At 40.1% G+C, this 56,685-nt stretch overlaps 6 protein-coding genes across 7 annotated transcripts; 3 read left to right on the forward strand and 3 right to left on the reverse strand.

Moving 5' to 3' along the window:
• Positions 1 to 21,687: 21,687 nt before the first annotated feature.
• On the reverse strand, positions 21,688 to 26,175 carry LOC135495304 (ankyrin repeat domain-containing protein SOWAHA-like). The gene is made up of 8 exons (XM_064783768.1): positions 25,987 to 26,175; positions 25,297 to 25,355; positions 24,886 to 25,039; positions 24,464 to 24,561; positions 23,909 to 24,058; positions 22,433 to 22,474; positions 21,963 to 22,064; positions 21,688 to 21,741 (listed from the first exon to the last, which is right to left on the reverse strand). The coding sequence occupies exons 1-8, from the start codon at positions 26,105 to 26,107 to the stop codon at positions 21,688 to 21,690; spliced, it is 780 nt and encodes a 259-aa protein (XP_064639838.1). The 5' UTR covers positions 26,108 to 26,175.
• A 2,168-nt stretch (positions 26,176 to 28,343) lies between these two features.
• Positions 28,344 to 31,866, forward strand: LOC135495351 (FMRFamide receptor-like). The gene has a single exon (XM_064783860.1). The coding sequence runs from the start codon at positions 28,794 to 28,796 to the stop codon at positions 29,898 to 29,900; it is 1,107 nt and encodes a 368-aa protein (XP_064639930.1). The 5' UTR covers positions 28,344 to 28,793; the 3' UTR covers positions 29,901 to 31,866.
• Positions 31,867 to 32,439: 573 nt separating this feature from the next.
• Positions 32,440 to 39,404, forward strand: LOC135495349 (prolyl 4-hydroxylase subunit alpha-2-like). Its single transcript, XM_064783858.1, has 11 exons — positions 32,440 to 33,817; positions 33,980 to 34,146; positions 34,816 to 35,147; positions 35,412 to 35,463; positions 35,816 to 35,994; positions 36,322 to 36,486; positions 36,872 to 36,945; positions 37,211 to 37,376; positions 37,888 to 37,974; positions 38,143 to 38,308; positions 38,665 to 39,404. Exons 1-11 carry the CDS (start codon positions 33,633 to 33,635, stop codon positions 38,748 to 38,750), a joined length of 1,659 nt encoding a protein of 552 aa, XP_064639928.1. The 5' UTR covers positions 32,440 to 33,632; the 3' UTR covers positions 38,751 to 39,404.
• LOC135495350 (Y+L amino acid transporter 2-like) lies at positions 38,746 to 48,111 on the reverse strand. The gene is made up of 11 exons (XM_064783859.1): positions 47,994 to 48,111; positions 45,882 to 46,290; positions 44,845 to 44,970; positions 44,383 to 44,482; positions 43,549 to 43,593; positions 43,106 to 43,229; positions 42,673 to 42,776; positions 42,250 to 42,346; positions 41,834 to 41,983; positions 41,145 to 41,322; positions 38,746 to 40,858 (listed from the first exon to the last, which is right to left on the reverse strand). The coding sequence occupies exons 1-11, from the start codon at positions 48,039 to 48,041 to the stop codon at positions 40,770 to 40,772; spliced, it is 1,470 nt and encodes a 489-aa protein (XP_064639929.1). The 5' UTR covers positions 48,042 to 48,111; the 3' UTR covers positions 38,746 to 40,769.
• Positions 48,112 to 48,665: 554 nt separating this feature from the next.
• On the forward strand, positions 48,666 to 52,692 carry LOC135495501 (ras suppressor protein 1-like). 2 transcript variants are annotated; one of them, XM_064784218.1, is made up of 8 exons: positions 48,666 to 48,835; positions 49,248 to 49,298; positions 49,583 to 49,650; positions 49,876 to 50,047; positions 50,241 to 50,323; positions 50,516 to 50,630; positions 50,868 to 51,000; positions 51,219 to 52,692. In XM_064784218.1, exons 1-8 carry the CDS (start codon positions 48,730 to 48,732, stop codon positions 51,301 to 51,303), a joined length of 813 nt encoding a protein of 270 aa, XP_064640288.1. In that variant the 5' UTR covers positions 48,666 to 48,729; the 3' UTR covers positions 51,304 to 52,692. The 2 variants fall into 2 exon arrangements, with proteins under 2 accessions (XP_064640288.1, XP_064640289.1); XM_064784219.1 differs by lacking the exon at positions 48,666 to 48,835 and adding an exon at positions 48,964 to 49,066.
• Positions 52,693 to 53,729: 1,037 nt separating this feature from the next.
• LOC135495306 (cytochrome P450 1A1-like) lies at positions 53,730 to 55,796 on the reverse strand. Its single transcript, XM_064783769.1, has one exon. It carries the CDS (start codon positions 55,794 to 55,796, stop codon positions 54,240 to 54,242), a length of 1,557 nt encoding a protein of 518 aa, XP_064639839.1. The 3' UTR covers positions 53,730 to 54,239.
• Positions 55,797 to 56,685: the final 889 nt, after the last annotated feature.

The raw sequence follows: 56,685 nt of genomic DNA on the forward strand, positions 1-56,685 counted from the left end.
GACTGCGGCAAACATAAGTTGATTCTATTCAATGCTTCGAATCTGGCAAAGAGGTGATCATGGTTGTTGGATATGAAACCTAGAGTGTTGGTTTGGATCTCCCTCATAGACTATCAATCACTTTCTCTCCCTTTGAACACGTCAACATGTGGCCACAAACGCTGAGGACGGCTTAATTAAACTCATTACTTTACAATCTTAATCAAGTCATCAAGGACGTATTATCCGATCCCAACTCACCAACGCAATTAACAGCAAAAGAAAGACTGCATGTGTTAAGGTGATGACGATCGGCTACCTCAAATATAAAAAGTTATCATTTGTTATAGTTCAGCACAAAAAGTAACCCTGCGGGTTCAGCAACAATGACAACACTGAGAATGTACCCTGATACTGAATAGAATCAAAATTATGTTGACAATATATTTGATCGTAAATTACCTCAAGGATTTAGATTGGTATTTCCAGCAGGTATGACAGCCACAGGGGGTTAGATGGTCCGACCAAATCAGGAAGAGGCAAGTTGAGGCCATCCCTGTGGACTAACAATGGATGGGTATGTTTGATTTGGTCAGTTGTCTGGTGGACAGTTTACAGAGGTAATCAGCACAACCATGACTGCCCTGGGCTCAGGATTAAACAGATGCTGATAAAAATATGTTGGTTTGTGTAACCTTGGGTTAGTGTAATTTTTTGGATTCTAAACACTTGTTTCGACATAATTTGAAAGGACACTGGCACAATCCAGGAACAACAGGAATTTGAAGGGAAAAAAAGCAAGTTAGCCAAATCGTTCTGGATATTGGCCAACAGAACAGAGAAAATAATGCTGTTTCCTGGAGTGAAGCCCTGCTATCCTCTGACCACGGAAAGACAATTGGAATAGGAGTGGCCACTACGGATCTGGTCCACAAATGTTTCATCTAATGTAGTGAACAAAGAGATGGTAGCATAATTGGCTCTGATGCCCTGGACAGTTTTTCTCCTGGACCTCTACCAATGTTCCTGTGTCATCTCACAACATGCCACAATTAAATATTGCTAGAGGGCGAATCCTCCCTGCTGGGGGATGGGTCAGCAGTCAGAAACTTTTGATGGCATGAATTCACTGCAGGAGGATAAAGCAAGTCCACATGTAAGAACATGGGTACCTCACCAGTCCAAGTGTAGAATACCCCCATTACGGTGGTTGTTGTAAAACTTGCAAAACTTAAGGCAAGTTAAAGAGGTTGCTTCGGCTGTTCGTACCGAGCTGGAGTCTGGAATGCATTGGAAAGCATCACTCCACGGGAAGGAGAGTAGTAAGGCCTCAGGCCCCCAAACTGGCCAGTTTCCCTAGGGTCTCATCCATATCAGTTGACTAGTCGCAATTATGGGGCATGTGACAAGCTGACAGTCTATACCTTAAGGGCACTGCTATTGCCAGTTATAACAAATGTACTCTAGTCTCCAGATCATGACTTCTGATGACTTATTTGTGCAGGCCAGGGTAACTCTACACCCATTAATTGTTGGGCCTTTTCCCCTGAATCTTAGAATCATGCGTGTTTCAAAAACACACTGAAATATTTAGAGCAGCTAAAGGAAAAATTAAGATTTGTGTGCATTTATTGTCTGATATATAAAGCAAAGAAGTGGTTGACTTTACACTTGAGACTTTATTGAATACCAACAATAATACAGCACATTTGAGACAGTAACATCAGACAGGATATCTTCCAAGGCATGCTGCAGGATGATTTTTTTCTTCTTTTTTCTTAAGTCTTTGTCTTTTTCAAGCCTTCTTTCCTCAAGTCTATGGTTCCTTGTTGCAAGAGAGTGACAAAACTGTGCAAATACAATGTATACAACAAATCATCTATCATATTCAATGCAACCAAGATAGTAATTGATGTTTAGAATTCAAACTGAAAAAACATGAATGACTTGTTTAGTTTGTCATCACAGACTTGCAAATGCCAATCAGCACAACTTTGAGGACCTAGTGTCACTATGACAGTCTGTAACTCCTCCTAGACATGTCAAACACTCGTTAATACAATCAGAACAAACGTCAGACAGGGTGTTATGCTGATGTTAACAATTTCCATTATGCCCTCCAGACCTCTTGCAGCAGTCCACCCCTTCCTGTCCCATGGGAGAGATCGATATCTCGAGCTTCATGAACAGATGATTATACACCTAAACCGCCGCAGTATACCCAAAAGCAACTCGGTGAGACTAGGAGCTAATTACTTTGAACACGATTCCATTAGTTCCACAAAGCAGACAGTGCTGTTAAAATGGAATTTCAACACCCTGCAGTGTGACAGCGCCAGATGAGCAAAGATTGAAAATCCAGTGTCTTTCAAATCCTATCAAGTTTGGGCATTATGAAACCAATATAGTTAGAGATTCTATTGAAGGAGGGCAAGGGAGAACCTGGACCTAACATTTGTATTATTTGTGCATTTTGCTAATAGACATTGTTTTAAACAACTCTTGATGATAGAGTTTTGGGAGGGAGTTGAAATGTCCACTTAGCCATAGGAAAACGGCAACTAAAAGGAATTTCACTTTGAACAGAAATGTGTATTTAAATATTTAAACATTTACACCATAGATCCTTACAATCGATTTCGACCTTCATCAGTCCTCATCAGGTGGTAAAATGATTACTGGAAAGAACATACTACATACAAAAACAGCAACAGATTTAATGATCTGCAGAGGTTGAAGCACACAACCAGGATAAGACGATTGTAATGCCTGCCAAACTCTCATACTTCCTACCTTAAAACTTCGAGCCCCTCCACAATTGACATCATCACCATAGCATATCAGTTAATTATGACATCATTCAAGTGACACCTCAGGTTACAGTAAGTCAGTGCGCAAGATTGATCACATTCTGTCACATTGTGATAATGAAACAACAATCAAAAGGGTTAGTAATAACCAGTGAAAACCACAGCGCTCTGACGCAATGTGGCAAATGGTAGATCTTTCCTCAAACACAGCAATCGGGAGGAAAATATCCAATCCTTTTGTTACAAAGAAGTGTCAAGTCATATTTCAAATTTGATATTTTATTCTGAGTGTACAAAGGATATAACTGTTCACACGTGCTCCTACATTTTATACAACTGCCAACTCGATAACTTACCTTTCTGTTAACAAAGTTTCTAACCACATAATATGGAATTGACAGACTTGCCAGCAGGATTATTATATATTCCCTCATTTACAGATGGATTGAATACTTGCAAATAACTAGGTTTCGTATCTGTTACACTGGTGTAAGTTACAGGCTCCAATCATCAGAGCCCAACTGTCAACTTTTGAGTGATTAGCCTGCTTACTGTTAGAGGAATCAGTAGGATAGATGGAGGGTGCTGGATCGGTACAAGAAAATGATGATGGATTACCAGCACCCTGCAGCGTTACCGCTTCCTCGTCACCATCGTGGATGTAGTTTTGTCAAAAGGCGTAAACACACCTGACAATTAAGTACTCAAACATTTTGCTTCAGGGCAGATTAGATGCAATGGTGTCTAAGGCATGTCTTCACAACCTTTGTCTTTGATGAGCAATTACACAAATACAAAGGTTAATTTCAATATAGATATTCAGTTATTGTTCATTTTGTAAGAATCTTGAAGAGACAGATATCAGGACTTGGTTGGCCTTTTGCCGAAGCTGTTGTACCATTTTCCAAGATCTGTCAAGCCAGGAAAAGTCAGTTGGGATAACAGGCAACTGACAACTAGTTAAATTATAGCAGCAGATGTAATTTGTATTTGGCAAAGGTGTGGGATGAATGTTAGCAGCATGTAATAGAAAAATAGTTTATGTTATTATATCATGTATATCTTAAAGGGCCAATGTATGAAGTATTTGAAGAGTGTCACCTCGAGGCATGGGTACCACACAAAACATGTCGAACTATTTGTCATTCAGTTTCATAAAATGAGCCAATAGACCTACCACATTTTTATGCCAACAGTCCTTAACTAATTTCATCGTCACAAAGGGTGCTGCATTTTTATGCCCCTTATGAGGGCCAGAAGGGTCATGGGTACCTAGCCTTAAGCCTTTGTTGGGTTTCATTTGATGGATTTGATACCCTACAGTTGACCTTGACTTCATAATGTTCATTAATAAATCTGTCATAAATGTGAAGAAATGAACGATTTTGATGAATGCTGCTTTAGTGCCCGACATCTGGCCAGGTTTGCTTGGTTGGACGTGGCTTTATCCCCCAACGTTAAATAGCACTTCCCAGTGTTATGATATGGTGATTGCGCTCTTTACCTCTTATTGAATAAGGTCAGGATTTGGGTGAGAAAGAGGAAAAAACACAGATCCCTATCTAATGAATAGCCTAACCATTTGACATTATTCAAAATTGTATGGTTTCGAACAGTCTGAATCAGACCATTAGCCGATATCATGTTTGGTGTAGAAAATTCTGTAGTATTCGCAAGGTAACATTTCATCGAGAATTAATAAAGACAGTCTTAATAAATTCTTGATTTCATTTATAGTGCTGGTTAGATTTGTGTGAGGACAGGACGGCTAGTAGGTTACCCACTGGAGCGTTGGTGAAGAAGCACCATTGTCGATGGTGCAGAACTATAACAACATGAAGAAGGGGTAACAGCAATAGCGGGAATAGCTATGTCCACATTCATTGCAGGAGGTGACGCGGCGTAATATGCAGATGTGAAAACAGGTGTATTGACTGGTATCACCTCCTCCAGCAATTCTTACCCGCAGCAAAGTGTCGCCATAATGATGTCACGACATCAGGAAATTTGTTGATATGGACGTTAAATTTCCCGAGATAGTGTTCACCCCGGGGTAGTTTAGATAACTTCGACGAGAGATCACAGGCATTGGTATAATATTGATGATGGACCGGTAGTGTTGTGGAAAAGCTGAATTTCTTGACAATACAAGTGTCGTGGAGTTGATTGTAAATCCACCAAGGTGTTGAGCAAATTTTGCATATTACCCAGTCACGCTGTTCTGCATTTTGAAGGTACATGTATAACTGGAGATCTAGGTTTGATAATGTTTTCGACTTGTGTTACTCAGGTTAGTAAGATTTTGGGTTATGATGGGCAAAGACACCCTCACATGAAGTTTTACCTTTTTTGACTCAATGGTGAGCAAATGTGCCATCATGTTGACAAACGACAGACGACAGATGAAGACGGACAAGACGTGATGATATAAGAATGTTAGCTAAACCAGTGAATTTTGAGATGAATTGTCTGTTCTTAAGAATAAAAATCTTCTACTTACCCCCTATATATGATGAAAACAGCACATGAAAAAGAGACAAAAAGGCATTTATTTAGTATAAAAATTGAAATATAGCATTGGTTTGTACATGTAAACACTGCATAGGTTGAGAGGTGTTTGATCTGCTCAGATTGGGGGAGGGGGTCTAAAGCTGGTAGACCTACACATTTCGTCTGGTGCACTTATCGCTCGAGCAAAACCTCTTGGTTTAACCATAATGAGGTGAAAAAGACTCGAAAAATGTCAACATGCAATGGGAAAGGATAGTTTTAACAAAGGTGTGTTTTTAAAACTAAATAATATCCAGAGACGCTCCTCATTTGTATAAGTATTATCAGGAAGAAACAAGTTTTTCTTGGTGATCTTGGTACTTCTGAGATCTTGCACACTTGTGCAATAATGAATGACTTCAGAAATCAATCAACCACAGAATATGAAAAACATGACAGAAATTATTAATTTCGGGACAGAATGAAAGCGCTGATGAAAGTTAGGGCAGTGATGTCAATGTCCATTGTTGGCTTCTTTTGAAGCTGTTTTGCCTTATCATGACAAGGATTTGTTAGCTGTTTTGCCATATCATGAAAAATACCATGGGGGCATGCCCAAGAGACACGAAGAAGGCACAGACACAGATTAAACAGAGGCATTCAGAGTTTTCATTCAAAAGATAAGTTCCAGTTAGGAGACCATGCGTGAAAAGAGGGTGTGCCAGATCAATCAGGTGTGAACATGCCAGAGTTATGGCCAAAGTAATGTGACTTTACGACTTCAGTATATTACTTGTTAAATTAACTGTAACCTTACAACATGTTCAGCATGATAGATAGCAGCCAAATCTTTTCTCCGGCTCGAATGACAAGATCATAACACCGCCTCAAAGATTTATGAGGACATATACGATTTTAGAGTCGAATAAGACCCCATGTTTTCATTCTACTATTCATAGACCTCACGAATTTCTTAAGCCTGACTTGTCATTCATTCACAATTACACATGAAATATGATATCATGGACACTGAACAGCCACAGGTGGACATGAATGGTTATTATAACGGCCTTGAGAACTCATGTAAAATTCTAAGTCATTCTTATTACAACTTCATCCATCAAACCTACTTGTTCTGGTCACGAATATTTTTCGAAATCACAATGAATTTGGATATCTTTAGATTAATATTCTGGAGTGAAAGTCAAATACATGTTCCATCTTGACCCCTGCGCTCTCCTGCCTGGCTGAGATCCAAAAACTTTTAAATCAGCATTCAAAGATTTTGAAAGTAGTGTGTAACATGAACCATATGCAGATTTTCAGTACCAGTAAAATGAATATATCTGCCAACAAATAAACAGGGCTAAACTATCAGATAGGGACAGTTGCCCTATTCATTACAATGAATGGGTCAGGCCAAGAATTGTACTTTAGACTTTTGACTAGCAAAATGTAATGTACTTTAAGTATCAACCTTGCCTACTTTACAAATATGGCAGCCCACTGACGTGACTCGTGAGTTCACCAGGCTGTTCAGTAGTCTCAAATATTTTTTATAAAAGCAGTATGTTCTTGACAAAACTTCCCGCACAACAAGGAAAGAAACAACTTAAATCATATGGCCTAAAATATCAATCAGCTCCATTTGATTTGATCTTAGCATTAAATTAATTAGGCACTTTCATTCGCACAATGTCACAATAGCCAACCTAAGTAATCCTGGCTGCTCCATTATAGTCGTGAGCACTCCAATAATGATGCATCATCAATTCAGACTGGGAACAGAACTTGCGGCCAGTATTGGTTATCGCAAATCAAATGTGTAAGGTACCAGACTGAGCAATACACATGGCCTATCATTTTGATGTGCGGGGTACCTGGCTGAGCAGTGCATATTGCCTGTCATTTTGACATGTGAAGAGGTACCAGGCTGAGCAGTGCATATTGCCTGTCATTTTGACATGTAAAGAGGTACCAGGCTGAGCAGTGCATATTGCCTGTCATTTTGACATGTGATGAGGTACCAGGCTGAGCAGTGCATATTGCCTGTCATTTTGACATGTAAAGAGGTACCAGGCTGAGCAGTACATATTGCCTGTCATTTTGACATGTGATGAGGTACCAGGCTGAGCAGTGCATATTGCCTGTCATTTTGACATGTGAAGAGGAACCAAGCTGAGCAGTGCATATTGCCTGTCATTTTGACATGTGAAGAGGAACCATGCAAGCTGAGCAGTGCATATTGCCTGTCATTTTGACATGTGAAGAGGTACCAGGCTGAGCAGTGCATATTGCCTGTCATTTTGACATGTGAAGAGGAACCAAGCTGAGCAGTGCATATTGCCTGTCATTTTGACATGTGAAGAGGAACCAAGCTGAGCAGTGCATATTGCCTGTCATTTTGACATGTGAAGAGGTACCAGGCTGAGCAGTGCATATTGCCTGTCATTTTGGCATGTAAAGGGTACCAGGCTGAGCAGAAATTTATCTATTCCTTTCTTGATTGAAAAACCACATTAAAAGCGTAACATACTATTTACCAGGGTTAATAAAAACCTTCATAACATCTTCCTAATCTAAGTGCCGGTCATTTGCAGTTTGACAATTACCAATAATCGTCATCTCTTAATGGGAAAAGATAAGCATGTCTTTCGTTCTTTACTCTAACTGTATCAAGGATGCAAAAAGATGCATTGGATGTAAAGGTCAGCAGGGTTAAAGAAATATTCAAAACGTTAATGAAATAAGGACAATCTTTGATTGTGCACCAAATGTACCCACAGCTGATAATAAAAGTGGAGGTTCGCCTTTGTATGTTTTAACTAATGATCATAATGATAAACTAACTCCTTTTGTTAAAAGTCATTACATTATGGCATTAATGGGTATGTGTTTGTTGGAGATATTCAGTCCCGAGATTATTCCCAAATGATATCCATTGCTTTTGTAGATACAGCGCATTCAAGCAACTTGTCCAAAACATCGTGCAATGAATCGAATGACATCACTTTGCCTTTAACACCTACTTTTGTAGTGTTATCAGTAATGTTTACAAGTCATTAAGATTGGTGAGAGACCGGTGATGAAATGCTGGAATGATTCACAGATCTGTGAGCGACAAACCCTTTATTGCTCACTGGAAGTCGCTATCGCAGTAATAACACAGAAACACCATCATTTCTTTGCTTTCTAACATAATAACCAAGAACCCCACAAATAAGGATAGGTTGCTACATTGAGTGGAGGCAGGTTGTTTATAATGTAGGTTTGGTAGCAGCAACCCTAATGGAAGAACATGAAGCATTTCATGCCTCTGCAAGCCTCTTCACACAGACAGCAGTGAAGTTACATGACTACATGTACATGAAATGTTGTCGCTTAAAATTATACTGGATAGTGATATAAAGTAGGACTTCTTATCCTTAGAAACTGAACTGAAGTGATAATCACTCTATTTCAATTTGGTTGCAAAGCACAAAATGCTCATCTGGAGTTAGAGACAAACTCTAATGCTCAACTGAGTGTTATTTCCTTGAGTAAATTTCAATTACGATAGCAGTTCTAGGCTTGTTAATGCCAATGCTAATGTACTGCTAACTCTGATTGAACTACCGGGGCCTGGTCACAAAAGTGTCGGTAAACAGAGGTTCCGATCCCGGAGCTAGAAATGCCGGAGTCTCGATAAGCACTCCACACTCTCCCATCATCTCGTTTATCTCGTGTTTGCTTCGACAAGCAAGCATAATAGACATCGTTTCGTCGCTTATCACAGCCTTCTGCCTCCCATTCTCAAGAGGATAGTGTCATTTTCTAATATCTCAATTTGCGATGCCGAAAATAATTAAGAAACATGACGTGTAGTGTTTTCCAACTGTCACTGGGAGGATAGACCATACAGGGAGGTGTTATTCTCAGCTGGTTCACATGTCATTCAATTACTCAGTGTAAAATGTCATCACTACACTCATCTCATTCACTGTAAATGGTAAAATTTTCAGAAGCGTTCGATATTTGAGGATTTTGCTGATAACCTTGCTGTGTTTGGAGAGACAACCAATACTTCCAGCTTGGTATCAATTCCTAAAATCACTCCGAATTCAGTGATAGACTTATATGTTATAAATAGCCCTAAAGTAAATGACAACAAAATCATGACCAACCGATGAAAGTCCTATGCAAGAGCTATTGGACTGGTAGGTTTCCTCAAAATGTCAAAGGTTCTCCCTTATCACACTTTAAGCTTTCATCAGTAACCCCGAGGCCCACAGATCAATGCATTAACCGACCACACTCGGTCATTATGAGACAGTCCATCTGATAGTGGCGTAACATGGTGTTCTCACCAAAATGGACATATGTACGTTTATTGCCTCCTTTGACTCGCAACAAGAGATAGGCAATGATTTATAATGTTGGTCAATACCAGAATAATGATGAGGGGACTGGTAGTAAGAGGAATTTAAGTACAAGTGAGATACTTATTGTGGTGTAGCTCAACAATCGACACAGAAACTGCTGAGGCCATTTTGCTAACCTTGTACTTGTATTTTACACCCCAATGCCTATTTGTGTCCCCCCTATGATTGCTTCAGAGCAGTTCGGTTGGTCAGAACTTCTGTCACATTGGACATATGTCAATTCCATATTTCCATTCAGTCACCGATAAATACCGTATAATTTTCCTATCCATGGCAAATATAAATGCCAAGCCAGGATTGGATGGAGAAAATCACCGTTCCTCTTGTCCAATACATCACGGCGAATTATAGGGTGGGCTAAATAATGCCATTGTAATAGCAAGTTGTCAGTGATTGTGAGAGATTGCCTTTGTAATGTCGGACAAATTAAGAAAGTGCACTCGTGGATTAATCACAGGTTAACGCAAGCTTTATGCATACATCATGAATATCATATCATGGACAGGTTCAAGTCCATGAGACACATTCAATTTTCTAAATTTGTTTGTGAGAGCTTGTCTTTGGGAACGGTTTGGTTAAGATGAATAGGTTGATGAACAAAGTGTCATTGTGACTTTAAGAGGACAAGTGAATGGTATTAATTAGATAGCTTTTAAGTGCATTGAAAAAGATTAGCTGCATACTTGAATATTGTTTTTAATTTATTGCCCGCTAATTCACTGAAACTTGGTATACATTATTTGTATAACTGTCTACAAAAAGGCATTGTTGAAATTTATACTCAATACATATTTACATAACTAGACAATTTCAAATTCAATTTTCAAATTTCTGAACAAATGGAGCAGACCTTTAGGGGGTGATTACTGAATCTATCCCACTCTTAGTGAGCAGCAAGCAAGAACATCATGATCCAGTCGTTCACGATAACAGACCTGCCCCAGGCCACACAAAGATAAGTCAACCGTTCCGCCAGTAGTGCCACACCGACACTTTTAATTTTCCAGTGTTTGATCAAGAATGACAAGAGGCAAATACAAAGATAAAGAGACGTTCATTTACTTACATGCTGTACAAGTGTCCATGGAATTAGTGATATCATCAGAGGAAGCAGGCGAGAAATGAAAAGAAAAGATCACATGTTAGTGGAAGCAAAATAAGGCTAAGGCAATAAAATGAATGTTTTTGACAAACTATTTCGCGGGCTTTTGAGGCATTTTCAAGGGGGCTGCTTTCACTCGTCATACATAAATAATCCTCAATTTGTTCAAGCGGGCTCTACTTTTTAAATTCTTGCATGCAACCTTCAATATGTTCAAAGGAACTTTTTTCACATCTGCATTAAGACCATCAATTCAAGGAAAACTTTTTTCACAGCACACACACGTAGATTATGACAAGCCTAGCGTTGCAGTCTTTACTAGAAACATACACCACAATTTTTTGGCCTGAAGGGTTACAGAAGCCTGGAGATAATGGCTATCTAAACAAACCAGAAAGAGGGGAAATGTCAATTCTTACAGCTGATCAGCCTAAACAGAGGCAAAACCAATACACCCCTTTGGCTAACATGGAACAAGACTCCCTGGTTTGGATTTTTTGCACAAAATATTATACTTTAGAGATGAAGACATGATTTCATCATATTTCTGAAACTTTGCTGGTTCCTTCAAGAAGATGATGTTTGCCAGTACTAGTCCTGTCATCATCTTAGTGATTCAGAAATGTGACATGTAGATACTAATCAACCAGTATCATGTTCTTCATAATGTTCAAGATTTTCTATCAGACTGATGTGCGCTGTGTCAGAAGTCAAACGGGTAAACACTGTCAACATCAAGCAAGAGCAGGAAATTTAGTCAAGATATTTATCGTGCAAATTTGGGGCATCATGGTGTCTTTGCAATATCATGTTTGCTCATGTTTGCTTTGACAAGAGTTACATGGCAGCGATCAGTAACGCTATGATGAACACATCCGCCGCGATGGCTGTGCCGGTTCTTGCCATTTTGTCTTCATCAAAACGTCGACACTAATGAAAACATCACCTAACAATGGCGGCTTTCAAACGGTGGCACCTTAACGAAACTTAATCTGGTTTTACGGCCGCTCTGCATATATTTATCGCCGGGGAGCATTTGTTGGGAAAATGAGATCTGATTCTCTGTCAGATTGTTATGGTGTTTCGATTGGCCAACGAACTCAGGACAATACACGCCAAGATGCGGCAAATCTCTGCACATCATCATTGTAGCCTTGTCAGATCAGAATCAATTAGGGAGTAGCACACTATTCAACATTTTTGTCCGTTATTCATGACAGTGTTTGCCAATTCATATAAGCGATTTCATAAAGTGCTATTTTCAACCCAAATTGACTTTGTAATTCAATCCATTGTTCATAATGTTGAAGTCAATTTGATTATTTCAAAGTATCATTCTTATGAAAATGTGTTCTGGCGTTTGGGCAAAAGATCAAAGCTGAAGTTTGGATGAGAAGAGAGGTACAAAGCCTTGGCATATGAAGTTAGTCAAAAAATACTCACCGATCGAGGATCAACAGGAACACCATGCTTGCCGGCTAACAGCTTTACCACATCTTTCTGACCATGTTTACATGCCCAATGAAGAGGGGTCTGAAAGATAGGATTGAAAACAAACATGTTTAATAAAGACAAAAATTACGCCATCTGAAAGTTCTCAAATTTTGAATGCAAATGAAGAGAATCTGAAAAACCTGGAACTTTTAAAATGCACCTTTGGGTCAACTGTCGAACAATATGCCGCCCAAACACCCACTGACACCGGATCATAAATGAATTACCCATGAAAAACCAATATATTCATACTTAGCATAAGCTTATGCATCCCTAATACCGCCCTAACTGAACAAACCCTCCCTTATCCCAAAATGCTTAAATAGAAAGAATGGGCAATTACCATTAGAGACACAAGATCCTATTAAGAAGGACAATATCAATTTGCAAATGCCATTTTGGTCACTTTAATAAAGGCCAAAGTAGCCATTCAAACTGAGATCGAAGACAGGGGCAAATAAAACTACTGATGTCAAATTTATCAGGATATTCTTTCACTGTGGGGGTGTAAATTGCCATTGCTGCTAGAATTCAGAGTTCTCACGTATTCAAAATAACTTTGACAAATGGGATCTGGAACTTATTCATCAGTTTTCGACTATGCTTAAACAACAGAACAGCAGTATAGTGGTTGAAGGCCACCAGTCCATCATCTGGACGTTGTGAGAATCGTCACTTTTTCTCCTCAGTGGCCTCGTGCAAGACATGTGACAGTGCAATGCTTCTCTCCACCATTTCTCTCAGATGAAGATTTCATGTCAGGAATATATACTTCAGGTTTCTGTTCTATATTGTTGCACAGTATGTTTAAATCTCTTATTCATTCAATAAAGCTAGGTGGTGGTAAAACTTTGGTGATGACCACATCTGAAAAACACCTCCCTGAACCTATTTGGAAATGTGGCCACTGCCAGCAAAGTTATATGTGTCCTATTACATTTTGAATTGAAGGGTCACACAGCGGTAACAAAAAACCGAAAAGCAGGCGGAGTTCAGCAGCACAACAACGTAAGACATTTCAGGGCAATTTCCTCCTTAATCACATGGAATTAATGCTATCAAAAGATCACTGTACGATTCCCTCACACCGCCCGCGAGCTCAGAGGTGCTGATAAAACATGTGTATGCAAATCGCCCTGATGCGTGTTTGATAAGGAAAACATTTGCAAGGCAAATGTCAGGTTCTCACACCAAAGATGGATAACACACTCTTATCAACCGTCCATTGACTCTAAGTTTCTTTTGGCGTGTCTGAAAGAATTTTTTGTGGGAAATGGATTTTGTTTGCCAAAACGATTCACCTGCATGTCGGAGATCATTGCTGGGTCATTATCCTCCTTGGCATTCTCGGCAAACCTCACGGTGAGTGATGCAGCCAAGGAGATGGAAACCTAAACTTGCAACCAAATACACCAAGTGCCTTAAAATTTAGTCTGAGGTCCTTGAATGCATATTACCAAAACTTGAGAATTTCTTACCTACTGATTTATCATTTTTCTTGTTTTGATTCTAAATGGGATGGGACAGTTCCAATGCTCGAAAATCTTATTTTCACTAGATTCGTTGTAAGAGTTGAAGAAAAAGAATTTCTTTTCAATCTCCGCAAATCAGGGTACCGGCAGGCATTTTACCATAGTCCAAAATAGGGAGGCATTTTGTCCATTACCCTTCTAAAGTAGCAAGGATGCAAATGGCTGGGGGAGTGTCAATTATCTCAGCGACTTGTGGCAGTATTCACCTATGGTAATGCCCACAATTGTTCTTGCCCATTTCTGTTCTATCATTGTCATGCCTTGCTGGTTAGCTTAGTGTTCGCCATTGTCGGTAAAAACGCATGACCATCCCATCTTGATCTCACAGACCTCTGCATTCATAAGATATGCCATCCATTCATTTTTTTGCAATCCCAGGAAAACAATTATTGAGATTAAAAGAGGAAAGGGGTTCCATCCAAGTAAGCTATCATATAATGTGCATAATCGAAAACAGTTCATGTCCTAGCTGTATTGTCATAGTAATTGGATTGGATTGCATATCAATATTCCTTCAAAGCAGGGAATAATATTCGGGTCTGCCAATGAACTGAAAGAAAAATATCTTCCTTAATGATCATGATTGACAAAAGAGCTGATAACACCTTATAAATAGTCAAGAGACAAAGTGACAACATCTGAAGAATGTATTCATATTCAAATTTGACATGATCTACCCTCGTTGCCACCAGCATCAACACCTAGTACTTAACTGTTTTTTACACCCCTCTGCAAGTTATAAAGAGTTGCTGAGAAAGGCAAAAAAACTTTGAATCTCTATGCGTTATATCAGGAACTTTTTTGCCTCATAAGGCAGGCTATCTCATTCTCAATCCCATAAAAACATACGATTATCAGTGCTTTGCCTCCAAGTCCCCTGCAACACAATGGCGATTAACTGGCATGGATAGAGTGGCCTTTACAGATGGCACAACTGCTGAAAGACCAAGTTAAAGATTGAGTTGTCTGCCCCTGCAACGCTCCAATGCTCGAGTGGACCAGTAAATCAGGATTAACTCATACCATTTTACCAAGCCTCTAATTGATAGTTTAATTTGCGATAGTAACTGCTTTAAACTCTAAACTGAATACACAAACATTTACATAAATGACCAATTTAGACTCATAAAATGGATAACACTAATTTTTGAAATTCAAAACTCCGCATAATCTGATAATTGATGTTACAACCAAGTTCACATTTTGCATTCTTAACACCTACACAAATTGGTTCCGAAAACAAAAATATTCAAATTCATTTCTATAGGCTATTGAGTAAGGGTGAACAATGGAAATCCTTGATTTATATACCCTTAATTCTGATTTGGTGGCACTCTATGGTTACTATATACAATTCCTGACCCTCCAAGTTCGAAGGACTGGTGACCATGAACCGCCAAAGTCTCAATTTCTCTACATGGTATAAGCTGAGCTTATATCCATATCTTCAAAATGGGACATAGATGGGTAAGAAATACAAAATGAAATGTCATGTTGAACAGCACAACAAACACTGGTTTGAGGATTATCTACCCAATTACAATTATATCATTAAAAGCCGACTTTTGTTGAAAGTCTCGTTGGCAAATCCGACTACCTGTCATTTGATACGAACTCTTAGAATATTCTTCAACCACATTTTGCCAATTCCTGACATTTAGAAAAGATTTCACTCACATGGAGAAAAGACTTTCTATCTTTTGAAAATTTTCATTCTCGTTTGACAAAACAGGATAAGACGTGCCAAACACCTGGTAGGTCAAGTGCCGTACCAAAGTGTGAAAGTTTCACATGGACAAGATTTCAGATAGGCGCCTGCTTACAGCATAGGTACTATACATATACAATGAAGTCATGTCTAAGAGGTCAATGATAAGACCTATGACTTGCCCTGGTCATTGACTACTAACAAACCAGTTTAACAACATGGGTGAAAAAGAGCTGATTCGATATTGATATTGATATAATAAAGAAGGTTATCATTTGGTAAGACCTCTTTACCGAGGACACCCTTGGAACTAACAAATACTGTCCGAAAATAGTTTCAATTACAGAAGATGAACTTTTCAAACTCCTAGGAACGACGTGTAAGATGTCTGTAACAAAAGCCTAGTTTGTTGACGTGTAAGATGTCTGTAACAAAAGCCTAGTTTGTTGGATTCTTGAACACATACTTCAGGTAGATATCAATAATGACCTTACTTCTTTTTGATCAAATATCAAGAATTTGAGTTCTAGTACCAGTCACGAATGCCACCTATAACCAACCAAATAACTGACAAATTGCATCAAAATACGATCGACTTTAGAAATCAAACACGTCCAATTTTTTTATCATTAAAATCCATACTATCACTATCAACAAAGGATTCCCTCCTATATCGGGTTGTGGTATTGTAATATGATATGTCTCCCAAGCAAAAGTGTCAAAACGTCTTTGTCATAAATACATGAGTGAAATCGTGTCAGTGAATAATAACACTAGTTTTTCAAAATATCAAAGTGAAAAGGAACATTGCGACATTTGACTTCAACAAGTCTGAACGCCTACCAAGTGATTTCAACCATGGTTGGCTCAAATTTTCCAAGTGTTGATCAGTAGATTTACATAAAGAACCAAACATGAAAATATGGAATGGACTATAGAAAATAAACACAAAATGAACAGGTGAAAAGGAATGTCATTTTGATATTCTCAAACATGGTAAAAGGAAAAGTTGGTCACAGGTTGTGCCTCACTAGATACACATCCATCTTGCTGCTTTCAAAGCTATCTTGTCTACAGAACACAATACTTTATTTTCTTACTTTCACCTGAGAACATGGCCCATGCTTTAAAAGTAAAATAAAACATGTTCCCAAAGAATTTCTTTTCGTCTTTTCTGTCAAACTGGTAGCCAAGGGGTGTATCAACAATATAATGATAAGATTTTGAATGTAAAAAGAATCATTTACATGTTCCCACCAATATCAGATGATAAAGATGACCCACGATTCCTCACTCCAGTTTCACACATTTATGTTCAGGGTGAGAGGTCAGGAATAATGTGACAAACAAGATGTACTTTCACAGCCAGCCACAAACACCACTGAAGACCTTGGTAAGATGATAACGGGTAATCACGACCCAGGATGGTCTTCTGGTTGTATCCCGATGTGTCATTATCACCACACATTGTAGCAAGGACACAATGGAAAACATGCTGATATATAATTAATCTGTCTTGGTGAAAGGTACCGATGATGTCAACGGGTCTATCTGTAACATGTCGAAAATGGGGTCGCCCCATGTAAACCTAACAAAGATGTTGTGCATCCTGTGGCTCTATTTCAAGAACACTGGCTCTTTTTCATGTCTACTTGGGTAGGACTTGCTGTAGATAGCACAGTGTTCTTCAAAGTGTTGCTTGTGATATTACCTTGGTGGGAATGGTCAGAGATGTAGTTTGATGAGGAAACCAAGCTTGACATACAAGCTTAAGAAATATTTGAGGTTATTGGGGCTGTGTGATCTGCCCTCAAGTAAAAGACATCCTTTCTGTACTGGCTCCAAATGACCCTGACCTTAGTTCATCAGGATCATTAAAACATGTGATCAGCTCTGGGAAATCTAGGCCCCTCAGGCATTTAGAGAAAATATCAACTTGAATGGATGACGTGTTCTAAGTCCTCATCTCAATCAATCCTAAAGTGACTGACAAGTGTCACAGATCATTTTTAAAGGCAATTTCGTTCATAATCAGCCCACATCAATAACTCGATATCTGTCTTTGGCCTAAATGTGCCAACTTTTGCCAGAGCAGGTCACCTCTTATGACGAAGACTTATAATATACATAGAACCTCAAACCCAACAGTGGCCGAAGATGGAGTCACTAAGCAAATAACACAATTGGCGCCTAACTGTAGTGGCTTGTGAAAGCGCTCATCTAGAATTTGAGGAAGAATATTCATTAAATATCAATTCAAATTACAAGGGCTGTCTTATACATGTGTTTCTACCTGGTGTCAAAATGATCAACTGACAAGTCAAGTTTTCAGTCGAGAAGCTCAAAACAGAAAGGAGTGGATCTCAATATTGATGAAATATGTGAAAGATCTCAAAAGGGCGGCAATCACTCATTGTGAACGATGACCTGCCAGCGGGGAAATAGCAAAGGAGAATCTTGAGAAAAAAGGTACAACAATGGCAGCAAGATTGTTAGGAAATAACAAGATAATTCAATAATTATGACATATGGCCGACATAATGGACAAAACTTGTCAAGGGTAATGCCGAAAATGGAAAATGAATCAGACGCAAGAATCTTTGATACTACAGGAGCAATTTTGGTCTGACCAGAATAATTTTGATTGAACAGAAGCAATTTTGATATCGGACACAAGTGTTTTGTTGGACTGACACTAATTGTCCAGAAATGGATGGGTCGTATCATGTAGCCAGGATGTCAGGTGCAACGTTGCAAAAGAAAAAGCGCTAAACGCAATAATTTGTGCGAAATGAATGATATTTCCACGAGATGTGACAATAATTGTTTATGAATATGTGGGACCAAATAAAATTCTTCTGGTTCCTGTCTGCTTGGTCATACAAATGTCAACTTCCCAGGTGATCAATTTGAATTTTGACCACCTGCCTAGCCGGGTGAATCTGTTTGTAGCAAATTGCATTTGTAAAAAATTTGGCCAAGCAGCGATAATCATGTGACCGTGTGAGGCAACCAGTCACCACTAACACTTGAATTTGTATATTTTAAACCTTGTACCACACCAAACTAGTCAGGGTTTGGTTGTTCAAGGAGCACGAGATCATTGCGGAAGAAAGAGAATCGCCACAACATAATGACGGAGTACAACCTCTTTATTAAGTTTGGAAACAGACCAAAAACTTGACAGAGTTGCAAAGCAATGATAAAAGATTGATACTCACATACTGCAGTCGTCGAAGATGACGCACAAATCCAAGCATTTGTGGTAGACAATCGGAATTGGTAAACAGGCATAATTGGTAACCAATCAAGACATCGACGGAGCAGCCAGCATGAAAAATGAAGACAAATGAATCGTTATTCATGAGAAACCATTGTGACATTATGAAAGATGATCCTGAGACAAGAACTTAGTTTGTTTCAACACAAGTTTGCTGATATCCTATTGCATTCTGTACCTAGAACAACACAGGTGGTTCAAGTCAAATTAGGTCAGAGTTAAGTGGACTTTTTCTTTATTACGAGGTAACAATTGTTCATTAAAAGGGAAGACAAAGATGATAATGACTCCAAGAGGTTTCGTGTTGGTCTATTTTCTATTAGGGCAGAGGGAGAATCACAGAAATTTGGCATTTACAAAATATCTGTCAACACAAGGGTATTGTTGAAATTTCAGTATGTATTTGCACAGTTGGAAATTTCAAATTTTAATTCACTCATCAAATATCTGAATAAACGAAGTAGGACTTTAAGTCAGACCAAGGTGACACATGTGATATGCATTGAGAACTCTGGTTTGGCATAGGAACATTCAAAAGGCACGATGAATACATTTCATACTTCAATTCACAATCACTGAAGTTTCCTTCTGTAAAATTTATTACCCCTCCCGGATCCAATGCACTTTTTTACCCTATAACCACAGGTTGTCATGGTCCTCAACCCCCTCGTCAAGAATTCGAGTTACTGATCTTTAGAAGTTGAATTCCAAATGTTAGTAAACCTCAGTGTGATCAATCAAACTTAAGCACGGATTTAAGACGTGCGAACAAAACGTGTTTCTTCCAAAATTGACTTGGAGAAGTTAGCAATTTGCTCACCATCAATTCTGATCACTTGGAATCATGTGGGGTTGAACGCCACAGCATACGAGGGATCTCAATTCAAATTCATGGCACATGATGAATTCATTCTTTGCGATAAAGAAGCTCGCGAAGCAACATCATCAATCATCACGCGACCAAGCTGCCAGCGTGCGCCGCTGTGAAAGCGACTGTCAAACAATTTACCTATCATGGTAGCAACACCTTAATGAGAGTTGATTTTATACCACTTCAAGTCAACCTCAGATACAATATTCTCACTTGGGAGTCATGTGTAATTTAGCTATTTTGAAGTCAAACCCTTTGCACCGTATTGAGGTTTTATTGAGGAATGTTTTGGCAGTAACGGTAATCATGTTGCACCCTCCTTCCATGTACACGATTCCACTTAATCTGTAGTTAAAAACTGAATGATGATGATGATGATGATGATGATGATGATGATGATGATGATGATGATGATGATGATGATGATGCACTCAGCAAAAAAACCTTGGAAAGTAATAACAATAGCAATAATGATAATGATACATATTTATAAATTTATAACGTTTAATTACAATGTAGTATGAATAGACACACAATAACAATATATGCACGTGTTCTCAGTCCTGAAAGTGTTTTGAAATTTGTTTAACTATCACACTGCAAAAGGTTTCCACATGTAAGGATAACAATGTGCAGTAAATTTCCTTTTAAAATTTGCTTGCTAGTCTCAGGTGAATGGGGCCATTACACCCACAATGCCCTGTAAACCTGGATCGCCATGCACTAAGCTGTTCTCACACATCGTAAATCACCAAAACAGAGCAGTCGTGTATTGCCAAGGTGTTGTGGGTGAGAAAAGGAGGTCATAAACAATGCCAAGGTGGAGTCGCAAATATGTAATGCTTTGCCATGTCAGATCGACCCCCCCCCCAAAAAAATATTTCAACCAGAATGTTTACGACCCATTGTTAGGCTACTAAGAAACCTCACAACTTTGGGTATCAACCCAAAACTTTTTTGATTTTTTTTTAAACGCCTGTCTAAAGTCTGGATGTTTTATTTGGCTTGCATTGGTGTGTGATCAGACTTTAACTGGACACACATTGTTATTCTTTTCAGAATATTTCAAAACAGGTGCACCCCTAAACAAGTTCCTATTCTGTCTAACCTGTTTTAGTTATTTCAATGTCTTTGATGTGTTTAAAAGTAACAGTCGAGCTTTTGTATTTTTTAACAAAGGTGCTGTTGGCAGACATGTTAGTGCTCTAAGGTCACTGACCCATTAACATAATGATGAGGACAAAAGTTCTAAAAACAGGTCAGTTTTAATTCACATCTTTTCAGTTTAATTTGGTGAGATTCCCAATTACAGGCAAACATAATAGTGCCATGGAAGTAGCAGTGTATGATGATGTGTCATGTGCTTTTTGGTTAATGAAGCCTCTTGCTCTGAGACGCATAACTTAAGCTATGGTGATCCGTTATAGTTGCCTCGCCCAAAACCTTACAGTCCTTATTTACTATATTAACCAGAGTTTTTCCATTATGGCACCGATCAGTCATTCAATCCAAACAACTGGCCTAGAGTGGGAATTTTATGAAATAGATGTATACTTACACCCTATTATATTTAAAAAGAGCAATGGCCCAAACACATGAAAAGAGAAAAAAGGTAAAATTTCAGATTATACAAAGATACTGTCAACACATTAAAAACAGTCCGCCACCAATCCTCTAGATCAAAGGGTGATTTTTTTTATTGTTATGATGAGATCAAATCAGATAACTTTTTTATCATTATTTTTCCATGTTAAACTTCGTAAAGGAAATCTTCTTTACACTTTTTTTATTAATTTTTTTTAGATGATACATATGGGTAATTTGATAAATATGAAAAATTCAGATATGAAGAAATTAATTTCAGCTCAAACTAGAGGACAAGCATTGTTGCCATCTGTTGCTATCAAGGCAAAACATAAGCAGCCTGTAAGGTTGTTTCGCTGTTCCACTTGCAGCTGGTACCGAGAAAACCCCATAGCGACCAACAAGCTACTCTCTCTCTACACTGTTGTACTACAAGTGACACTGATCGAGATACTTACGGAAGTTAATTCCTGAAAAAATTAAAAAGGAAGGAAAGTTAGTGAAATCTTTTCAAACTCAGTGCTTAATTCAGAGGAATAATGAACATTCTTTTTCAGTTCCAAATTGTTGCCTTCTATCATCCCTCAACACTGTCACGCACAGTAACTTTTTTCATTTCTTTACTGATTCGGCAAAATTACTAGTTTTTGACAAAGTGCTATAAAGCCCTCAAGAATTGCGTCATACTAACCTTTTTTGCTGCTAGGTTAGGAAAGTCAATCAACATTCGTGCCATCGTTTGGTAATCTGATTTAGCAGAAGTGACCATCCATTCTCGCTCTTTCGGGTCGGTCTGGTGGAAAGAATTAGATTAAAGCCGATATGCAGAATCCTAAAACTGTCACAAAGGTGGTTAGAATCATACACCCCAACAACATTCTGATGACAAATTTATAACTTAAAGTGTATCGGCAATCATTAATTCTGAATAAGGGACCTGATTTGATAATGAAGCCTATGCCAAAACAAGCACCAAAAAGCAGAATAAAACCACAGCAGTTGTTGCACTAGATTTTGTTGACATATTTTAGTTCTTCTAGTGATCTAAGTTGGCACCTTAGTACAAATCGAATGATTAAGGCCAGAACCTAATACACATTACACTGGGGCTGAGGGAGTTTAATCCAGTTTATGGTCATCTTTGAAAAAAATACCACTAACCATATTAAGTAATCCAGGATCATCTTCTGAAAGAATTCTGGTCTGAAAGAAGAAAGAATGTTTCATATCATCCTTTGGCGAATCATCGTCAAGAAACCAAAGCGTCGGCAGACTTAACCTTTTCCTGAGGCGAGAAGTTGACTTCTGCCGATGGATCAAGAAATCAGAGAAGACATCATCGTTGGTTTCCATTCTTGTGAGCAGTGTCTCTATCGTCTAAAACTAATTTTCAATAGTTTGTGAAAGAAACGTAATTCTCAATTCACAAAATTGAACATCAAAGTCCTTGCACATGAATATCACTTCCTTTGGCGTTGATATCAACAAGCCAAGAATGAGAGTATGTAAGCTGAACTTCTTTTAAAGCAAAGTGAAAATGTTTTTTATAAGAGCTTACAAAATCAGCTTTTACAGGAAATGCAAACTCATGTTGAAATGATGTTATTTTTTACCAAATGGAAAAACAGTGCTCAGCAAGGTTCTGTTCAATTGCATTTTATGCACCAAATGCTTGAGTCAAACTTTTGTACAAGTTACAGTTACTTTTCAAGAGCTCTTTTTCATGCTTAAAGCCAATAAAAGACAATTCGACATGCATAACAAGCACACTAATCGTTATGCATACATTACACTCCCAAAAGTCAAGTAAATCAAGCAGAAACAGTGACACTCTTTCTCAATTTACAGAGAAAAAAAACAGCAGAAAAAAACTTGGACATTCTAAAATGATTTGACTCATTTTGTCTAATTTCGCACTTCAATTCAAACAGACAATTTCCCTTTTGGCAATAACATAGGGGAACAACAGCTGATATCAGATCAGACAAAAAAACTTGATGTGCTTCCCCCTGGCCGTAGAATAGCCAACTCATTCGTCACAATTCAATGTCATTCTGAAATAACCACAAAACTGAAGCCACAACCGAATGGATAACTGATTTTAAACATGTAGCCCTGTAACATTAAGAATCAGGAAAATGTTATTCAGCTGAGATTTGGGAATGAGGAAGAGCAAATAAAACCCAATGTTCTTTAACCTGCTGAAACAACAATAAGATTCAAAGAACCATGCACTGCAGACTCAACTACCACCTGAGTAAAGTTACTGACTTGACTTTCATGAATCTATCAAACCCCAGTAACACACACATTGATATAAACTTCGCATTTATAAACAATTTAAATGAACCAATTTATGGCTATTAGTATTAGGCAGATCTCTCAAATGACCTAAATACCCAGATTCTTCTGACATCAAGTCAGGCAAAAATTATATTAGTTCACACAAAATTTGCACTTTTTAAATTGTATTAGCTTCATACAAATACATCACTGACCAATTTGGCAGATGTTGTTGTCAGTGCAACAATGACAGAAGTGCCGGGTGTGTGACAATCGATGTCAACTACAAAGTTATCCCACACGTGCCACACTTTTAAGTTTACATGTACAAAATATCAACAATATCAAACCTACCTTTTCTACTTTTGTTTTCTTCCTCAACTGAATGGGCGACTCTTCTTCCTCCTCATCATCCAACGTCTGTATGCTATTGAGGAACTGCGCACGGTCCTTCACACTCACGATTGGACTCGCTTCATGTACGCCGGCTTCTTCCATTGACACCTGAAAGTTAAGATCAAAATGTCAGATGGAATCATGAGCACCATTTTTATAAAGCCACATTTTAAAAGAATCTGTTTTACAAGTCACTTTTCATCTAGTTTGCCTGCATAGGATACCAATCAATGAAACATTTAATTACAGAGAACATTTTATATTAAGTCAATGACAATGTAACACCTGCTCAGGATGGTCGAATCTCAATCTTGCCTGGCACTGAATTGGTAAACAAACCAACCAGTGGCAGGGCTTCCAAGATATTTAGGAACACTGCTTGTACTATTGAACTCTGTTTGGAAAATCAAACATTGTGTCGTCCTCGAGAGAGTTTTCTCCGATAATGGTACCGGTCAGCAATCACACCAGCTACAAGTTAAAGACAGCTTTTCAAAGGGAGAAAGAACTTACACTGGACTCCCTGGAAACATCAGCCTGAGCTCCTGCACTAGACTCCCTCGATCTCTCTGGTGTGCCACTGGTGGATGAGGAAGCATGGCTACATGCACCTGTTGTGCAACAAGAGAACATTTCAGTAAAAATATAGCTGAAATGATATCGCCGGTATTTCGCTAAACTGTAGTGACTCCATTTTGCCAATCTTAGGAAAGCCAGAACTTTATCAAACACCCAAAACCGGACAAGATATTGCTTGGAGACCATATAGACCAAAGGTGACAAAGTCCTTTGAGTTCTGGTGTTTCTTAGATTGGCAAAATGGAGTCACTATAGTTTCACTCTAATTGAGATACATGTAATGTGAAAGCATTTTATAAAATAAAGGGTTTTTGACATGAAATAACCAAATGAGTCATCACGTTTTATTCTCTCACCTGCATCTGCACTTCCTTCTCTGGATGCTGTCTCACTATTTTGACCACTGTCCGTTACGTCTCTGCCATTGGGCTCAGGATTGACATTTTCATCTATTTTCGGAGGTGACATTTGACGGTACTTTTTCTTCAGAATGATCATTTTCTCGCCATTCTGAAATATATCACAAATTTGAGCTTTGTAATTGAAATTGAAAATTCCAATTGCCGAAATACATACTGAAATGCCAAGTTTCAGCAAATTTGCATGCATGATATTGATAACTGCACAACGGCATTGCAAACAATTGCATACTATTTTCCTGAGCCACTGTGACTAGTAATGAAGCATGTACCCCTTTAAAACTGATTATGAGAACAAAATTTATCATCTTTCCCAACACACGCAGTCACGAGTTATGCCATTCCTACCTCTGACTTGACGATTGCCAGCTTATTAACACACTCTTTAAAGGTCTCCCGATTCAAGGCTGAAATCAAAGAAAACAGAATTATATGTTGCCTTCTACATCAATACTGAATAGATAAACTTCTCAATGTGACTCAAAGTATTCGGCTGTCTTCTGTGAGGGTTTAGGGCAGCTTCTCCGTTTCTATGACTATGCCAGAGATAATGCCTTGCCAAGCTTGCCCATTTGATCTCCAGGACTGGGAGATTAAGTTGCTCAAATCATCATCATTACGCAATATTGTGGTATCACCACGTCGTGAGAAGAAAGAGTCTAGCGATTACGTAAATGAAGATATAAAGCGGAAGTGGATACAATATCGTGCAATGTTACAGTCACTCACCAGCCGAGCCTATATATACACATAATTTGGCTGGCTTCCTTACTGCAAATACCGGTCCCGGTAGTTGCTTGCTTTCGACATGCACGAGTTGTACCTCACAGTCTGTGACTGTGTATACTGTGTATGTACCAGGTGCCTGGTCTTCGTGTACCCTATCTTACCCTAACCCTAACCCTTGCCCACAAACCTAACCAAGGACCTGTGGTTAGAGGGCAACTGCATATATTTGTATCGATCACTCAGTTTCACATGATCATGAGTTTGATTTGAGTTTTATGATTTTTCATTGAATTACTTTTTTGAACTTACTCTTATTTTCTGGGTCGTTTAGATACCCTTTGAAGTGTGTTACCAGGTCATGGTTCCTTACTTTGCCACCATGATTCACCAAATATTCCTTTACACTGACTAATTCCAAAATATTGGCCATGATTGATGGTTTATTGGGACATTTCCACAAAAAAAGCGAGAAACGAAATTCATGAAATTTTCGTCAAACCCGGAAGTAGATTGTCGCCATCTAACGTCAGAGAGAGGCATTGAATGGGCGTATGTTTTGCGCACGAAATTTGAAAGTTTAGCCCAATAGCATTAGGCCCCACGTGGTGGCGCTAAAGCGCACATGTACTGCGTGGTTGAGTTATATGAATTGCAATAACAATTACAATTACAAAAACTTTATTAAATCATGTAACTTACAGGGAAAGTTACACAAGTATGCGTATGCGTATATGAGTAAAGTTATGACACATTATGAATGATCATAATATTGTTACCTGCTTTTTACTTGTTATGTAAATTTGCCAACTATTGCCAACTACAGGCCACTGAATCCTCGACTTTTAGCTGCACTGCCATGAACCTCGCCGGCTCCACTAAGACGCGTACGAATAGTTAATTAGATTTGGTAACCTTATCACGTGAAGTCCATCCAAGGTTAGCGTTGACCTCAATAACTTGAACGAACTGAACTTCCTAAATTATCGTCTGGACAAGTGCGGCGACGGGGCAGCATCGATTTCACGGAACGGACTGGACTGGAATACGGCTACGCGACTTACTGATAATAGATTGTCTATTTGTCGATGAGCTTGGCATTGTTATAAATGAACTGGTGCCCTGCCCCAGCTCATTTCTCAATACCCCATCGGTTCTCAAAGTCAGCATGACTCCATAACTATCATTCAGTTACATGATGCTGATCAGCCAAAAGGTCCCTCTTCCTGCTATATCTCATGCGCGTACTTGGCCAACTTTACTATACTATTTTGGTTCCCAATGTTCCCCGACTCCCAATCAGAATGGTAGTCTCTAATGTTTGGAACGATCCAAATGGAACGACCCAAAATTAAATGGAACGACCCAAAATCTGCCAAATTGTAATTTTCCGCACGGAATTAGAATCTATTTAGCTTAAAACAGATTGTATTTATCCCGATATACATGCAGGAGGTTTTTTTTCGCCCTCAGACTAGTAAACAACCGTTCAGCGTTACCACCTTGGCATTCCACAACCTATATGCAACCGCGAGACCTGGTGCCTAGGAGGCCAATCAATCGACGTCATCGAGCCTTGATTCGGGACAGACAGGTGGACTAGTGTTAAAATCATTTATCAATTTGTAAAAATAAACGACTTTTAATGTGTTATACAACAAAATATAACTTAAAATATTCCACAAACAAACATGTTCGTTTTTTAAGTCTGTGTTTAGACTGTTTATTTGGGTCGTTCCATTTGGGTCGTTCCATTTGGAACGTTCCAAACATCAGAGACCACCAATCAGAATGGCAGGGTGCTGCATGGGTGAACTTGCCAAGCGTTGGATGTGTATCATTTGAAGACCTTACGAGTAATTGAGTGACCACGTGACTAGGTGGGCGCAGAACTGGGGGAACAAGAACTCTGTGAACAAAGATACGCACCCCCTTAATAACACCATCGATTATGCCTGAGAAATTATTACGTAATGCCAATTTGCCCCCTTGGCAAATGCCGATCCACACCACACATTGCGTGACCTTTCTGCCAAGTTCCAGCCTCACCCCATTTTTCATCTTTGTTCGTTTTAAAATGATAATCGCGGGAGAAAACCCAATGCAAGGGGGACTCGGTTGGTGTGAGGTGATAGGGGGCATCCTGCACTAACATGCCCTTCCAGTCTCTACATTAAACAACGCGCATTATTAGTTCCAGCCTCACCCGAAATCTACCCCATTTTCCATCTTTTAAGCGACTGGTATGGCAACATGAAAAAAGTTTTCAGGAAATATCTCGATAGATGAACAGGATATGCACGCTTGAATCACGTTCTGAGCAGGGCGTTTTATGATTACTAGCGTATACATTTGATGATTTTGTGAATACATGTATCATGTTGCATACATAAATCGCCTAAACGTCGCTCTTATAATCGATACAACCACCAAATTGTAATTATGCGACAATCCGTGTTTTGAAATGAGACCTACATTTTTTCTGTTGTTGGAGCGAACAAACTCGGAGGAACAAGCTCAATCGCTGAAAAATCGATATAATAATGCCATTTTGCCGGGAGAAATATCGCAAGCCAATGATGACCGAAGGCTGTGAACACGAGACCGCGACTGCCGATATATATTTAATCATCGCTCCTGTCTCCACCGCTCAAACGTGATCCCCACTTAAATACTCGACAATGACAAATTGAAACATGCATCCTCATTAGGTTTTGCCGGACCGGGTAAGTTTGGAAAGGTGACATTAGCCGACGAGGTGCCATTGATCAACTTTTTGAGGTCCCGCACCCCGATTTGAATATCTCAATACTATTCCAGCGATTTCATCACTGACTGCTTTCGAGGTATCCTTGAGCCTGGCATCGTTGAAACTTATTGACGTCCTTATTCTTTATTTGTCGCGGAGTGAACTTCGGCAAAGACGGTGGAATCTCATAATGGCATACCCCCTTTGAAGTTCGAATGTTTACCAAGTACGCTCTACCCAGGGTATAAACTGCGTTTGACTTTCTTACTCAAATACAGTGCCGTTGCAGTTGCTTGGGCTTGCACTCCGCCTCGTCGTGAACACGTACGATAAAGATTACCTTTCACACAATCTATCTAAAGAGCCTACCATGGCGACCGCCTTTAAGGATTTCAATTCAACCGAATACGCCTTGGATATCATTCCGCATGAAAAAATTATTACACCAACAGCACAAAGTTCGACCACATCATTCGATGATTTCATGTGGATTAATTTCTGGGAATGGAGGGTCCAAGTGATCCTCTGGATATACGTTCCCCCGATTTTAATCGTAATGGGAACATTTTTCAATGGGTTAACTGTCTTGGTTCTGCTTCAAAGGAAATTTGGGAAGCCATCAACTAGACTGCTTCTTATTGTCCTTGCTCTAGCAGACACCTCGATGTTACTAACAAGGTGTCTTCGTTGGTGGATCTTGAAGGCGTTCGCAATAGATGTGCGATATTTAAGTGCTGCCTCATGTCCAATACATCTGTTCTTCACTTACTTTCTTTTTCATTTCGCCAGCTGGAATGTCGCATTGCTGACGTTGGAGAGATGGATATCTGTGTCATATCCGTTAAAAGCGAGGGTGATATGCACAAGAAAGAACATAATCATCACTTTGACAATAACCATTACATTCCTGGTCGCACTTAATTCACACATTTTTTACTTTTTCCAAAGAACACATGATAGTAATTGCAAATATATCTCGAAAGCATATCATAATTTTCTTCTTAAAGTTTGGTACTGGATCGACTTTTTAGCATATTCAGGCCTGCCTTTCACGGTTATAACTTTCTGTAACTGTTCTATCTTCCACCAAGTTAGCCAAGGACAAACAAGACGAAAGGCACTTCAGAATTCGGATGGAAAGACAGACTGTGGTAGAGCTCAGATGACCAGTATGACGCGCATGTTGACCACAGTTAGCGTCATGTTCATTCTTTTCACTTTGCCCGTCTCTGTTTATTTCATTGTTTATGGGTACCTGCCGGGTCGTGATACCCGCACGAGGAAACAGTGGGCCCAATACGATCTTAGCTACGCTGCAACAAATTTATTCAGTTATTTAAATAATACAGTTAATTTCATTCTTTATTGCTTGAGCGGGACACAGTTTCGAAGGGAGGTTCTCCGAATGCTCCGTTGTCAAAGAGTGGTCGAGGCAAGCCAAGGCTCCGGTAGCCAGGACAAAACGTCTGTTACATGAATTCTGGTACTTCATGATAAAACTCTCGCGCTTTATCAGGAGTTAAAACTCTCGTTAGTTGTCCTGCAGTCAAAATTAAACACGTGATTTGGATTTGGTTTTGTGCAAGAGAATGTTATTACAGTTTGAGGGCTAGTCTTTCAGCCACATAAACATGCACATATCTTTAAAGTGATAAATATGTGCAGCAACTGTAGGCCGATAATCAATGTTGTAGTACATGTGTAGAAAAGCTTTCAGGAGAGCATATAAGAGCTTTCAAAAGATACCATTACGTTATTACCTTTGCATAGTGTCGGGATGACACGTTGCATGTAGAGACTCTATGGAAAGCGAGACTATGCGATGTGACAATCAGATCCCAGCTGCTACCGTAAATGACGACATCCCGTAGTCTATACGGCGTTTCTCTCTCGCGACTCAATAGTTCTCTGTATCGCAGGATACAACATCAGTCTTGCGTGTCCGATATCGTCTCCGTCGTCGTTTGCCTCCAACATTCCCGTGTGTCACTCTATCAGCCTTGCTTATTCCATTCGACACACGTGTCCAAACCAAGAACGTATGGTCATCTCTTTTAAACCAACAGCGAGACTGAAGGTTGACCTGTCGTTCTCCTGATCTCAGTGTTGCTGAAACGGCGGAACCACATCTTAACAGCGCTACAGACACCGTGGGTGTATTTTCAGCTACCATAAGTCAGACCTCCACCAGTATATTCTCATACAGCAAAGATGCATCCATCCAAGCTACTAAACAGTTGGTAATAGTTGCTGTTTGCGAGTTAGGCATGGTCACGTCCCTTGCTGTGCCACTGTCGAACCAGATCTACAGTGCTGTGACGTCTCATATAACAAAATCACATCATATGATGTGAAAAATCACTATACACGATGTCAACAGGGGACCCCTCTGAAGTCAAATCCGATAGTTATAGCTTGTGTGAAGGAATTCCTTGACCCTGGCTATACTTATCGGATAAGAAGGATTTAGCTTCCGAGGAATATGTCTTATTTGCTTGCTGACTATAGCATCCCATAAGCAGCATATGGCTTACAAGTGTGTGGTCGATAATTTTTTACTGAGCAAATCAGATGAAAGACGAATACGGTTTCAGTTTTTTCTGTGGTGTTTCTGGTGTTGAAAATCTCATAATCTCCTGGATACATTTAGTCATCTGGCCATAAAAAATATTTCCAAATTACTAGGCGTTGGAAATATCTTCAACAGACAGGCTGAAGGTGCTCTTACTCCAGTCCTATATATTGTTCTTCGTCATCTGACCAACTACTTTGACATCACGTTGTGAAGCTGTGCGGGTGTTTTCGTCAGGTCACGAACTATAATAGGCCAGCTGAAAAACTAATTGGGCCACTGTTACATTTTTTAAATATGACATCGCCCGGATAAAGTTTCGTGGTCAATACGATGGCTAACTGGACTTTACGCAATATTTCGCCAAAAAAGTATTCTACGCAACGGTCCCTAGGTGACTTTTCCTATTCATAATACACAGCCTGTCCATGGTATTAATCCTCAAGACTGCTTCTCATAGAATGTTAATGATGAACAGATATTCTGCTAAAAGCATCGAACAGGAAATCACTGCATAAGTGCAAAAACACGTTTCATTTGCTTTGTTGCTAACGTGAATTATTATTGCATTCTCTTTTCAAAGAAGACAAATGAGACGTGTTTTTCTCTATCGACCACCAAATGCACGAGCCGCTGTGACTGAAACGGCGGGATCGCATGAACGTTTAGGTGTTCAATACTTACATTGCACAATCCTAAACGACGGAAAGGGTTGCCGTTTACTGTATGGCAAAGTCCTCCAACCAGCACATGTTGGAAAACATGCAACGTGTATGAAAAGAACATGGGAAGTAACCTGAAAAATACACTGTCCTCTTTGATGAAACATATTCACCAACGTAACCACGTCGCTGGGGCGTGGTGGGTTGTAAACATCCTACCAGCAACACCGTTTGTTTAACGAATACAAATGAATAACAACTAACTGAGAATATTAGATTTAATGAATAGTCAAAAAATCACGAAACACAAAAAACGACTTTTGCACAATTCTTGTGTCGATTTACCACTGAAGGATATAATCATTAATATGAATGTTTGTTGGCTGTGCAATCGGCTAAACAGAATTTTACTTTTGAAATCTTAATATATCGTATATATACAGCTCGGTGATTTTATTGAAAATGTTTGCAGTTGATTTAAATGTTTGAATGGTTTAAAAACAAAATTTTTAGAAGCGAGGTCAACAGGGTCAAAAGCTTGCGGTATTCCCGGGGGTTTATTGCGTGGTTTTGAGCGAGATAAGGGGGTCTATTCGCCACGCGCGGGTCACGCTCTGTCCTCCGAAAAAACACCCTCTATCACGCGTTTTTTCTCCAGCTGATATTTAAGACAGCTACACCGGAATCATCGAGTTGTTGCTCTCATGTGGCTAGGTCAAATAATGGGCCATGAGTTACACATCCCTGTTCCAACCATGTGCTGGACCTCAGGACAACTGGACGCTCGATCCGTGCTGTTGCCTGCATTATAAACGTTTAATTGATCTTATCTATGGCAATGGGTCTTCGACATATATATAGCAAGCAATGTGGCCCTAAATACCGTTCATTTCGTGTTTAAGCTACATGTATCTCTTCAATAAGGTTGTATTAGACAATGGTATATCCCGTTTCAACTTGCCCGCTTCATGGGTAATTTGCTAGTTCATTCAATTATCATAGGTAGCGCTGGTGGATTTTGTAATATTCTAATTTATCTGGAATTCTAATTTTAATTTAATTTCTCCAGGTGCTCTTCTAAATATACTGATGGGATTATTGTTGCCAGCAAGTGTAAACGACACAAAAATATGCAAATTAGCCAAGTGTTGAATATCAAGCAGGCTTATTGATTAAAATGTGAGTCAGTCAACTCTGAATAATTTTTGGCTCGCCTGTGATAGTATATACTGTATGTTTATTCGTACTTTCAAATTGAAACGTACAGTTACGATTGCAAAAGAGAATACAGAGTTGGGTGCAAGTGCAGGAATACATCAACAATCTGTGTATATAAAGTATAAATGTTAACCCGGACTGTAAACACCAACATACTAAACATATACCGTACTGTTATATCAACCGGTACTCTAAGATCACCCGTTACACAAAAACGTTATCAATATGTTAATCTCCTCTATTGTCAAAATCTGACCCCCTGTCTCCCTCATTTCAATCAACTCCCCAATTAACAGGGGACACAGCTTAAACCCACGGACACAGTAAAACATCGATTGATCTTGCATGGTTGCTTGGAACTATGGAACGGTCGATAGAGTACAAAATCATTCAGTGTTTTGTTTTGTCATCCTCTAAAATCACTACTGCAGAACTTGACATTAAATTCATTTGCGACGAAAACTAGTGCGACGTGTAAATACAAGAAAAAATGTATTGCATGATGCCAAAAGAAGACATTGCATGTACCACCACGTGTTCACAAGGATCAATTGTGCATCTGTCGCAATTCCCTATATTCATATGACATTGTCTCAAGAAAACCTGCTGCATGACTGGTAACAAAAGGAACAGTGAATTGCCTGAGTCTAATATCTAGTCATTAAAATCGATGTGACTTGCTACATTGTGATTTTTGATATTAGATTATATGAAGAGCGACTAATAGATACAGTTGTCCATGTAACAGTGTGGAATCATGGCTTCAACAAGTTGGCTTTCTGTACTTCTGTTTTTCCTTATGTTTCGAATAGGGATTGGACAACTTTTTACTGCAACTTTTCGACTAAGTTCAGCTTTTGAGGAAGAGATTAATACTACTAAAATGGTACTTGAACGTATGAAAAAGGACGATAGCGATACCGCACTGAGTGAATTTGCAAGGTACGTATATTTCAAAACCCTCTGGTGAGAAAAGGTTACTCGCTACAAATATTTGAGAAAAAAACATTAGTTTGGAGTTTACTTGAGAATGCATCAGAATGAAATTTATGTCGCAAAATCAAAAATGGTTTAGGTTGAATTTTATTTTAGTTTTTTCTTCAGTTTCATCGAGGGAACACATTTGAAGCATTCGAACATAGGCCAGGATTCGACAGTGACCTATATGGCACACCCAATCAATATTTACCACGTCATAAAACGCATGGTCATTGACTGGCCAGAGAGAGTGGAGTCGCTTGGTCATGTGGCTGACATTCAGGGAAGTCGAGGTAAACTCCCTCTCCAGTCGAACCAATACTAGCTTTAGGTTCCAAATGTTGACAATAGGGGGCTTTTGCAAGATAATTCGTCTTCTAATCAATGGCTATAACTACCATTGGTTCGTTGTAGCTTGATTTTTGCCACAAAATACATGCCTCAAATAGTGTAACTCGTTTAGTAGCGATCATTAGGCTAATAAGGAAATGCTCTGTATCTCCTTTATCGTGAGGATATCATAACTAGATAAGGTATCATTTTGTTCGTCTTGGTATACAGTGAAACAATAACAATTAGTATATGAGTTCAGGAAACTTTTACCCACCCTTTTGAAAAAGAACTTGAGTTTTCCTAATTTCTGAAGTTCCAAATTCTTAGTCTTTATGAATTCTTGGTAATAACAATGCCACGTGTATCTTACATGCACATTGCATGTACCCGCTCAAGGTGTTCTCGAACTTTACGTCTGAGCTGTTTATTAATCACAACTTACTGTTACAAATAATTCTGGTCAGGGAAGAAGGTAGAAACATAAACATCCTACTCGGTTCAAAAACCGAACAAAACCTTAACTCGCCAGATAACAGACGTAAAAATCGAATTTTCATAAATTTTTGGAATCGCAATAATATAGAAGCAGAAAAAATTACAAGTAACGGTTATCTAAATGTTCTTTTCAGCACTCCTGGACGAACTATTAACAATCACAACGGGCGAATTATGGCCTCGCCCCACAGATTTCGAAGGTGTGACTCTACAATTAATCTCAATACAGGCAGTCTACTTGCTGGACATCGTGGAGTTCGCTACGGGGACTCTCAACGGCACCCGCACGGAACCGCTTACGCTTGATGAGATTTTCTCAATCGGGAGATTTGCCTATGATCGGAACCTATTTTATGAAGCTAGCTTGTGGTTTAGGGGGCTTGGGGATTGCTTTAAAAAGGGTATAAAAGGAGAAGTAGCCACGATGAAGAAGGCACTGAAGAATTTGGCAAGTGCTTATCATCGGGTACGTACGAAGCTTCATCATGACGTTTTACTAAACGTATATGATGCAGTTTGTGAGACCTACATGTATTCCGACGTCGGAGTCGGGTATTGCCTGTACAGACTTTTCTGAGTAGCATCATAAAAAACTGGTTTAATTCAGTCCATTTTTCTTCCGTACAACCTTCACTACTACTTGTAAGTTCGTGTGGCGATAGTCCATGGCATTATATTTTTTTTGCAATAATTCACTTTGTGAAGACAAAGTTCTATCATTTTATTCCAGTACGAAAACTACATCAAATCAGTCGAGGCAATAAACGAGGCATTGATGTATGGTAAGTAGTGCATCAGCACTCGATGCATTACCAGTAAGCGATAGTGGGCATGTCAGGGAAGGGCATGAAATCAGGAATAATTGGTCCACTCTTCTAAACATTTATTGAACAAAAAAAAGTACAAAAGCTGTACCTAAGTTCAGAGATTCTTATTATAGATCTCTGTCGTATGCTGTAAGATGAGTGTGAGCAATGAATTTTTCTTTAAAAAATATGACCATTGACATGACAAAAATCGTAATGATGATTATTGTCAAATTATCAACTTTTGCAGCTGATGCATACTATTGCACAAGTGTATGATATCGACCTATGGTACAGGCATACATTAAGAACGTTTTGCTTCTTTCAGAGCCAGATGACCAATCTCTAAAGAATGACTTAAAATACTATGTTGAAAAGTTAGAAGCTGCACGTAACGAGGGCAAGGAGCCCGACAAGACCCTTAAGCTAAATCCATCCGGGAATGAGGTCCCATATAGAGACAGCTTTGATAACTATTACGCCTTGTGTCGCGAGGACATAAAGAGGGTATGTGATGGTACACTCTCAGAAATTAAGGTCAATGCAATGAATGGTTTTTCACCCAACACAAATATGCATCCCATCGAGGTTTTTCAGGGGGCATATTTGTGTTGGCCAAAAAACCTTCAATGGCTTTTCCGAAGCTCAAAAACCTTTATTTCTAAGGTCAAATTGAAGCACCATAAATGAACGACTTTAATCATTTAATCATCACAGTGAAGCATCACCTATTAAGTCAAAACTTGGCATGCAAGCCACTTCTAATTTTCTTTATACAGTCCTTAAATTTCAATTCATGGTTAAAATCGATACGATGAATCTTCCTACTTTCAGCCACCGCTCTACATGAAAAGACTGAAATGTCGCTGGAAGAAGACGTTGGTGCCATACAGGCCAGCGAAACAGGAATTTCTCAACATTCGCCCCCCGGTGGTCTTATACCACGACGTCATCTCTGACAACGAGATTGAACAAGTGAAAAACATAGCTAAACGAACAGTAAGTACTATTGTTACTCGTAATTGAAATTCTGTTAGAAACGATAATAAAGGTATTGAAAAACTCCCTCCGAACTTTTCCAATGGCATCCACGGTTTGTCGTCTGCTGATTGGTCACTGACCAACCTGGAACTTAAATGTAGTTCCATATCGATTTGCGGAGCGTGTCAATTTGAGGCGCATGGTGTCCACAAATCTATTTTCAGACAAATAAGGTACTCTATCATTTCAAAAGTTTTATCTGATATTGGAAAAGTGTTTCTCACAAGAGATAAAATTGTTGACGATTAAATCACTACAGCGTTTAGTTTCTGGCTAAAGCCTATGTGCAACCAATGTACAGAGAATGTAACCGTTCTTCGAAAGAGCATTCATTTCGTTGCAGATGACCAAATCAACTCTTGCGGTGCCTCAGGGTACTGGTAATACTTTGAACACAAACATCCGGGTTAGTGAAACGTAAGTAAAACAACTATATCCTCCCAAAGCATGTCTGTGTCGAGGATGACACTAACACGCATACTGTCACCAAGGAAGTTTTATCAGATTTTATTGTTAAATAGTACCTACTTGCTCTTACAAATAGGATCTAAAACATGACCTGACGGCCACTTGCGATTCTTATCCCGAGATGATGATTAAAAAGTCCTTCTTGACATGGACTTGAGGGCATTAAATTCTCAGTACTCGATTACAAAGTGACAGATTTTCCTGTCTCTTACAGCTCGTGGATCGATGATAGTCGCCGCGTAATAGCGAGGATAAGCCGAAGGGTCCAGGAAATAACTGGTCTGAGTACCAAGTTGGCGGATGTAGCTCCTCATGCTGAGCAGATGCAAGTCCTCAATTATGGAATCGGCGGCATGTATCAGCCTCGTCATGATTACTTGGTAAGTTCAGTCAAGATTGTATGTCAGCCCGTCGAAACCTGGGAGCCCCACTTTTTTTTATAAAACCCCATATCAAATAACGGCAATCAGAACTTTGTCAAATCTGTGTCTGCAGAGCAGTTCCTGTTCCAGGCTTCATGAATATCTAGGGAAACATGCACGAAACTGGGCCTTATTGCCGAAAACGGATATTGAAAAGGCTCGTATGTGCTGTACATTGATGTGCCGCCACTTGTAATATTACGCTCATGCTGATCTCTAATAAGGGTTTTCGCAAATGTTGCGAGGCAGCTTTGGACATGGCTTGCGAATTTCAGGCAGACTTATGGTTACACCACATGCTAGTGCATTGTTTATTGCAGTTAAACGATTTTTCAGGTATCCTGTTTGGAGAAGTCACGGTCCTGCTGGAAGTAATTTTTTATGAAAAACCAACATATCCCTGCCCAAGTTGTCCCTTTAACATCTATATTTTTTCAAAGATGGATCAATTGAACATTCTGTTTTCTAGAATTCAGATCCCAGGAGGAACAGGCCTAAGGAGGACCCATACTTCCTAAACGGTGCAGGCGACAGGATCGCCACCTGGATGTTTTATGTAAGTAATGCACTATTGTTTTAGACAACAGTCAACCAGCAAGCTAGCCAGTCTGGTTAATATACTCCTAAAAAAAAAAAATCAAGCGCAAAATATTAAAGAAATTAATGAAGCGCCACAAAACGACATGGAAGAAAGTGAGTTTGATTAAAAGAGTGATATTTTTAGGGAAGTGACGTTGATGTTGGAGGGAACACGGTATTTCCACTGCTGAATGTAACGGTGCCAGTGACAAAAGGAAGCGCCGTCTTTTGGCCAAATATGTACCTCAACGGAACAGTTGACTGGCGTACTCTGCATGCCGAATGTCCAGTTGCCATAGGATCGAAATGGGGTAAGTTGCCATATCGGACCGAAATGGGGTGCAAATTACAGATAATGCCGGGTCAAGGAGAATACCTCAAGTTGGTTACGGCGGAGTTCACACGGCGTGAAGAGGTACCACAGAATTCATTTATCATTTGTCACAGGTTCATGAAATATATGGGCTCTAGACGGATGTGTATTGCCTCGACATCACATATCTTGGCGGCGTAGAAGACTGTTCTCCTGCATGGCTTGCGACCAAGACCATCGAATCTGACCAGGACCTAGTTACTTTTCAGGATTACAATGTGCATGTACCTTTCAGGAATCACCCTGTACATCATCGGGGAGACGACAGTTGTAATATGTTATCTTTTTTTTCAGTGATGAACAAATGGCTGCGAGAGAACGGACAATTCAATAAATGGCCATGCTCGACTAACAAACGCAAAGCGATAAAACTGATTTAGTTCGCAGAAAGACATCCTCTATCGTATCTACTGCATTGTTTATTAAAGTATCTTCCACTTGCAAAGATGACTGTTATATCGTTGGCTGGGAAAGAGTTGTGGACGTCCAATCTTTTACCTGAGGTAAAATGGTGTCATTAAAGCCATCACTGAGAATATTTGATTATATTCGGAGCGACTGGGAAAGTTAGATGTCGCCAGATTAGCTAAATTGATTGTGCACAGCGGACTTATGAAACTGTAACCTGTGAAGTGAGACCTCATTCTTGCGCATGCGTTCAGACATATGTTTTTGTATTATTTTAAACCTGCAGAAAAAGGATATATTCAGCACGAAGTTTGCTTCTGTTCTTCTTCAAATAAAATACATGAAATGGTCGTGTAGGCAATTGCCATCAGGCCAAGTGAAAAAACAACTGTCTACAATAACGGCAACTTCTCAGCAGCTTATTTTATGCTTGTATAAAAGAATTTAAAAACAGCTCATACCGTCATTCCTTTCTATCAAAGGTAAGCCTTTAATAGCAAGGCTAAAATTCGAAATTAAATTTGTGACTTCAATTAATATGTAAATGATTTGATTGCATACAAATTTCAACAGGCTGTGGTCCAGACCACGATGGTGTCCAGACCAATAAATACACCTATATCAAATTTTCGTCTTACTGTGGTACAGTGTACGTTCTAATTAGGCCTACTCTACTACCAGACAGTGTGTGTAAACAGTACAGTGTGGAAGTATGTAAAACAACGCACAAGAATAAACCACGTTTTCTGAGGCACCTGAAGGTCACACTTACAAATTATTATTTTTCTACCAATTTATAATACAACGATACACAGTCGTTCATGTACACATAATATCAGTATAATCTGGGTTTGTACGACTTGGTTTACATAGGCTTTTCGGTGTCACCCATGACATGAACATCGAAAAGGTAATTTTTTTTCCAACCAAGGTCATTTGATGTAATATTCGAGCCATTCAAGTCATGGGAGCATCTGCGCACAGCGCAAAATTAGTCAAAATCATGCCACAGACGAGGAGGAGGAGGAGGAGGATGATGAACGGACATGCTCGTGTCAAGTCACGTGATGTGACATGTGACATCGTGAATCCAATGTAAACACAACCTTTATGGTGAGACATGAGTGTAATGTTTTGTCAGCGGAAGAGTTGTCTTCCCCGAAACCACACGGTCATTTGGTGGCATAGCGGTCACAGTAACTATACACTTAAGGACTATAGGCAGCAGCTTGGGGTGAAACTTGTAGGTATGATCAGTTGCAATGTGCTGTGAGATAAAAGAAACACCTAATCTACTAGTAACCTACCTGGCTCCTGCCAGGTAGGTTACTAGTATAAGAGGTCGGCGTGACACCAGACGGGCAAAACCTTTGGCCAGATACATACATGTATATACCATCTACGCATATACTTTTATGATACATTTGGCATGCATAAATGATTGATATACAATAAGCCATCCAGGTAGCATTCACCTCTGCTGCTGCACTTCTTCACTACAGCTTAGTTTTCCCACTAATGCCGGGAATTTCTTTCCTTGTTGTAGCTACAAATGAAGTTATCGAGTATAGGGCAAGAGGCAATCGCTGTTGAGTTGAAAGTCTGGACCATCTACGATCCTATGTTTTCTTGTTCCAGTTTTCTTCCAAGAGGCCTAAAAACTATCTTTGCCATCTCCCACCTGCTCCAGACTATTTTCACGGCGCGAAATACCAATTGGCATCGAAAATAGCTTTCCAGTAACAGTGGACCTATCCGACCTTTTGCGAGTGTTGACATTGAGGGGTGAAAGGTGTGCAGTACACCCCTCAAGATCAGTTTGAGAAAGGATGGGTGGTCTAATGCTAACGGAAATCTTTTTCCCAAGCTCAGTGGTGCGGTCATCAACTGGGCACCTGGATTTCGAGCAAATCCTATATACATAATACCCAAAAACGGCACAAGAAGATCGTTTCGTCATGATGTTTGCACGCGCCATCCTCGCTCGATGCTCAGTCTGTTTTGTCTTCACTTGTTGGCGCACTGGAGCCTTCCTCTGTTACGGCATAGAGTAATTTCTGGGAGCGGATGGTGAAATTCACTGAAAAATAAAGCTTCACGTGATTAAGCTGAAAATTCAAATTAGTTATACTGAAGAACTGGGTAACGTTTAAGTCTGTGTAAACACTAGCGTTAGTTGTACAAAAAAATGTTTTTTTTCAAGCAGTATGAACTTGTGTAACACAAAGCTTCTTGACGAGTGTTAGAGCCGTAGTGTTTACACCAACAGAGTTAGATTTTATCATGAATTAGCTAGAAGTGTCATAAAGTACAACTACAATGAACACCTATCGGGTTGTTTTCGAGTGAGACTTTCGTTAGCTCACCTATAGATTTCTTGATAAATTTTGGTTTGTTCCTCCATCGTACTCCGATGAGATAGACTGGGATGCCTGAGGCCACTATACCCATACCAATAATACATTCCAGGGGAGAGCCAAACAGCGGGAATAGGACCAGGAAGACACATATGAACATAAAGATGATGGGAAACGTCAAGTTGATCTGCAAAAGAAGAAATACCTTGTTAAGAAACTTAACGTGATGAGATTTTAGGTTAACAAAGTTATTGTGACCTGTGCATCCTAAAAGTGACGATTTAGTTCCATATCTGACCCAATATTTAACTTACCCAACTTATTCAGTTTGTTCTGTGCATTGAGAGGCGAGTATGTCCCGAGTAGTTTTACAAGAAGCTGTCGCATTATGATTAAAAGATCCAGCCTAAAAGACAACGCCTCCCCAATCTCAACGACAAAATAGATCGGGAATATTTCTTCTACTACTTTTATGCTGCAGTTAAAACATCCTGTATGTCTTCTACGAATATATAAACCCCCGAATACTATACCCATGAACCTGTATTGCATGATTCTGCTTCAAGTCGTTGGTCTATACAGCCGGGTAATTCAGCTGTTATCAAACAAAATGTGTGATTATCACATGGCTAATAATGAAATGCAATTTTTCAGCGGCGCTCTGATTCCTACAATGCTGGCTTTGACACCAAACATACCTTAATTGGCCGATAGAGGTCGGGTCGCTTCCAGCGCAAGTAGAGTAACCCAAGGATTGAAAGCCCAATGAAGGAGGATTCCACGAAGCTGGTGTAGTTGATAAGCTTATATACGTCGCTTGTGCACAGATAGACAAGAGAACAACAGCACTGAAAAGAAGAAAGAAAACCTTAATGAGATTATTACATCTGACTTCCGGGTGGTCAGGTTTTTCTTACCTGATCATATCAATAAATACCCGTCACTGGATATCAAATGTCCTCATAATCATTGCTGTCATGTGGGATTAGACGAGTTGCATGACAAACGACCCAAATGCTTATACATCAGCGATAACTTTAACTTTAACTTTCAGATTATATTCGCAACCACCACTCCCCCCCCCCCACCCCATCGAATATTGATACAGACCTACCCCAAATATCAAGGCGGGTATAGGCGTGAAAAGCTTAACGTTGATAAGCGCCAAAGCATCTGGGAGGTGGCCCTGTCTAGCACCAACGAAAAACAACCTGAAAATAAGAAGCGTCAGCGTTATGAGGCCTACGACGCCGACGTGATATCAACCGACTAAACTTTCCTTAAGCTGGACAATGAGAAGGCACATAACGATCTCATTACATTGCTTGTTGCATTTCATGAAGATCACATTTTTTTGCAAGCTTAAGCTGGATAACTTAATTGGTACATAACAGCATTTTCTACATAGTGACTATCACATCATGGCTATAACGCTTTCAAGCATGCATTAAAAAGTGACAGCTCTTATCCCTTTATACTAAATTTAACTAATGTAATTATAGTCCATCAAACAGAGTAAACCGTCATTGAGATATACCTTGCTGATGCAAATATTGCTCCATTAAGACCTCCAAATGTTGAACAAGCCACAAATATCGGCATGACCCAGGCCATCACACCAAGAGTTTTGTCGGCAAAGCTCTGAAACGGAGTGACGTGTTTTAGGTGATTGCACGTGTACATTTTCTTTGTGACGATAGATGAAGTAATTTACCAAAAAGAATGATAGAGCTTTTTTCACTGAATAAATTATTTTTTCATTTGCCACCTACGAAACCAACAAGAAGCTGACCATATCTTCGGATTTGGACTTTAACCATGTAGCTTCAGACCACTGCCTCTTCATTTTACTAGGTTCCGTGTGTATGTGAGAGTATACATGCCATTGCCAGTGCCGAACCGAATCTCCAGAACTTAGTCTATGCGCTATTGTTCAGATTTGAGGCAACAGCGTATTTAAGTGTCCTTACCACTGCTACGGCGTTCGAATCCAATAGCTCCTGGGGTGTTAGTACAGTGAAGTAGGCGACATTTGCAAGTACGTAGATCGTGGTTACAAGGGGCATCGAGATCCAGATCGCTCGTGGCAGGTTTCTGGAGGAAAGTTATGATAGTTGTCAAGAGGCTTGGGGGCTGCCTCGCTATACAGAGCTAAATAACCCCGGCCAGGGGTTACTAACGCTGTGAGTACTAAAAAAGGAGAGAGTCATCCGGATGATTAATTTGGAAGCAGTTAGGTGTTCTGAAAAGAAACGTCCGTAGCAGAATAAACCACGATTCACGAAGTTTACCAAGAAGCTGTCTACTGTACTTGGAATTACTGGGAACATTAAAAAAACCTGTCATCGGCCTAGCAATGAAATTCTACTTCCCCTCTCTAAGCATTGCAGTTAGACGTTATCTCCGACCTTACTTGTGCGGCTCCTTGAGTTCCTCCGTGACAAAGTTGAGGTAGTTCCTGCAAGAGAATCAGAAACAATATGATTGGTCAACACGTATCACTTTACACTCTTAGAAATTAAGGTTTTGAATGCGGACCCCTTAGAGGTTTTTCGGTAGGATGAAAAGCCCTAGTGGTTAAACCACCATATAATCTTCATTTCGTTGAACAACCTCCACTGCGTGCAAATTTGTGTTGGCCAAAAACACTTAAAACCCATTTCCAATCGCTGCGTCTACCTCCCTTAAATACCACAGTATATTGTAGAGTGAGCGCAAAACGTATAGTATTCAGAGGATGTATTTGTAGTATTCACTGTCAGTAATAGATGGTTTCATGCTTAAACTATCGATGGGCGAGTACGACGACGTAGACCCAATTGTTAAGTGACCGCATTTTCCATGACAGTGGAACCATAATCAGTTGATTGAAAACTACTTAAATGTGATAACCTGATAATTGTATATGGTAAGTTAACCCAATTGCGGCCATCTTCTCGCATTATAGGTCTGCAGTTAGAAAACCTTATGAAACTGTGATATAAATGATAATCGGGATGGTCAATAATTGCTGGTCATGAAACATCAGATAGATTCCAACTAAACTGATCTTGAATCTAGGGGCAACTCGTAAATCTAGCTATAGGGCTAACACGACTTGGACATGAGGGGCGATGCAGTTAAGGGAGAATCTCCCCGGACTGGGGACAACTCGCAAACAAGACAGCGCGCAAACTAACATCCGCTAACATGCTTACCAGTGCGTCAAAATAGAGGAGGTTCAAGTGTCAACCATGCCTTTGCTTACCATCCTGCGTAGGAGAAAAGTCCGGAATAAAATGCCACGGCATAGGACGCAGGCTCGCTGGACGAACCTTCGAAGGGATCGCGGAAATTCTGTGTTTTTCCTGAAATTGCGACAAACATGTAGATTTAAAATTTACCGAAACATTTAATAGAATTCGGATACTTTGCGTTATCAAACTCCTTGATTGTACAGCATCAGAACCTTGGTGCAATTACAACCCTTAAGTAGGCTCGACTTACGTTTGACCGTGAAAACTGCGTAATCTCTACTTCCTCGAGTCACACCCCTCCCCTACATTGCTGCTAATCCCTTCGCATTGGGATGTTGGTATACATACTCCGGCGCGGTGATTGTAGTGTGGTGAGGCAGTCCTACGCTTGTCTGCTTTGGAGATTGGTCGGTATAGTGTGTCCTTTTTCTAGTCATTTCTATATGCATAACAACAAGGTGCTGAGTACTCACCGAAACCCATTTGCACGAACCCTGTGATTATGATAACGATTAACGCCAAGACCTTGGTCACGGTGAAGATGTCTTGCACCCGCGTGGCCCATTTTACATTCGCACAGTTAATGAAAGTTAGGAGACCTGAAACGCAACAATGCAATGTTATTTCGAAACTTACACCACAGAAGGCGCTTTTGATAAAGGGGCTGGGGCTGGGGGTATTCACAGTGAAACTTTAGCTGTATGACCCCAATGTCAGATGACCCCAGACACCAAACTTCGGTCAGATCTTGTTCTTGGCTTAGCCACTAGGTGGCCAAAACTGAAAACATGAAAGGTGTCCATCGACCATTTCTTACGATATTGACGTGTTTAGCCAGTTCTGAAGGGGAACCTGTGCAAAATGCATATTGTACTTATTTATGCCTACAACTGCGGCATGCATGGTACGAAACCTGACTGACTTTGCTTTGGTATATAATGTACTCTCCATCTGTAAATATAAACACAAATCTTGCCAGGGTCAACTAGATGTTTAACATCATGCTTTACATCCAATGTAATTTGCCATCAAATCATATTAACCGCAATCAGCTAATTAATTCTGCTCTTGCCAATAGTAGTACATTTTACCAAATGTTTCAATACGCTGTACAATTGAAAATCTATAGTGTAAACAACAGTGGCAAAAATCTAAGGTACGAAAAGGTTTCTTGCAGTGACAGTATTTTGATTGTCTTTGTCATCAAGTGCTATCGCATCTAAAATGTACCTCCTTGTTTCCTGTTGCGCAGACCTAAACGCAGACTCCTGCGAAACTTGTGTTGCAGAATTCCGCCGTAGTAATGAGTCGTGCAGTAATCTGGGCCCGTTTCATTCATGCTCGCTTTCATACCGACTGAGGCGCAGGAAATAAAGGGGCAGTGTATTGAGCTGGCGATATTCTCTTAAAGATGGCCGCCAATACCGACACTGACTCGGCCGCTTACTACCCCGATCGGAAAGCCACATGGGCCTGCATCGTTTCACGCTGTAACACTGACATTGCTTACCTATGCATAATGCGGCCACCAGTCGAACCGCGCTGTCGGGGATGACGCAATCCGGAAAGAAGGGTTGCAGAATATAGTTGGCAAAAGTCAAAGCGGTAATAGCATTCCCGACGGGCACGATTACCAGCAATGCAACCCATAAATACAAAAATGCTGGCAATGGTCCGAAGGCTTCGTTTATATAGGCGTAGTCAGCTCCCGATTTGAGGATGCACGTGCCTAGCTCAGCATAACACAACGATCCTATCAATGATATGACACCACATAACGTCCAGATGACGAGAGACCCGAAAATGCTTCCAGATTGCAGCAGGACCCCTTTTGGCGAAACGAAGATTCCACTTCCGACGATGACGCCGACGATGATGGCGACTCCGTTGTGTAGGCCGAGGTTCTTTTTCAATTTGACCTGGAACAAGAATTATCTATCTTGAATCGCTTTTGAAATCAATGGTATATAACCCTCAAAGCTGTGGCGCGATAGAGGTTTTGCTGCAAAGCTGTGCAAAAAGGTTATGTTCATTTTGTCATCGGATTTTCAACTTCACTAAACGCGACCACCCCGGTAACGCGACCAGTCAACCTCTGTCCCATGAGTGGTCGTGTTACCAGGGTTCCACTGTACTAGTATTTGATCGCATTATCACTTTTGCCGCTAATTGCGGTTCCAGTATGGCAACGAGTCAATCACAATACCTATTATAGACAGGACTGATAATCATCATTTATCAGGGTTTTATATCAGCTCATTCCAGAAGATCTAGAACTGATGAGGTGTAAACACCTTGGTGTCAAGATGGAAGATGTCATACTGAACTTCCAGCGGTATTGCCTCCGTGGCCTCCGCCCATATTGACGCGTGTTCCCTGTAAGCTGAGCAATGTCAATACATTGAGGGTCAAAATGGAAGATGTGCGACTCTGACCTTCTGGGTTGATGCTCTGGAGAATGGAGTATGGGAGTATGGAGTCGGGTTACAGCGAGAGTGGTCAGGCTCCCGCACTTTAGGCAGTACACATATGTATAGTCGAAACGGCGGGTGCAGTGAAAGGCGAACTATCTCGTTTGGGCGACAACACGCCGTCCGAGGATTCTTTGCCTGAGTGGTAACAGGCACATTAGAGAACCAACATTTTTCATTTCACCAGGCCATGGCAATTGAAGGCAATCGAATGCCATTAACGTGTTTGAAATGATATTGAGACCGTTTGGAACACGATTGCTTATAATTGAGAAACCAGATGACTTAGTAATTACCCGGGCGGGATAAGTGCTTATGATTACCAACGTATATACACTTCACGACTCCCAATGAGTAGAGAGTTGACATTGATGTGACCTTCACCGGACAATTTCCGTGTGAACAAAATATTAATCATCAAGCTAAGGAAGAATTTAGCCTAATTTTACTTCAATTCGATATTGAAATACACTTTATGGAACTAGATCAGACATCAAACTAAGATAAATGTAAGCAAAATACTTCGGCACTCTCTTCGGTTTGTAAAATGTTCTACCGAGGACTTATCAGAATCCATGCTATATAATAGATAACTGCACTAGTGAGGTTGACCATTAATTAAATAAATTTAAAAGTACATCGTTGGCAAATGTACTTCTTGCTTACATTTTCATTTTCAATGCCTTGGCGAACTCTCAAAATCGCAGATTATAAATTAATGCGAAGTTCTGTTATGAGACTTTGCAAACATATCGGATCAGTAAGGTGTGAACTTGTCTGAAGAAACATGATTTCAAAATAATTCATTTGCCTTAGTTATAACAGTTTTTTGCCCGCGTGAATGGCGTTTTTACGGAGCGATCGACCACCCAAATATCACGAGATCAAGAGAGGCGTGTGGTTTTACCAGGCTGTAAGCACGTCTTCAAATCTTTATGACTGTTTCAAACAACATACATGAATATGGGCATTCAGAATTTTAGCAAAGCGTTTCAGACAGGTCACAGCTGCTTCCGTCAGCTCTAATCGATAGAGACGGTTGAAGCTGGTGACAGGGCTCGATCCAATCAATCATATCCAGAGCTTTATGGACAACTAAAATCGAACCCCTTGAATTGCAACAAGCTGTTCTACATCCAAGAAAAGCTTACCTTATCCGAGTCCGAGTCCCCCTGAATGTTAACTGACGCCTCGCTCATGATGCCTTGCCGTTGTGGTTCAACATGAGTCTAAGCCTCTTCTAAACTGCCTCACCAATATTCCACTCCAATCATGTGACCAAAAACCGAATGTGGGACGGTATCTAGGTCAATGCAAGGCCTGTAGTGTTCCCCTCGGCTGTGTCCAACTGTCAGCTGCCTTAAGTAGGCCGTATTGGCAGGCAGGCAAAGTCTGATTTTATAAATATTGCATGCACAGATACAAATAGGTAGGCTATCAGAAAAAGCAAGTAGGAAACCTTCCATAGACCTTCTTGACAGATGCAGGCATATGAATTTAGGACGGGCCATTTTTTTAATAAGTTAGATTACGAAACTTCATATCCAAAACCTCCTCTGTGGGGCGGGAAAAAATTCCATCAGACTCAAAATCTATGTGGGGCGGGGGAAATAAACTAACATGCTTTTTTTAATCATTTTTAGTCTCAGGATCCAAGAACAATTTCTAACGGACATTTTCCCCCTGGACGTTGAAAAAGTCGAACCATGCTGTCCCTTTAAGAAACTTCACGGCAGTAGTGGAAATCGCAAATCAAAACTACCCAACACTACCACTCACGGCAACGAATATTAGTTTATGAAAACACCGCAATGTGGCAGGAAAGTGCTTCCGGTTCTTGGGAGTGTCAAATTTTTCCAACAATTTCCACTTTCTAACTTAGTAATCATGTCGAAATTGAAGAAAATTGTTGAAGAAGTTAAGGAGCATGGCTCCACTGAACTAGATGCTATCGATAAAAGCATCGTAAACCTGCTAGATATTCCAGGAATACGTAAGTAATGGATTGAGATTCCAGACCAAGCACCTCAGGCTGACTCGCAGTGACTGTGCAGTGTGTCTGTGACTCCGTAGGCCTACTCTCTCTCAGCAGAAGCTGGTCAGCAGATTTCTCAGGATCTCACATCGGCTATCCACCATCGACAAGATAATCATGATATATATACAAATGAAGATGTACGAACTACCATTGGCATTGATTGACTGTGTAGTGTACTGTATTACTGTAAGTGTTGTTAATGTTTGTGTGCTGAAAGTGAAATTTTGACGTGAGAGTCTCTCTCATCATCTCACATCATCTCACTGTGAATCTGCCTTGAATCGCCTTAAATTTACTTTCCACAGCTTTCTACTCTTTTTGTCTCAGAATGGGTTGAGTCATGAATTAATTTTTCCTTCTATTCCAGTAAATCTGCATCAACTGACACGTCTTACACTAAGTCATAACAAGATGGTTGGTAAGTTCTTTATTCATTATCACCAGACCAATGATTGTAACCACAAGGTGATGCTGATCTTCATGGTTAAACTCAAAGCCCAAGTAGGGAGCAGCACTCTGTAGCTGCTCCGTCTTCTCCGCAACAATATTTTGGGCCAGGTGCTGTAGCCATTTTTTGACAAAATTGCCATCAAAGCTTCAACATTACACTTCTGCCTTCACTTGACTTTTGCAAGTTCTTGCATTTTCAACCATTTCTTATCTGCCAATGCTTTTCATAAAAATGTAGTATATTCCTTGCAGTCATACCACCAAGTATTGCCGACCTAGTCAACTTGGAAAACCTGAACTTCTTTAACAACCATATTGAGGTGAGGAAAATATTGATCTAGGGACATTAAGAAATCCAAAACGCTGCCTCTAAGAATACTAATTTGGCTTTATTTGAAAATAGTTATCAAGCAACAGTGATTTGGCTGGGTGAATGCCTTTATATCTGTGTAATTTGTTTAAAATGTTAGATGAGCCTGCTTAACCGCTGAGGAAAGGAAGACAAGTATCAGAATTATACATGTACAGGTTCATTTCTTTTCTAGGAACTTCCAACTAGCATCAGCAGTTTACCAAAATTGAAGATTTTAAATCTTGGCATGAACCACCTAGACAACTTGCCCCGAGGCTTTGGTGCTTTCCCCATGTTAGAAGTGCTTGATCTGACCTACAACAATCTCACAGAAAGGAGCTTCCCTGCTAATTTCTTCATCCTAGGTAAGTTTTAAAAAGTCAAGAATTGACAACCGGGTTGATGAGGTGTCCGATAGATATGCTACAGGAAGGCTGAATGCAGAAGAAGAGATGTCATATGAGATTACTCCCATGCCATGAGCGAGTTGTTGCCGTAAGATGCCATTTTTTTCACAGTGAATGTTTTGCTTATCTTAATCCTGTTGATTCCTTTCAGATACTCTACGAGCCCTGTATCTTGGTGACAATGACATGGAATATGTGCCTCCAGAAATGGGGCGGCTGAAATGTTTACAAATAGTAAGTACTTTATGGTGTACATGATGGTACAATACAGACAACTTGAGAGGCGAGTTTCAAAAAGTGATTGCCGCGCAACACTTTTATTTTACACTTCAGTGAATAACTGTAAAAATTCTGTTCAACTGTAATCTTTGAAAATTGTGTCTGGTTTAGCGACAGAGGAGTGCTTCATTATACTATTATTTTCAGTTGGTGCTGAGAGATAATGACCTTGTTGCTTTGCCAGCAGAACTCGGTGACCTCACACGTCTGAAGGAACTCCATCTCCAGGGAAACAGATTAACTGTTTTGCCCCCAGAATTAGGTAAGTTGCGACATTGTAACCTGAATTTTTTATGCTACCATATGTGTGAACCATGGCTTACATTTTTAACGTGATTTTCAATCTGTTCGCTGTGATGAGATGAATGGCTCCAAGAGTAAAGTGTCATTGTCATCCCTTGTTTTCGAAGGCTGTGAAATTGAGGCATCTATTTGTAGTGAGGATTAAACATTCTTAATCAAATTACCAATATGTTCAAATAGTTGTTTACTGTTTTAGGTAATCTTGACCTTGTCGGAATGAAGCAAGTCTTCAGAGGTGACAACAACCCCTGGGTCATCCCAATAGCGGACCAGTTTCAGCTTGGTGTCTCACATGTCTTTGACTACATCAGATCTGATACATACAAATAGTGAGTTTTTGTTTTATTTAACCCTTTCACTGGTGATCACTAAGGTTGCTGCTGTTTTGCATAAACTTGTATGTTTGTCATCTGAACTCTACGAGGTGTCATTTTAATCTAATTAGAGGCGATTGTGAAATTTGGGTCTGTGATAGAGTGAAGTTTCATTGGTAAATTTGCACCTTTATTACAAATTTAGTATTAGTATTTCTTATTCTTAATTACAGTCTCTACAACCGTCATATTCAAGCTGGGGCCGCCCCACCACCCAGGACGGCGGACAAGAGCAAGAAAGTGAGCCGAAAACGTTGAGAAGTGTTCAAAAAGAATCTCAAATATTGGTGCTTAAGAAGAAGTTTCAGGGGCCTCTTTTACACATGAAAGACTATGGGTGTAGGGTGAGGGGTTTTATCCTACACAGGGCAAAATTGTTCAATTTTCTGCGTGGAATCTGCAGCAGTTGATTGAAAAATCTACAAACACCATTTTTCGTATAAAATACATGTGGACAATTTTGCCTGGTGTAAGTTCTCCTCTTCTTAATTAGTTTGAGTTTTTGAAGACTAATATAACAGTCATACCCAGCTGTTTAGATTATTTGAAATACCTTGATGGGGAATCTCGGCAAGAAACAAAAAGTTTGAGGAAACAAAGCACTTGCACTTTTTTATCATCTCAACCAAAATTTTGCAAAGTTTTAAAAAGATTCCTCAAAATTTTGTTGTTATTCAGATTCATGTGAAATGCCAATTTGGTGTCAAATTATTACTAATGTACTATTTCATTGTTTTTGTTGTTTTTATATGTTTGAATGCAATGTTCTATCATGAAATATACTGAATCTGTTTTGAGTTATTTGACTTCATAATACATGTAGTTCTGAACATAAGAAACATTTTTAATGAGGAAGTGGACTTCTGATGAGTCCTTACAGATGGCGCAGTGAGTCGCATACCTTTTTAAGGCCCATCAGAACTTTGTAACAACAATGCCCAACAGCATTCGACCACACATGACACATGCCAACAGAGACAGCAAATGGCGTCGCAGTCTAAGCACAACAATGGGGTGGATGTTGCTGGTTACTTTTGCTGTGGTTGTTTCAACACCTTTGTTGTATTTCCGTAGTAAAAGGAACCTTTCTATGAGCCCTGAAATGTGACTCGCAGCGTGCCCTAGCAGATTCGATTGACCACTATATCCTGGTTTAATTGTGGATGTGACAGCCATAGACAGCAATGTTCAATAAGTTTTATATACACCAATGTTGAAGAAGGCTTTTGAAGTCAGATTCTCTAAGTCTAGTGGTAGTCCTATTGTAATTATTTAAGCATATATCGATGTATCTAGTGAAATGCATGATCACCTTCTTAAATGGTGTATTAAATGCATGGACACCTTCTGTAATGGTGTAATGAAATGCATGAACACCTTCTGTAATGGTGTTGTTTTAGTGATGCACTGTTGAACTTGAGATTACTATCACTATTGGTATTGCTTGTAACTTTGTCTTGAACTTTCAGGAGCATGTGAGATTGAGCCTTCCAATGAGTGTTTTATAAACAATTTCTTATCAAAGTTAAATTGATTTTTCTGTCCTTGTCAAAAGAAATTAAAATTTGTCTAGAAAGGCTTACCAGTACTTCTTCCGTCTTGTCATATTGGATATTTTATAAGTATTAAAACATACTGTATTGTTAACGAGGTCCTGTCAAGTCCTTTATTAACTATGACTACACAGGGTCGGATCCAAGTCTCTGAAAGAGGCCACAGGGCCTTGACTTTTCAGAATGAATTTAAAGTTTTTTTTCAAAATGTTGAAATTCATCAACAATGACGCATGGATCGCGCAAGAGGTGTTTGGTTTTGCTGATATCAAAACAGACGTCCTCAGAAGTGACTACGTCCCCCAGCCAGGATCTCCTGGCATAAACTGTGTACCAGTTAAAGAAAATTACCAGTTTCTAATGCATGCAGAACCTAGGTAACGATGAATGTAGAATATTCTTCATTTGCGGGCTACCCTTTCCATACATGTCCCCTTCGTTTTACTCCCCTGACCAACAAATGCATGGCTCCTAAGTTCTCGACCCAATTTCACTGTGCCCGTATGTAGTATATACAGTGTTATTGTTCAGTGGAGGAAGTATGAAGTCTAGAGAGTATCGGTCGTCTGTGTAGGACAGGTCATCCTGAGATACAGATGCAGGTTTTTGATACTCCTACCTCGTATACAAAATATCGAGAGGCGGAGTACATTGAAAGCCGCCCGATATGTCAGGATGAGGACACGTACACTCCCGTCGCATTGGATGACCGGCCTCGTCCTGTCGGGATCCAATTAAGATGGCATAATGGACTGGTTGGGAATCAAAGGACATGTGACCTCGCCCATCCTTTCTGATCAGATTGTGACCGTGATGAACGCTGTTGGTGACGAATACAAAATTGTCTCGACAAAAGCGTGGCCAAGGAATTACGCCGCATGGTACATTGTTGATCAAGGATTGTTGATCTTCTCTTCAATGATGTCATCTCGGGAGGCCCAGGAGCTGGGTCCAATGATCCACGTGGACGATCTTCTGCATCGAGTCATCAGATTTAAAACCCGCGCCATCATGAAGCTTGACATTGAAGGCTAAGATGGAAAGGCTTTAAGACATGTAAGAAAAGGTTCAAATTCCGTACGTCTAAAAGGAATCGTTGAAATCAACAAGGACATGCACAGATGAGCCCGATACACCAGCTTTTATCTTTAATGCTACATATTCTATCTAAGTTAGCAAATTTTTGTGATACATATTCTATCTAAGTCAGATAATTTTTGTGACCCATTCGTTGTTGGTTCGTGACATTGTGCGCCTAAAGTCTTTTTACATGCAGCTGCATACTCGAAGTGAGGTTGTTTCGTTGTGAAGGAGACACTTGCACTAAGGACTTGTAATGGGCCCGGACAAATATCACGAAGGCCACGTGCAATGCCAACTAATTATCCAGGCAGCACGAATATTCGAAGAATTAGCTAACATTAAAGGGAGACTATAGGCATGAGCAAGGTCAGATTAAGTTACACGAAGTCGCCGATAGGGGTCTCTCCTATCTCACAGTTCATCGACGCTATTCACACGCCTATGAGGAATATACCAAACAAAAGCAAGGTACCTCTAACCGACGTGCACAGTCACCTGAAGAAAACAATCCGATCCAATTTCAAATAGTCCCACTTTAAGGAGACACGTCCCAGATAGCTAATCAAGTCCTCTTTGCGACACAATAACCTTGTAATCATTTGGCTTCAATGTCAGGCCATATTTACTGTTCAATTTGATCGTGTCGCCATCAACTGGTTTGAAAGTGCACCTCTGAAGCAGAGTGGTGAAGAACATGAAAACCTCTAATCTGGCGAGAAGCTCACCCGGACATTTTCTCTTGCCGCAACCGTAGGGAAAGAAGGAGAGTTTGTCAACAACACTGCCGTCTGGCTTCAGGAAACGGTACGGGTTAAATTTTTCCGGCTCAGGAAAGACATTTTCGTCATGATTCACGGACCAAAGGTTAACAAAAATGAGTGTTTTGTCGGGGATGTAAATTCCGTCAAGGCTCGTATCACACGTGGTGGCGTGGGGCAGGGCGAAAGGAAAGATACACGAATGTCGCATCGTCTCGATAATGCAGGCTTCGGTGAACGGAAGGCTCTGAATGTCGTCTGCTGAAGGGAAACGACCTTTACCTATGACCTGGTCGATTTCCTTTTGTACTTTCTGTTGGAAATCTTGGTGAGCCGCCATGAAAAGTATGGCCCACATGATCGTCGTTGAGATGGTGTCGAACCCTGCGCCGATCATCTCCTGAACTGTTGTTAAGATGTGCTCATCGGTCAGCCCGACTGCCGCCTTCTCCTCTTCTGGGGTCTCTTGGACAATTCGGATGAGTGCGTCTGTGATATCTCGAAGTTCCCCTGGGATATAAGTATCCAGATGTTCCTGACGTTTCTTTAAGCAAAAGTTATCCATCGTGTTCAGGATTCCGATGAATCTTTTGAACGACCCTTTTGTGAAATGTCGCATCCATGGCATGATATCTACGGGGTTACCCGCACCGGCAAACCGCATGAATTCATCGTTCATCTTCACGAGGTGAAGAAAATCCGGATCGTCGCGCTGGTACCGCTCGCCGAAACACATGGCGCAAATGATGTTGCCAACCGAGAGATAGACTTCGTTGTGGGGATCAACAGGGACTGTCGTGCCGTCAGACGATGAGCCGAGTGCCACCAGGTTACTTACGAGAAGCTTCGCCTCGTCCAGGATGTTGTCTTCAATCGGATTCTGTTTCTTGTTTGCAAACATTCCCAGAGCATTCTGGGCAATCTTCCGATGCATCCGCCATCTTGGGCTCAGATCTCCAAAGCCCATGCTTTTGCCATTTGCAATGAAGTTGAAAGAATAAAAGTCAGGTCTACCGGCAAAGTCATCTGCCTGTTTTACCAGTGCCTTTCGGACCGTGTCGTATCCATTCAACACCACGGTGGGCCTGCTCCCGAGAGTCAGCTGATAAACGTTGCCGTAGGTTTTACGGTACGCCGTTAGTGTCTTGTGGGGCTCCCGCCCTAACTGCAGCAAGTTCCCCAGCACTGGGACTCCGTACGGTCCGGGGGGACGGCGAAGATGGCTGGGTGTAATGTCCTTCTCAGCCAACCCTTTCGCGCCAAGTCCAACGCACAGCAGAATTATAGCGAGTAGGATCAAAAGTTGCGGCGAAATATCAACCGTTGTACTCGACAGCATTAGATCTACAAGCGTCATCGTAGCAGAGTTTTTAGGATGGTGATTCAGGAGCAATCAAAAGAAACACATTCGAAGATATACCAAGAATTTCATCAGTTTCAGTGTCAATGCCCGAAACGTTATCCGATGCAACTTAACCGAAACGGAATATCTCCGAAGTAAACGATTTTCCAATCTCTATACGTTTCTATCGTAACGAACCAATGTCCGAAGTAAACGGTTTCCAATGCAATGAATATCCCATCAGCAAACCTTACGATGATTTATTCGCATCTTGCCAACCCAAGGCACTGGCAACAAGTGTGCTATTCGTGTCGGCCGCCTCTCAGTCATGATGGGACCCTCGATGCCATTGTTGTCCTCGGTTGTATGAGACATTCTCAAGAGACATGATATCATTATTCGCCTTAGGCAGACTAATCTAAATTTAACAGGCAATTCTATTCACTCGCATGCGGATCAACGTGGTATCGATCGAAGACGCCCCTTATATCATCAAACCTGGTACCCTTAAAGTTAACCCACAATACTAACTACCCACACTTATACTTTAAACCGTTTTCAACTCAATTGGGACCAGGTCAAACATATTCCTAACAGAATGAGAATTCGTCCTTCCATGACGGTTTCATAAGGTTCAAATTTGAGTTTGATGACTTGAAAAGTCCGCTCATGAACCTATCATTAGAATAGAATTGTGTGAAATAAAGAGACACAGACAATAAGGACCGGAAAATGTTCAAGACTCGAGGTTAGTCTCGAATGGTTATAGTGTGGAAAGTCCATGTTTTTAAGTTCACAAAATGGTTTCTAATTTCGTTCTGTTCGGAGTAATGGCAAGATGGCGAGCACACAACCTTAATGCCTTGGGTTCGACTACCGTGGGTTATCTTCACAGCCCCCTCAT

The sequence above is a fragment of the Lineus longissimus genome, chromosome 11 (assembly GCF_910592395.1).
Source record: "Lineus longissimus chromosome 11, tnLinLong1.2, whole genome shotgun sequence".
Lineage (NCBI taxonomy): Eukaryota > Metazoa > Nemertea > Pilidiophora > Heteronemertea > Lineidae > Lineus > Lineus longissimus.

Coding starts and splice junctions, on each gene's coding strand:
- LOC135495306 (XM_064783769.1), bottom strand. CDS start 55,796: ATGACGCTTGTAGATCTAATGCTGTCGAGTACAACGGTTGATATTTCG.
- LOC135495349 (XM_064783858.1), top strand. CDS start 33,633: ATGGCTTCAACAAGTTGGCTTTCTGTACTTCTGTTTTTCCTTATGTTT. Junction 35,148..35,411: donor TGGCAAGTGCTTATCATCGG/GTACGTACGAAG, acceptor ATTTTATTCCAG/TACGAAAACTACATCAAATC. Junction 37,975..38,142: donor TCGCCACCTGGATGTTTTAT/GTAAGTAATGCA, acceptor TGATATTTTTAG/GGAAGTGACGTTGATGTTGG.
- LOC135495501 (XM_064784218.1), top strand. CDS start 48,730: ATGTCGAAATTGAAGAAAATTGTTGAAGAAGTTAAGGAGCATGGCTCC. Junction 50,324..50,515: donor GGCTGAAATGTTTACAAATA/GTAAGTACTTTA, acceptor TATTATTTTCAG/TTGGTGCTGAGAGATAATGA. Junction 50,631..50,867: donor TGTTTTGCCCCCAGAATTAG/GTAAGTTGCGAC, acceptor TTACTGTTTTAG/GTAATCTTGACCTTGTCGGA.
- LOC135495351 (XM_064783860.1), top strand. CDS start 28,794: ATGGCGACCGCCTTTAAGGATTTCAATTCAACCGAATACGCCTTGGAT.
- LOC135495304 (XM_064783768.1), bottom strand. CDS start 26,107: ATGGCCAATATTTTGGAATTAGTCAGTGTAAAGGAATATTTGGTGAAT. Junction 24,562..24,885: donor AGAAGGAAGTGCAGATGCAG/GTGAGAGAATAA, acceptor GTTGCACAACAG/GTGCATGTAGCCATGCTTCC. Junction 22,065..22,432: donor ATCCTGGATTACTTAATATG/GTTAGTGGTATT, acceptor TCTTTCCACCAG/ACCGACCCGAAAGAGCGAGA.
- LOC135495350 (XM_064783859.1), bottom strand. CDS start 48,041: ATGAGCGAGGCGTCAGTTAACATTCAGGGGGACTCGGACTCGGATAAG. Junction 43,230..43,548: donor GAACTCAAGGAGCCGCACAA/GTAAGGTCGGAG, acceptor ACTTTCCTCCAG/AAACCTGCCACGAGCGATCT. Junction 42,347..42,672: donor GCAATATTTGCATCAGCAAG/GTATATCTCAAT, acceptor TCTTATTTTCAG/GTTGTTTTTCGTTGGTGCTA.